We start from the raw sequence: 72089 nt of genomic DNA on the forward strand, positions 1-72089 counted from the left end.
AGGGAGTGGCCCCTAGAGGACAGGTAGAAGATGAAGGTTAGGCGGTTGGGAGCCCAGGTCAGAGGCAGGGGGTAGACCATACCTACCTATTGGCCCACGAAGACCAGGGCAGCACCCTTCCTGTGGAAGTCCTCCAGGAGGTCACCCAGCCCCAGCACCATGGTATAGTCGATGCTGCAGATGTGTGCACTCCAGGATAGCTCAGCGCCATGGGGATCCTGGGGGGAAGCCCACTCTGTCACACCCAGTGAGGATGTCAGGGTGGCAGGACTCACTTGTCCCTGACAGGCAGAGAGAGCCACGCTTGGGACACTGTGGTCCATGCTGAAGAACAGTCAGGGTGGTATGGGGCTCATTACCCACTGGGGACCTTCTGTGTGTCAGCCTCATTAATGTGCAAGCAGGTGAGCGTCTCCCTGATGGCTGGAGCTTGGCCTCCGGTCCTGAAAGCCAGGGTGAAGGAATAGAGAGCCATGGAACAGAGGGAAGTGGGAGCTCACAGTGACCTCAGCCGAGCCACATACCTTACCAGGCCTGTTCAACATTGCCTCCCCAGGGCTTCGATGGCAGGAAAGTGCAGGCCACTGGCCAGATATAGGACAAGAATGGGGCCCTCTGACACCTGGGAAGGTAGAGGGAAGGGACTGAGTCCTGGAGGTAGGTTGGACCCAGCCTCTGCCAGGCCTGGCCTGTCCCAAGCTGGAAGCCCAAGTCAAGCCCAGTGTGCTGAAGGAACAGCAGGGGTGCTGGCAGGAGGCTAGGCACTGTGGAGACTGCTGTGGTGTACAACAAGAGGATGTCACCTTTAGCGGTAACCACAGGTGCCCCATGAACTCAGACATCAGGACAGCCTGGCCACGGAGTCCCACCATTGAGTGCCCACCCTTGACCCGCACCTGGCTCTTGTGCCTGACTACAGAGTGTGGGAGGATGAGTTAGGACACCAGAGTTCCAGCCAGGATGCTGTACTGGACCTCCCAGAAGCACAGCAGGAACATGATGCAGAACGGTATCAGGTCCAGCCCTGGGAGAGAAGTCTGCTGAGAGTCGCCTCTGCTCCCAGGCTCTGTGCTACCACCTGAGCCCAATACACCCTACATTCAGCAGGACAGCCTTCTGATCCTCACATGTGGAACAATGGTGGTCATGGACACAAAGCAGCCAGAGGCCTCCATTCTGGAGCCTCAGGGGCAGCAGCCACAGGCCACTGCTGGTACACATGTGTTAGATAGAGGAAGACCTCTTTGTGCCTGAGGTTCAGGCAGGACCCTCCTGGGCCTTCCCTCAAGTGACCTTGGAGGGAGGGAAGCAGCAGGGCTGTCAAGGGGACATTTAAGGGACCCAGGAGATGGGTATGTGGGGACCACAAACCCCCAGACTTGCAGGTCTCCTTCTCTGAGGAAGTGTCCTGAGGGCAAACTGCAGTCCCAGAGTCCCCCTAACATATGTGACTCAGAAATGTTTCACGAGCCTCAGTTTCCCTCAGGAGAGCCTTATATTGCACACAGAATGTCAACACGTTCCAAGGCTACTCTAAAGATAAAATGTACAGGGAAGCCCTGGGACACAATAAAATAGCCACCACTTTCATTGACTCCCTGGGGCCACGGGAAGAAAGCCTCATAATCTGCATAAGTTCTTACACTTTTTCAGGAAGCAAAACAGAATGGATTTGTGGGGATGAGTGGTTAAGGGTGCCCTCAGGCTTTGCAAACACGGTGCTACAGTGTTCTCAGCTTTTGGACCAGCACATATTTTTTCTTTTCAGCACTGGGAATTGCAACCCAGGGTCTCACACAGCCTAGGCAAGGGCTCTCCCACTGAGCCGCACCCCAGCCCTTTCTACTTCGAGAGAGGATCCTGCTAAATTTGCCCAGCTGCTCTCCTACTTGCCAGAGCCTTTCAAATAGCTGGGATGACAGATGTGGCCATCATCATCTGGCCCATATATATATTCTTAATATGCCAGAGTGTCCCAAAGATCTTGGTATCAAACAGGGGGGCCACAGCCATGGTGATGACAGCAGCCAGCAGAGCCTTGGGGATGTGGTAGACAAGCAAGGTCATGTAGTCCAGTGACAAAAGCACCAGCACACCTGGGGTGGGGAGTGGGCATCACTCAGGGGCCAGGGTCCTGGCTGGAAGGCCACACAGCCTCCCCCAAGAGGGTGGGGAACAAGCTCTGACACCCTGCACCCGCACGGCCACAGAGACAGAGAGAGCCATGCACAGCAGCAGACTCTGTGGCCTGCTAAGCAGGACACCCCTTCAACTGTGGGCTGCCTCCTTCCTCCCCATGCCTTCAGGGACACAGGGAAATATGGGGGGTGTGCACTCCAGTCACCAGCCCCCCTGCTGGGGTGCACACCCCAACTGGACATTCATGGTTGTCTTGCAAGTGAACAGATAGACATGTTGATCCCTGGAAGCCCTGAAGGGGAAGGGGAGGCCTCCATCTGCAGGCAGAGACTGATCTTCCCAGGGTGCCTAGGCTGGGGGAGGAAGTGAGGGAGAGCTGTGCTCAAACCACCCGGCTTCCATTACCAAGAACACACCAGAAAGCCTGAGTGCTCTTGAGGCCCCCTGTTTTGTCTTCTACCACACTAGGTACTGGCTGGCTAGGTACCACTTCCCTCCACTTGCCACTACTCAAGGACAACCTGAGGGGTCTAGGCTTGGCCTCAAGGCCAACTCATCAGGGAAGAGCCTCAGTCCTCCTGCCTCCACTTTGGGGAATTAACTTAGGCATCACAGTGCTTGGAGAATCTGCATGTGCTGGGAACTTTCCAGCACTAAGCACAGAGCAGGAAGCTCAGATGCCATCCTAAGGGGCAGGCATGAACCCCACCTCCACCACACTGCAGACTTAGTCACAACTGACCAGGGGTAGTCAAGAGACCAGGTAGACTGCAACAGGGAGAATGAGAAAGGAGTCCAATGTGGGCAAAGCACCCAGGTGGGGAAAGGGGTTCTTCTGCTGGTCCCTCCCGAAGGAACAGAGAAGGAAGGATGTGGTCACTTACTGTCCAAAGCTGCTGATGACTGAATAGAAGGAGACGAGGGAGTCCAAAACATTGGTGAGGCCTGGGGAAAAAGAAGGTTTGAGGAAGGCGGAGATAGAAGACAAGAGCAAAGCCAGGGATATACAAGGAGTGACCTGGGCATGAATCCGACCTCCTGCCTTGGGAAGGAAAATGCAAGCCATAGTCTTCTTCTAGTTTGCCCAGGGTGATTCCAGCTTTTTGCAGGGGAAGGAACTAGAAATGGAATCCAGGGCTTCGTGCATGCCAGGTGAGCACCTTACCACTGAGCCAGCCCCTGCCCCAGTTATAGCTTACAAAGTAATTCTCGTCCCAGCTTGCCATGGGGCTCAATCATCTCCAGCAGGGGTGTGCCCAAAGGATGCAGTGCCTGTAGGATACAGCTGCCACCATCCACAGGGCTCCACTAAGGTCCTCTCAACCCCTCCCCTGCTCTGCTGCTATGGCCCACCAAAGTGAGGGACAATGGTGGGCCATAGCAATCTCCCCCAGGTGGCACTGACTGACCATGGGGGACACAGTCCAGACCCACAGCCTCACTGGGGCCAAGAACCAAGCAATCATCCGACCACGCTAACCCCAAGCTACTCCACCAGCATTACCCTTCCCAGGGCTTTCACAACCACCAGTCTCCCCTGGGTGCAGGTTCAAGGCCTACTCTCAGCTCAGGTCTGGCCACTTAGCAAAGGCCCTCCAGGTTACAAGGCCCAGTGCACATCCTTGAGAGTGAGAGGCCTGGATGTATGAGGCCTTGGCAGAAGCCATGCCCTGACCACCTTCACTCCTGGTTTCTGGTCTAGAATAGAACTCTGCTGTCACCGACGGGACAGTCCCTCCCAGCTCTGGCTTCCTGTGGAACCTGTGGCAGCCTCTCTCTGTGTATCACCTGGGAACTATTGGCTTATTTCAGATCAGGAAGCACACATCCCCCCTCAACAATCTGAGCTTTGTGATCTCCCTTTGTCAGCGCTGTCTGGGCTGCTGCCAGAAACTCTTGTCCCATTGGGAAAGTTCTGAGCTACCAGTTCATTGCTGCTGCTGCTGCTGCTGCTGCTGCTGCTGCTGCTGCTGCTTCTTCTGGGGACTGAATGTGCTGTTTATGAGTGATGGGTGTGAGCAGAGTAGAAACTACTTGGGAGGTCTGCTGGCTGGTGCCTGGGTGGAGGGCCTGTGGGTTTCCTCTGTGTCAGTCCAATACCTTCATTGGACTGAAAATCCAAACTTCCAGAGTGAAACCTGAGATTTAAAGTGGTGCTCATGGGTCTGTTCATGAAGTCATTAGATGTCCATTTCATAGTTCTTCAGAGCTGGTAAGTATCTTTTTCAAAACTCCACCAAAACCTTCTCAGTAGTGACCAAATTTCAGGAGGAATACCCAAACAAATATCCATGGTGGGTCTTCCTCATTCAGGAAAAAAAAAAAAAAAAACAGCAAGAAGCAGCAAGTACCATGTACTGAAAAAGACCCAGAGCGCCAGTTTGAATGATCACAGTGCTTTTGCTGGAACCCAAGTTGCTTTAGTAAGTACAGCAGGGAGATATTAGCACAGTGTTTCAAAATTGAATTCACATTTGACTCCTGAGCTGTTGGGAATAAAGACATGCCTACTCCTCTGCCAGAGCCTTCCTACAGCCTCTAGAGCACAACACAGTGATAAAATTCTTTTTTTTTCTGTTCCCCTTTTACGCTTTCTATGAGACAGCACTCACTGTTAGTTTTTATTTTATGTACATTTTACAATAAAACCCCAATTATGATATGCTTTCAAAGAGCTCAAGAAAAAATATTTAATATTAATTTGATAGTATTTAAGATGGATGCATTCAGTGAGTTTCAGAAGTTAATTCCTTTCTTTTATAAAAATAGTAATTGTCATTTTCTCTGAACTCCCTTTTCTGCCCCACCCCTAGACTTTTTAATGATGCTTTTTTTTCCTATTCCATACAAGCACTAACTGTCTACACTTCAGATGGTATTTTATAAAGTAAAATCAGAATCAAGAAATTTAAAGCAAAACCTTTCCCATAGGGTAGAAAGCTTACCAACTTTCAGAGTCACAAGTAATGAGTGTGTAATTAATTGGACCTGAGGACCACTCATTCTCCATGGGGTCAGAATGAGCTTCCACAAACAAAAGCAGTTTCTAAGAAAGCAAGCCCAACATGTAAGCTCTTTTCTAGCCTCTCCTACATTAACTCAATAAAGGCCCATTTCCCAAACCAAATCATATGGCCAAGCCTGAAGTCACTGCAACAAGGAACCACAAAGGGTGTGGGCATTTACTGGGAGATGCAATTCACTGGGGGGTCATCAGTGTAGCTGTCTACTACAATTCCCTCATATGGGCTGGATGTGCCTAAGATGGTCAGGGCCATAGTGGAAGATGGAATAAACAATGCACGAATCAGGTTAGGGGGATCCTCTTTCGAGTTCTTCATCATGTAAGGATCTTAGAAATCAACACTCTGTCCTCATAACATATTTTTAAAAAGGTAAACAAATTGAAAAATCAACAAGTCTTAGATTCAAAGAAACTGGATCCCAGGACCAATCCCTATTCCCCAAAATTAAAGAATCAGAAAGTCACATTCAGAGATTCCTAACTTCTTGGAGTGGAAACCCATGAGCAGAAGCTTCTTTGGGAAGCAGTACTGAACTAGAAGTGAACAATAGCTGGAAACTCAGTGTGGAAAGGCTGACACAGTCACCCAGGGCTCCTCAAACTTACATGAGTTTTACCTCCAGGATCTCGACCAAGATCTCACAGGACAACCAAATCATTCGGTTCTCCTTGAGAAGTTTCAACCTTAGGAGAAACTATTTTACAAAAGAATAGCCTACTGAAATTTCGCCAGACCCTAAATGACCTAAGATAAGGGAACTACCATATTCAAGCCTGCTCTAGCCCTCCACCTGAAAGAAAAGACACATTCAACACCAGCTCCCACTGCTCTTCCATATGAGAGAGAAAAACATCCAACTACAGGTGCCTCCAGACATCTTGTCCCATCAGAGTGGGGAAAATGAGGGAAACCGATGTAGCTCCTTTCAAGAGCCCACACTCACTAAAAGATTGAGATTAATCCTAGGGCTAGTAACACCTTCCCTCACCAAGCAGGGGAAATACAAAGCAAAACTAAACAAATAAAAAACATACACATATTATACTCAAACAGCAGAAAATCAAAGGGTGGGGAAGTCTTTTTATAAAGTCCTAGATAAGAATGGTGATTATCATGATTTGGATCTAGGAATATCCTCTCCAAACCACATGTGTTAGGTAATGCAGAATATTCAGAGGTGAAAAGATTCAATTATGAAATCTGTAAAACCTTATAGGTAGACTGTTCCTGTAGATGAATTAATAATTTGAATGAACCACTGAGTGCTAACTGTAGACAGGTGGGTGTGGCGGGAGAAAGTAGGTCACTGGAGGTGTGTCTTTTGAGGGCATAATGTAACATTAAGAAACATTATTCAGGCTCCAGTGTGTGTTCTCATTCTTTCTCTCTCTCTCTCTCTCTCTCTCTCTCTCTCTCTCTCTCTCTCTCTCCCTCCCTCCCTCCCTCCCTCCCTCCCCCCTCCTTCCCTTTCTCCCTCCAAGAAACATTATGTCAGGCTCCAGTGTGTGTTCTCCTTCATTCATTCTTATTCTCATTCATATTCATATTCTCTCTCTCTCTCTCTCTCTCTCTCTCTCTCTCTCTCTCTCTCTCTCTCCTCTCTCTCCCTCCCTCCCTCCCTCCCTCCTTTTTATTTGGACCAGAGATTGAACCCGGGGTGCATAACCACTGAGCTACATCCTAATCCTCCTTTTATGTTTATTTTGACACAAGGTCTCACTAAATTGCTTAGGGCCCTGCTATGTTGCTGAGGCTGGCTTTGAACTTGCAATCCTTCTGCCCTCCTGCCTCAGCCTCTGGAGCCTCTGGGATTACAGGTATGTACCACCACACCTGGTTCTATATACTTCTTGCCTGCCATGAGCTGAACAGCTTTCCTCTGCCATGCTCTTGCACTTCACCCTGGGCCCAGTGAAGGAGATGGCAGAACCCAAAATAAACTTTTCTTCCTCTAAGTTTTTCTTGTCAGGTTCAGAGAAAAATTGATTAATATAGGGACTATATTTAATATTGTATATTTCAAAATTGCTAAAAATAGAGTTTAAATTTTCTTAGAAAAAGGTAATAAGTATGTGAAGCAATGGGTAGGAAATATTAATTGACCTGACATACTATATCATAACATTACATTTGATCCATTGTGCCCTATAAGTATGTGTGATTACTTGTCAATTAAAATCAGTTTAATCAATGAGCCTCTAGACAATATATTCAAGAAAAAAAAGATATAAATGAGGAAGATCAGAAATTAAAAGGGTGGCATCAATACAGATTCCACAGACATTAAAAAAGTAGTAAAAGAATACCACAAACAACTCAATGTTCTTAAATTCAAGATACTACATGAAATGTACTGATTTCTTGCAGGACAAATATGCTAGATTTAACACAAAAAGAAATGATCAATCTGAATAGAACTGTAGCTTATCAAAGACACAGAACCAATAAGGCCATCCATCCCACCAGTTCAAGATAGGTTCCTGGTGAATCCTAATGAATATTTAAGAAATAAATTATATCAATTCTCTAAAATCTCTCCCAGAGGATAAAAACAAAGGAGCTACTTTCTAACTCATTGTATCAGATTAGCACTAATGTAATAAAAAAAAATCAGACAAAGATTACAAGAAATCTATGGACTAAAATCTGTCATGAAAGAAGATAAGAAAATATGCATGAAGTACTAGCAAATATTATCTGGAAACAGACTCACATCAGTATAGCCAACCTGTGTACAGTAAAGGGGCAGAGGCAACACAACAACATAGAACAGAGATCCTTCCATCTGCATGACCTGGACATTTCCATCAGCACGGCTACCGCACATGTAAAAGGAGAGACTTAGAAAGAAAAGAGGGAGAAGGGGGAAGAAAAACTCCTTGTGAGATAAGGACTGGAAACTTACCAAATATGTGATAAAACACAGAGCCTCTGGGATCAATGTTTCCTCTTTGTAAAATAAAAAATAATAAAAAAAAAAATCCATCACTACACACATCACACAGATGCATATTTGGTATGCATATCACATATAAATACTTGATTTTCATCTGTTTGTGTGCATCTGTCTGTGTCTCTACAGAAATTCTCAAAAATATCCTCTGCCATTAAACATTGATTTTGGAATCAAATATACTAGAAACATCCAAAAATTCTTTGGATTTTTTCATTTTCTATACCTCTTCTTCTGAATTTTTAATAATGGTATATTTAATTTAGTTATTTGTTGTTGTTGTTCCAAGAATCTCTAGCTGAAGGTAATAAAATTAACTAGAAGAAAATTATGAAGATATTTTTACTCAAAATTCACAAAACTAAAAATGTATAGAAGAGATCTCAGTTCTGTGTCTGAGTTGATGCAAGGCAAGGAACTATTGTGTGGGAAGCTGCCTGCAGAGATCGGGAACCTGAGAGTAACGTTCCCTGTGAAATAGCAATTACAGAAATGATCCAATTTTCCAAAAGTGTGATATCTATTGAGCTAAACAGATCTACAAAGAAGCAGGTCATGTCTGTGTACTAGGCAGAAACAAGGTCACTTGTGGCAGGGTGAGCAGGTGGAGTTGGAAGGAAGGATCTAGAAGGCTGAGTGTGAAGGACATGCTGGGCTGGAGGATAGGCAGGGGTGTAGTGCTGCCTCCACTTCCTGTGCCTCCCCTGCTGTCAGGATCCCTTTGTGATTGGAGGGCACAGCCCTGTGACACAGGCCTGAGTAAGACTCCCCATTGCTGAAGCATACTCTCAGGACTCATTTGTCCAAACAGAACAGTGCGATTTAGATGATGGAATATCCTCTCTTTCCTCTGAATAGCATTAGTGCTACATGGCTGAACTCCAGCTTCACCACCTGGGCAATGGATATGATCCTTTGCCCAGTGTGTGGACTGGGGCTCTTTCTCCTCTTATTGCCCTGCAGGGTAATCCATTTTTCCCACCACCAAGGAAAAAGGGAAAACTCAGGAAGGTAAGAAAAACCTCAGAAAAGCCACATTCTCTTTTGTCTACTCTTCTTTTGATTTTTTTCAAAATAAGTAGTAACAGTTAAAAAAAAATTCTCAGGACAGAACAGAGCATCACTCTGGGACAGGCAGACCAGGGCAGGGAGAGAGTATGCACTAAGGCTTCTCCTATCTGAAGCTCTCAGACCATCCATGTGGTGAGCTGCAGGTCCCAGAGTGAAGCACACACTATGACTCAGTGGTTGAGGTTTGCACTCCTGAGAGAGCTGGGAACCTCTGGAGAAGTTTAGGCCCTGAGCACTGCTCCATCTGTCATCTTCTCCCGGAGGGTGTCTGTGGAGCAAGCCTTTCCTCCGTGTTGGGTTCATATGAAGGCTGTGCCGAGCCCTGAGATAATCCAAGAAGGAATGATTCCTAGGGTGTTTGGCATTCCGGGCTGGGCACATATCATGTCTCTGCCCCGCCTGGAAATTCAAACCCCCACAAGGTAATGGGATGGACCATCCTTAAAAGGTGGGGAAGCCTTCAGGAACACCTCCCAGGAAATCTCCCTCCTTGATGCTGGCACTCAGCAGGTGCCGGAGGCAGATGCTACAAGTCTAAGAGTGAGACACAGGTGGGACCTACCCCTCAGGGTCCTCAAGCACATGTCTTGAAGATGAAAAACTCTGAGGATTCACCACCTCCACAGCCTGCCCTTCCCTCCTCATCCTCCTGTGACTCCAGGGCTGACTCCATTGCCCATGATGGGAAAAACCACCCAGAAAGGTCCAGGACTGAAGGAGATAGCACAAACTTCGGTTTTCACCCTGAAGAGTCCTCATTTGAGTCCCTGAGCAGAACTCCATCTAGTGACAACTGTGGGCTCTCAGATGCTCCTTCAACCACAGAAGAGGGCAGCTTGCCCTCTTAGCCCCACACTTACATTCTCATGGGCAGAATCTGGCACAATGGTACTGTCCTGAGATCTGTAAGAGACAGCCTGGAACCAAGTCCAAGCCTAGAAATGGGCAGACATGAGTCCCTGGGGAGTGGAGGTGTGAGCTTACAAGTCTCATGCCACAGCATGTCATCACTTCAGGTAGAACACCAATTTTTAAAGGCTGAAGAAGTCAGAGAAATAGAGGATGATGAGGAGGAGTCTTCTAACTGGGGAATCACCAATGAAATCAGAAAGACATCAAACTTCCCAAATGTTCATATCAATCTGGGGAATTTAGAATCTCAGAGGATCAGTAACACCCTCCTATAAGTTCTATTTCCCAGGGCCAAGGATACTACTCATGCCTGAAAGCACAGACTGAGCCAGAGAACCAGCCTCAAGAACTGGCTACAGGTGTCATCCTGCAAGACTGTGCCACTGACATGTTTCATCAGGACTATGCCCCTGAGGTGCTCCTGGCTACAGACATCCTAGCTTCCTAGGAGAGATGGTCCAGCTCCCGAAGCATGTCCAGTAGCAGTTCATCAACTTCTTGGGGGCTGTATAGACTCTTGACCAGTGAAGACAGCAGCAAAGACCTACAGGAACACAAGATCCCTGAGCTCCAGGATTCAGGGAAGAGCAGGAGAAATAAGTTAAGGCCAACTGCCAAGAGGGAGGACAGAGTGAGGCCCAGGTCAGAAGCATAGGAAGAAAGGCTTTCAGGGCCGCTCTGCCCCAGTCATGGAGGTAGGAGACACTGTGGGGGACAAGTCCTCCCAGGCTCCTTCAAAGAGGAACTTTGGGGACAGAATAAAGAACTTTCTGCAGAATATTTTCCCCAGTAAAGGCAAAAGGCAGGCAAACTCCCTACCCAAAATCATGACCCCATCAACTACTACCCAAAGCCAAAGGTCAGTCACAAGCCAACATTGATACAGATAAGGGGGCATCGGAAGCCCAGGCACTCATGACCACTGTTGGATGGATCATAGAGCAGAAAATGAGGTTTCATCATAATCTTTCTTCCCACAAGAAAAACATGGTGAAAGAGGAACCACAGACCCCTGTGGGTAGGCAATCCCATTATTCCAGGGGTTCCTCCTCCCTGGAGCAAAGGAGAGGGATGAAAGCTATAGCTCCTGGTCACCAGGCCAGCCCCAGGGGCCACAGCCATCTTTCAATCAGATGGATCAGAAACCAGGATAACAATCCGGCCTTGCTGCTCAAGGAGTCTGCACCTCTGCCCAGCCCCTGCCAGCAGAGGACCCAGGGTGGTAGGTATCTTGGGCCACAGTGTGCACTATCCAAGGCACTGTGCTCTTCAGAGATGTTTGTTGTCTCATCAGCATCAACATGCTTCCCACTCCTATCCTGCTGGGAAAAAGTTTTTCCCACAATTCAGACCATATTGAGAAAAACTGTCCTCATGTGAGCCCAACCTGTTTGATAATAGTTTCTTCTTAATGAGGTGACAATGGCTTAATAATACTGCTTTTTTTTATCATAGAGGCTTTTGTCTGTGTCTTGCTGGGTCTAGGGAAGGAGGTCATGTCTATTCTTCATTACTCTGGATTATAGAAGGAAGTGGACATGCAGGGAGGTGACAGTGGCATTGAATACCCACCCTTATGCCAGATCAATCCTCTCATTACAACTTAAGAATTCATGACTTGATCATTAGAAATAAGAGAATGCCTTAGGGACTCATCAAGAGTGGGGCAACCCCACGAGAAACCCACCCCAAGGTCTGAATCAGCCTTTCCCTCAATCCTGATCTTTGTGAAGCTATAAGGATTGGGGTACAAGGATACCATGGAACTTATTAGCTTCTCATGTCCAGGAAAGTTATACTTTCGTGGCCCTGAGTTCAGAGGTGGCCAGAGAGTCCCTGCTGCTGGATGTCTTGGTGGGAAACACAGGAAAACTGCCCTGTGAACCCCTGCCTTATGGAGGTTAACATAGAGATGGGCCTTTCCAGCTCCCTTTTCTTCAGACTGCATGCAGTGGCCATGTCACCTACTTCTGCTCCTGCCTTCCTCACTCTCTAAAGCAGTGGCCATAATGAAAATAGATCTGTATGTGTCTGGGTGGGAACAGCAAGTTGGCTGCTAAGGGCTGTGTCACATGCAACTTGCTATCCCTGAACCCCCCAACCCCCAGTTGGCACAAATATGTATGCACTAACAATCTGATATTGGGGAAGAGTGGGCAGAGAATGGGATGTGGAGGATTAAAATGGAGCCAAAGAAAGAGAATAACATGGGGATATCACAAATGGTGTAGTGTATGGGAAGCCTCTGCACTCCTATTACCAGCCACCAACCTGAGGGACTGGAAATTGTGGACTCACTCTGGCCTCAACCCCGTGCACCCTCTCTGGCTCCCAGACCACAGACCCGGAGAAGCCCCTTTAGCAATGACACAGACTAGAGAGAAAGCAAACCGTTTGGTAGGGAAGATTCATTTCCTGGCATCATCCTGAGTAGGGCTGCATGTCTTTGCCTCTTTAATTATAGAAGGGATGAGTTAATCAATTGGAGTAGCCAGGACTAAGGAACTCTAGCTGTGACTCCCAGTTTGATGACCTTTAGACATGGCCCTAGCACTTCTTCTGCAGTGGAAAAGCAGGGACCTAAAAAGCCCAAAAGGAGTGGCCTGGAATCACAAAGCAAGATTCTCTAGGCTTCCAGAAATTGCTTTTCCAGAGACAAGAGAAGAAAAAGTGATTCAGTTAGAACTTGTCATATCATGGCAGTGACTGGTCCAAAATGTAGGAGTAAGCTGGGTGGGGGCAACCAGCAGACTTCCCTGACCTCACTCTGCTTCCAACACAGGCTTCTTCTTCCTGCAGCCTCTCCACATGGGAAACCAGGCAGGTCCCAAAGGAAAAAGAAAAGAAGCCATGTCTGCAGAATGTTTGATGCTATGGCCCACCTGGGGAAGGCAGCAGCACCACTCATGGGCCCTCTGCCCTGTTAAGTGATGGAGAGTCCTGTACCATGAAGTGCCACCAAGGCAGATGACACAGGCATGGTCCTGCTCTAATGTCTGAAAGTACTCCATATGTAAAGCCAGGCAGTCCTTCCCAGTGAGAACAGGCCCTACAGGCCAACCCTGAGCCAGGTCCTGTCCCTTATTTGAAAACAGCAGACCTCAGAATAGACCTAGGATCAAGAACAGACCCAGGCACCAAATGGGATAGAACAGAGTCAGATCCTTGAATCTGGCCCTGCTGGGCCTTCTCAAAGCACAGAGGGGCAGGTCCTCTGGGAAGAGGACCTGGATGTGGACCCCAGGTATTGTGAGGGATAATGCCACAGATAGCGAAATTGATGGACAGCCAGAGTCATGAGAAAGGAAGTCCTGTTTCCCTCTGCTTCTGTCCGCTTTGTCATCTATGAAGGGCAGTAATTCCAACAGCCAGGAGACATCCCAGAGACCCACAGTGAGACTCCCACACAGAGATGTAAGAGAATCCTCTGTCAGATACAAGTAAGACCCCCCTGGCATGCAGCCATTCACAGACCCAACCTAAAGATGGCCACAGAATCCACTACAGAGCCTCCAACACAGCAGTCACAGTAACACAAGGACTTCCCTCAGATATAGCACCAACTTCAGGGTCCTCACAGATCTCCCAGAACCCTTGACAGACTTCCCAGAGGGACCTCTGAAAGATTTGTACCAACAAAGACCTCAGAGAGACCTCAGAGACACCTAGTCTCCGACAACAACCTTTCACTGCCACATGGTCCTCATGCAGTGATCTCTCACATAGAACTCCCACAGAGTTCCAGACCAAGGGGAAAGATCTCCACAGAGATGTCCTACAGATTTCCTCAGCGGTCTCATAGAGACCACCCACAGATAGTACAGAGACATCTCACACAAACACATTGACCACATGGAGTGTCCTCCTCACACAGAGACCTCATACAGACTTTACACAGATTTTAAAAGACCCACACAGAGATATCACACAGGCACCTCAGAATCCCCACAGGGACTGACACAGAGACCTTTCACAGAAATTTTCTGCAGAAAACTCCACATCATTTTTCCTTCATGTGAAACTCCTTAGCCAACTGGAAGCACAAGGACACTGGCCAGACTCCTGAGACACTGAGACACTGTCAGTGTGGCCTCCCAGATGACATTCTCTGCTTAGGAAAATCCTCAGGAACTTCTGTTCCTTTGTAATGCCATTGCCTCTGAACAGAAGAACTGCAGATTCTAAGTGTAGACCTGAAAAATTCCTTCCTCTACAGGTGTTCACTATCCTCAACTTTGACCCACAGTTTAGAGAATCACAAATTTTAAACACGAATAAAATGCAGCCAACATTCAGTGAGAGAAATCATCTTATTTGTCCAGTATTAGTTATTACCTTGTCAAATGTGTAACGGGCCCCCCTTTTATTTCTTTGGAGACAGGAACTGAATTCTGGATTGTTGACTAGTCTGGAAACACGGTAAACACCTATAGCAGATGGACTCTAGGAATGATATGAACCAGCAAACAAGCATCTGGACTCACATCTACCTCCCAGGGGCTGAGCACCCACACAATATCCTAGGCATCCACACAAACAGAAGAATTTATGGAGTTACAAATGTAAAGTGAGAAAGAGAAGAAAAAAGAGAAGCTTCCACTAACAGAAAGTGTGCAGTCTCTCCTCAACCCCGCCTCTCCTCCCCACCCACAAATATAACCCAAGTTGAGAAACTGATTCACACTAGTCACTGTAGTTAAAATGGGATAAATTGTGAATTAAAAGATAACATTCTGCTACTAGGAATTATATAATGCAGAGCAGAAAATACAAAATTAGCCCAAACCCCTCAGCCATCCAGCTGCAACTACAATGAGGGACCATAACCCCTGGCTTCAGAAGGGGAACTGTCAGACCCTCTCTGCACTGAGACTTCGCCCTCTGCCCTCATCCCTCAGAACAGTGCTCCACAGGTGCAGGCCTGGAGCACATCGCGGTCTTCTGGGGAGACTGAGGGATTCGCTCAGTCTCCCACATCTGTAAACAGATTGGAATGTCAGGAATACAAGTGGGAGACAGAGACCCCATGGACTCCCTGTAATACCCTCCTCTTCAACAGCCCCACATCCTTCCCTGCCCTCCTCCTTCCTTCCTTCCTTTCTTGATTACAAAGTCTCCAAAATCCCAGCAGAGAAAGTCAAGTGATCCACACCTGCCTCAAAATAATCCTGTGCAACTCACCTGGTTAGAACAACCTCAGGTTCTCACCCAGTGCCTCAAAGTCCTGCAGGGTGTGGCCCCTGGGGCTCTGTGGCCTCACTCTCACCATGACCCTCCCCCATGGCACGCCACCCATGCTGAGGTTTTCCCTGAACCATTCTGGATGCTGTTCCTTCACAGAAACCCTGCTTGATTTCCCTGTGCTTGGAATGATCACTCCTCAATGCTGAAGGGCTCCTTCCCTTCTCAATGGGCTTCTTTCTCAATGCCCATCCTAAAGATCTTCCATGGTTCCCAGGAGGGCCAGGTCTGCTCTTCCTAGTCCATACCCCCTGCCTGACCCAGTATTTTTGTATTTATTCATTGTCACCCCCTTCCCTAAAGTACAAAGAAATGGGAAGCTGGCTGCCAGAATCAGGCACTTGGAATATGTCCACAAATGACTGATGAAGGCATGAATGGAGTCCATAGGAAGTGGGAACTTAGGGCCAGAGATGACCTGGATTTGTCTTAGAAAGCAGATAGAGACACTCTAAGTGGTCACTTCCCAGAAAACTGACAGCAGCGCAGAAAACTCCTGTCAGCCTGGCCTGGTGCTGGACTTGGGTGATGCCCTCAGCAGTAGATTTGGAGGGGCCACTGTGCAGAGGTGGCTGAACTTGTGGGATCCTGCTTTATTCTACTGAGTTACAACAGAGAGTGGGTGGAGAGGTCTGGGGAGCTTAAGGGATTGGGCACCTGGTTTGTCAATGAAGGCCATCTGATGTTAGGGTAATGGCAGAGCCCGGCTTTGCTGATGGACCCACCACCCACCAGCACTTCTCAGTGTCATCTCCACTATGAAGGAAAGTAATTTTCATGGGATTATGAACAATGGTTATGAGACTTGGAAAATGAGTCAAGAAATAACATGAATGGAAAATAAAAAGCTGAACTAATTAATAGAACTTTTAACTAGGAAGCTTAAAAATTTTCCAAATACACAGTTTTCTATCTAGCAACTGCTAATAAGGAAACTAAATGAATCTGTTATGATCATTAATCAAAATAATATTAAATTTCTATAACTTGCTGAGTTGCTGTGGTGACCATGCATGTGAGCAAAGTGAATATTCTGATGTCTTTATCTTGTTAACCTAACTAATATTCATGAATAAAATGATAATGGAAAAATGTAAATAATCTAAATATATTTTATCACACTTTATTAATTTTTACTTAATAATACCAATGGGATTCAACCCTTGATTCCAATTTACTATTTTTCCAAAATATTTCCTGAAATAATATTAGTAACCCACTACTAACCTTATATGTGCAATGAAGATGATTTTCTTAGAACTTCCTTCCCATAATGCACTGTATGCTCAAGTTCTCTAAAAACAATTCTCATAAACATAATTATGCAGATGTAAGGCATGTTTCTTAATTAAAAAGATCATCTGCCAGGCACACTTCCTCCTCTTTTATTAGTGCCATAGATTCAAGTTTATTGAAAAATGTTTTTTTCCTTTACAAGAAAGGATAGTTCAACCCCAGAGCCCAGTGAAACAGCAGTTTCTCCCTTCCATCTGCTGTCATCAAATGCACCCAAGGACATCTGCACAATGCTGGCACTCCCTTGGGTGTGTATGACACACTCCATATTTCCCAAGGGCAGGAGTGAGTCCCTGCAGTTTTCCTTTGCATGAGGGGCTTTTCAAGCTAAGGTGTTAACAACAAGATGATGAAAGGGTGCTCCTGAAATGTCTACTTCTTTCTGTAAATTAATATTGTTCATGAGGACATCTGCAGATTTCCCATGCTTTGCTAAGTTGAAAATCAGGCATCTCTCAGCTTTAGAGTGTATGTGTTCCCCACAAATAGAAGGTTTGTCCTTACCACAGGGAACTGTGGATTATCCCATGGAAGGTAGAGGACAACTAATAACCACCTGCCCCAGGAGCTACTCCCTGGGTGAGCAAAGGGGATTAACTGTTTTCTGCATTTAGAATCAGTAGGGAAACATTAGTCCCTGCCAAGGGCCTCATGAGCACATCTGTAGGATCAGGAGTTCTGGCCACATTCCCAGAGGGTCCATAAACCCATAATGAGTCTGGAGAAGCAGCCATGCTAGCAGGTTTGAGCACCTCCCCCCAACACCCCCCACCCACACACCACTATGTGATTCAGGGCAACCCTCTTATATCCACACCTGAATGCTAAGGACATGGCAGTTTATTTAAATCATGCAAAATGGTGGTCACTGTGTCTGGTTAGTGATACCTGTGAGCCATCATTATCACCTCAGCCCCAGGCTCACTATCGTGAATCAGTTTAGATGTGGAAGTCAGGCCCCCTCTCTAGATAAATTCCAGTGTACCTTGAGCATCCCACCTGAGAGAGAAGGTAGCTCCAAACAAGTCAGAATTTAGTCTCAGTCACTGCCTCAGGAAAACCCAAATCAGGATGCTCCCCAGCCCCAGTGCCACCGTCCCAGTACACAGAAGGAGTGTTTCCAGTGTGTGGAACTTCAGATGCCCTAGCAGGCCTTGTGCCCTGCCACCTCACATCTCCCATGGACTCTGGGCCCCAGGAAAGGGTTATTATACAGTATTTTTAGGAATAATAGCAAGAGGGAAAGTCCATATGTATTCAATACAGATAAATTATTCTTTGTCAATATTTTTAATTTGAGGTTAGTTGAATCCATAGACAAGGACTGCAGATACAAAAAGTTAATAGTATATATTATATAAATCACAGCACATTATGCAAAAGGGACTGCTGATATTTAACTCAAATAAGAGCCTCTGTTCTTAATGGCTTTGCTATGACCCTCAGGGCAGGTTCCTTGCTAAGGGCAGGATAATAAATGCATTTCCAAGGTCCTCTTCACAATGCCTCATTTCTTGCATCTGTAGTTAGTTTACCATTGGCTTTACTAGTCAACTGGCAGACAAAGTTCTCCTGCAAGGAACATGACTTTGTCAGGATCCTGCTTGTTCCCATCATAGTCTTTAGGTTCTTGGCAGGAAAGTTCTTAAGCCACAAGTCCATTCTGGGTTGTTCAAATATAACTAGACAATGTCATCAGCAAGTCCTGTAGAGGGGCACCTACAGCTGGGGTCATCACCCTCTGCTTAGAGGGAATAATTACAGACATCCCTCTTCAGACCTTCTGCATAGAGGTTACTTCTCTTCACTGCAGAACCCAGGATCCACAGAGACCTGGACTGTCAAGGATCAGGGAGACACCCTACCACCTGCTCACTAACAATGAAGAAGACAAGGATGGCCCTTCTGCTTGATATGCAGATATCCAACAGTTTCTTCCCCACCCAAGGTGTACTGCATGGCTCCTGGAGCTGCCCTGGGGCCCAGGAGTTGCTGCTTTACAGGAACAATCTTCAACTTTATACATTTATGGAGCCTCTGAATTCAAAAAAGAAACACTTGATATTCCCAAATCAAGGTGTGATGTAATTTTTTGTTTTTCCTTGGCCAAGTAAAGAAGTAAAAATATTTAAAATAAAACAGAAAGTTAAAAACTGCAAATTAATTTTATGACTTTGATTTCTTAAAGGTAAATTTTAATGCAAAATTGAATCATGAGGTCTCTGACATCCTAAGTGGATTAATCTCAGAATTGAGGACAGCACTTTTAATTGGACACATTTTACTTAAGTCAAACCTATCACATCATTCTTTCTGTTCTCATTCCCCAGAGACCTGGACTCACATTGACCTTGGATTCTGTTTTGGCCAACCGGTGGGAAAATGCAAAATGACCCCATTTTATTCAATAGTGTTGACAAAACACACTGAGCCTTCATCACATCCTTTTGGGATGACTGATGCTGGTGGGATCGGCTTAATATAGCAAAATGGGAATCAATGTGTATTTAAGCTTCTAGCCATGTCTCGAAGCTGATCACATATTTAAAGTGTTGATTTCTCTCACAACATCACTATAAACATCAGATTGGCCTTTATGGATGAATTAAGTCAGTATTTTACCTTCAAGGAGTGACATCACACTAGTTTTGTTTTCTAGATTATGTCACATGGATTCATAATTCATAATTATTCTGCACAATCACTTTGGATTTTGGATTTATAGTCTATATATGACTACTAACCATGCATACGACATCGTTCATTTTTATTAAGCAATCAACCACTTGACAAGTCTCAGAGACTCTGGTTTTTCTTGGGCTGTTTACTGACTCATGTATAAGGTCACTTATTGTCACTTGCTAGGGAAACAAAGGCAGAGCTTCTCCAGCCATGCCACCCACCCTCATCCACAGGCCCCGTGAGCCCTGCTGCTATAAACACTGTGGTGGCCTGAGGTCCCTGATGCTCACTAGAAACAACCAAACTCTCCACTCCTACCTATCATGGTTGAGTTATGTGCCCCCAAACTCATATTGGTCTCAACCACCAACACTTCAGAATGTGACTTTATTTGGCAATTGGGCCTTTAAAGAAGTAATTAAGGTAAAATGAGATCTTCATGATTGACTATAATCCATTCTGACTGGTGATTTTTTTTTAAAAAAGAAAGTACTCTGGATAAAGAAGTAGAGTGTCAAAAATGACAGCTATACCCAGCAGTGTTAGTCTTCAAGAAAACAAGAGAGATAAAGACCTTGGATAAGAATAAATTAAGGGAATGCATGACCACCCAGCACCACTGAAGATACTTGTTATGGTTTGGATCCAGAATGTTTCCAAAAGGCTCATACTCTGATTGCTTGATCCTAATGCAGTAGTATTCAGAGGTGGGGCTTTTAGGAAATGATTGAATCATGAGGACTCTGACGTCCTGAGTGGATTAATCCACTGATGGCTTCATAATATGAATGGATTACTGGGGTGAGGCAGTGGAAACTGTGAGAAGTAGGGTCTAGTTGAAGGGAGTGGGTCCTTGGGGGCAGGCCCTTGGGGAACGTATCTTGTCACTAGCCCCTTCCTATCCCTCTCTCTGCTTCCCAACTGCCAGGTGGTGAGCAACTTTCCTCTGTCAAACCCATCTGCCATGATGTTCAGCCTCACCTCAGGCACAAAGGAATGGAGCTGGCCAACCACAGAATGAAACCTCTGAAACCATGAGGTAAAATAAATCTTTCTTCCTTTAAGAGTTTTTTTCAGATATTGTGTCACAGTGATAAAAAGCTAAACTAATACAAAAGGGAGTACTATACCCAGAAGAGGAAGGAAGATAAAATTATCAGAAAATGTGAAAAAGTGAATCCCACAAGAGAAGTACACATGCAAATGAGAAATAGTAAAGAATCATACATCATCAATATGGTAAACTTCTAAAATGAATAAGACCGGAAGAAAAAAAAATGGTACATCCAAAACTACCAGAAGAAAAAAGGAGCAAAATTACAGGAATAAGTATATACCTTTTGATAATCACCCCAAATGTAAATGTTTTAAATTTCCCATATAAAAGATGCAGATTGGCTAAATGGATTAAAAAATAAGACCTAACAATATGCTGCCTACAAGAAATTTACCTCATGTGCACAGTGCTAATGAAAGAATGAAAAATGATTACAAGTAAAGGGAATCAAAAAGCAAAAAGGAGTAGCTACTTTTATAACTGATAAAACTGACTTTAAAATAAAAACAGAAGAGAAAAGGAGGTCACTATATATTGACCAAGGGAATAATTAATCCAAAGATATAATTATTATAGATGTATAAGCAATAAGTCTTGGAGCAACCAATTTTAAAAAAACAAACATGATTAGAGATAAATGGAAAGATAGGTCACAGTAAATACATCTTCCAGACCCCCCCCCCCCAAAAAAAAAAATCAGAAAAGAAACATAAGGGGCTGGGGTTGTGGCTCAGTGGTAAAGCACTTGCCTAGCATGTTTGAGGCCCTGGGTTAAATCCTCAGCACCACATAAAAATAAACAAAGTAAAAGTATTGTGTACAACTATTTAAAAAAATAAAAAAGAAACATCAGATTTACAATATACTTTAGATCTAACGGACTTAACAAACATCTTCAAAATACTCCATCCAACAGTTACAAAATACACATTATTTTCTTCAGCACAAAAAAATGTTTTCCAAAGTAGACTATATATTATACCAAGGAGCAACTCTTACCGAAGTTTTTTCAATAAAATAATTTCTTGTATTTTATCTGATCACAATGAAAAGAAACTAGAAATAACTGCAGAAATTACACAATCACATGTAGATTGAACAACACTATTAAATGAACAGCAGATTATAGAAGAAATCAGATGGAAAATTTTTTAAACTCCTTGAATCAAATGAAATGGAACCACAACATACCAGAACAGGAAAAGCAGTGCTAATAGGCAAATTTATAGCAATGAGTGCCTAAGTCATAAAAATAGAACTAAAATCAATAACATTTTCTTATAAAAACAAAAACCAAATCCAAACTCCATGGAAGGAAAGAAATAGTAAAGATCACAGAAGAAATGAATGAATTAAAGGCTAAACGAATAATACAAAGCCTCAATAAAACAAAGAGTTGGTTCTTTGAAATAATAATATTGACAATCCCTTAAACTGTTAAAGAGAAAGAGAAGGCTCAAAGAAGTAAAATTAGACTTAAAAAGGAGTCTTAACAACAGTGAAATTCAAAGGATCATTAAGGAAAATTTTGAAAAACTCTATGCCCAATAAATTAGAAAATCCAGAAGAAATGGAAAAATATACATTTCTATACACATATAAATTACCAAATTCAACAAAGAGGATATAAAATACCTAACTAGATTGATGACAAGTAATGAGAATGAAGCGGTAATAAAATTTTTCTGATTAAAAGGAAAAAAGAGATCTGGGGTTATGGCTCAATGGTAGAGCGCTCGTCTAGCATATGTGAGGCGCTGGAATCAATTCTCGGCACTATGTAAGAATAAATAAATAAAATGAAGGTCTTGAGTTCAATGACAACTAAAAAATAAATATTAAAAAAAGGAAAAAAGAAATGACGATCCTAGGACCAGATGGAATCATTGCTGAATTTTACCTAATTTTTAAAAGTACTAACACGAATGCTGCTCAAACTAATTCATAAAACAGGGAAAGGAAGCTTCCAAACTCATTCTACGAAGCCAGTATTACCCTGCTAAGAAAACCTATAAAGGACACAACAGAAAAAGAGATCTTAAACAAACTTTAAAACAAAATCAGGAAAGTAGGTTACTATATATTGATCAAGGCATAATTCATCATAAAGATATAATTATTATAAATGCATAAGCAATAAATCTTGGAGCACCCAATTTTTAAAACCAAATGTGATTAGAGATAAACTTAAAGATATGTCAATATCTATGAGAAACACAGATATGAAAATCTTTAATAAACACTTTTAGATTTAATTAAATAACAGATTAAAAAGATAACATGACATGATTGAGTTTCTTTCATTCCAAGGATGAAAGAATGATCCAGCAAACACAAAATCAATAAATTTAATAAAGCAAATAAATAAAATCAAGGATAAAAATCACATGATTATCTCAATTGATGCCAAAAATCCTTGATGATATTCAGCATTCTCCTTATGATGAAAACCCTGAAGAAACTACATATAGTAGGATCATGTCTCAACACAGTGAAGGCTACACACCATACTAAACCGAGAAAAGCTGAAAACACTCCCTATAAGATCAGGAACAAGATGAAGATGCTCACTCTCACTAACCTTATATAACATAGTACCAGAAATTTTATCCAAAGAAATTAGGCAAGAGAAAGTAAATATTAAAGCAAGAAGTCAAATTATCCTCATTTACTAATGATCTGTTTGTGTAACAAGATAATTGGGAAAAAAAAGCCAAAAACGACTTTTAGAACTGATAAATTCATTTAAGTAGGATTCAATATCAGTATGCAAAAATCAGTAGCTTTTGTACATACCAATAATGAGTTCTCTGAGAAAATAATCAGGAAAGTAATCTTATTAATCTTATTATAGCAATGAAGAAGGAGGAGGGAAAGGAGAAAGGGAAAAGAGGGAAGGAGGAGAAGAAGAAAAAGAAGAAGAAGAGACACCTAAAAATAAATCTAACTAAGAATGTGAAAGTCTTCTACCATGCAAATTACAAAATATTGAAGAGAGATATTGAACAGCATATTAGAAGTTGGAAACACCTACTATGTTCATGAATCCAGAGAATTCATATTGTTAAAATGGCCATACTACCCAAAGAAATCTATAATCCACTGCAATATCCCTAAAAATACCAATGACATTTTCCAATGAAATAGAAAAAAATAATTCTAAAATTCATATGTAAGTAAAAAATATCCAGAATGAAGCAATTTTGAGCAAAAAGAGCAATGCTAGAAGCACCACAATACCTTATTTCAAATTGTATCGGAGAGCCATAGTAACAAAAACAGTATACTAGTGGCATATAAAGAGGCATGTACACCACTGGAACAGAACAGTGAACCCAGAAATAAATATAAACTGCAACCAATTATCAAAAAAATATGCCAAAATATTGGAGAAAGAACAGCCTTCTTCAACAAATGGTGCTGGGAAAACTGGATGTTCCCATGTAGAAGACTGAAATTAGATCCCTTCCTCTCACCTTGTACAAAACTCAGCTCAGGATTAAAGACCTTATTAATGTATGTCAGGATCCTTTGAAACTACTAAAGAGAACATAGAGAAAACACTTCAAGGTCATGGCAAAAGCAATGATTTCCAAGTGAGGACTCCAACGGCTCAGGAAATCAGAATGAGAATGAATTTGACTATATCAAATTAAAAAAAAAAAAAAAAACTTCTGCATAGCTAAGAATACAATCAGCAGAGTGAAGAGGAAACAAAAGAGAATTGGAGAAAGTCTTTGCCAGCTATCTGTCTGATAGAGGATGAATACAAGAAAAACACAACAACCAAAAAGCAAGTCATATAATAAAAATGGACCAATGACCCGAATACGTTTCTCAAAAGAAGAAATGCAAATTTCCAATAAATATAAATGCTCAACATCTTTAGCCATCATAGATGCAAATCAAACCTAAAGGAGATTATGTCTTACCAAGTTGAGTAAGGTGGTTATTCCAGTTGGAATGGTTATTTTATATTAATATCACCGGTGAGGATGTGGAGTAAACAGAATGTTAGTAAGAATGTTGGTAAGAATGTAAATAAGTATGACATCTATGGATGTCAAACAGTAGGGATGGATCTCAGAAAATTAAAATAGAACTACCATATGACCCAGCTATGCCACTGCTTGGTATTTATTCAAAGGAAATGAAATCAGCAAATAAAAAAGACACCTGAATGACCATGTCTATTGTGACACTATTCACAATAGGTAAGATGTGGACTCAGTTGAGGTGCATCAATAAAGCAAATATGGAAAAATAATGATGGAATATTATTCAAAGAAAAAATGGATCCTGCCATTTGCAATAAAACACTTCTTGCTAAATGAAATAATTTAGCCACAGTAAGGAAAATATTGCATGTTTTCTCTCATATGTGGAAACTAAAAAAAAACAAGAAAAGATATCCAGAAACAAGGACCATAGGTATCAGGGAGAAGGGAGGGTGAGCAAGGGTAGAAAGAAGATCAATTCATGATACATGCATGTATGGAAATGACACAGTGAAGCCCATTAATTTATGTAATTAATATGTGATTATATATGCATATATGTATATGTTTATGTACATATATGTACACACACACACACACACAGGGAAAGAGGAGATTAGGACAAAGAAACACAAGAAGGGGGACCATGTGAGGACATAGGAAAAAGATGGCATGCACAATCCAGGGAGAGAATTCTCAGAAGAAAATATCCTAATGACATCTGGATCTCAGCCTTACAACCTCCAGAACTGTGAGAAAATAAACTTCTATTGTTCAAGTGACTCTGTCACTGCACTTTGTTATGGCAGCCCAAGCTGAGTACTACACATCCCTTTTTTGCAGAGAGGAAGAGAAGGTGGACTCTGCCTTCTTCAATGGCAACCTCAGCCCCATGTCCCTGGAAGACAGGGCCCTCATGTGAGTCTGTTATTGTGTCCAACAGTACCTGGAACCATTCTCATTATTTTAATGTTTTTGATGACATAAAAGCTCTAACAAATTGAAAGCTGAATGCCATAATGGGTACAGATGGGTCAATTACAGATTGAAGAAAGTGAAGATGGGGTGGAAAACCTCTAAGGGATGCCAAAAAGTAGTAGTCAAGATAATGAATGAACAATTTTCCAAAATCCAAATTAACACAAAACTCTATGATGAACTCTGAAATGTCAAAAATTTAAATAAGAGCAGGATCCACTTGATGATATTTAAAAATTTAACCACAAAAAATACCACAGATTACAGCCAATAAGAATGTACTCTCTGTCCATAGGGCTGGAGTTGACCCAGAGGGCTTCAGCTGACAGGAGAACAGGGAGGTGTAGTTAGTATCAGAGGAGATGCAGGGACAGACTGGCAGCAGGGGGCCCATTCAGGAATCTTCACAAACTAGTATGGAAGTATTTCAATATTGTAATAATCCACACAGCCACACTGGTTTGAGCCATGGAACACAAGCCTACGAGTACAGGTGGAATCAGTCACTCCAGAGCACTCTGACATTGACTAGAAACATTTCTAACATAGTAAACCACCACTTGAATGACTGAGTCAAAGTCAAATGAATTCTTTGTAAATTTCTGTTCCATGAAGGTCATACATTCTGATTACTGCTACTATCAATATTAATTATAGAGATGTTGTCAACTGGCTTTTGGTAATAACTTTTCCTAAAATTCAATGAAAATCAGCACAAGGAATTCTGTATCAGTACAGTATTTTTGCTATATGTTCTTTGTTCTTCTCTCTCTCTCTCTCTCTCTCTCTCTCTCTCGTGGGAGAACTAATTTGCTATTAATACATTTGAAACTTTACAATAGGTTAACAGTCAAATGCAATCTTTAAAAACACAGTGAGGTTAAAAAGTCCCCAGCACCACATACAAACAAGCAACAAACAAATAAATAAAGCTAAATTCTAAAAAACAAAAAAACAAAAAAAGTCACTTGATAATTTCTGAAACACCTAGGAATTTTAAAATGTGCATTTGAAAGTGGAATTCCCAATGTAGTTTTTGAATGTCTTCCTCAAAACCAGGGGAAAAAAAGTGCTTCAATTTTGGCTCTCACAAAGGGCCTTGCTCCTTGATGGCTCTATTCCCCTGAAATACATGTTGAAGGGTTAATGGAGCCTTGGAAGGCACACACCCACTTGCCCATCTGCCAGAGGTCAGGGTCACACCAGACTTTCCAATCTTACTAAAAGAACACCAGTCTCATTAAAGAGTCAAAATATGTCACTCCAGTGACAATCACTCTTCAACAAGCATGTCTGCTGGCATTATACATTCAAGAGGAGCAGAGCAACATGAAAACTGAATGACCCAAGGTATAGGCATACTGATGAGGGAAGCGGTTTGCTAGGTACACAGGGTTTTAAAAGTGTGTGCCACGCTTATCATTTTTCCTACTGGAAACCAAAAACAAGGACACTCCAAAATATGTCCAGGAGCACTATTCACAGCAGAAATCTGAAGAGACCATAAAAAGATTTTCCCATGTTTGAACCATTTGTTATTAAATTCCCATTCCTAAAATGGGCACCTGAGATGCAAAATAATTTCTTCTAGTGCTCTACAAGTACTTGGTTTGGGTTGTAGGGAATATTTGGCAAAATAGTGTGTGTGTGTGTGTGTGTGTGTGTGTGTGTGTGTGTGTAGCGGGGGTGGGGGGTGGAGGGGGTGTTACCATGTTCTATGCCCTATCACTTATTGCTCACAACTTTCTGAGTCAGGTTCCCACTCTAGTCTAGTAAGTGCAGCAGACAGAAAGGAAAATTGCACATAAGCTGTTCCACTGGCATTCTGAGCTGCAGACGTGGCAGAGGAAGACTTAAGAACCATATCAGCATTTATGTTATATCCACTGGAAAGTAGGCTCAAAGTAACCATGGGAAAATGTTCAGTATAATATACACAGGACATACTCAGTGCTTGCATAACTGTTCAAGTTCTATGGCTAAGGGCAAAGGCAAATGCCTTCCTATATTTGTCAAAGCATTTCAACTGCTATCGTAATTTCTTTATCAAAATTCCTGCCTGTTGGGGCTGGGGTTATGGCTCAGTAGTAGATCACTTGCCTAAGGCAGGTGAGGCCCTGGGTTTGATCCTCAGCACTACATACAAACAAACAACAAATAAATAAAGTTAAATTTTAAAAAAAAATCCAGTCTGTCCTCAGGGCCAGGTATAGTTTTTACTCCTAAGAAATAAATTAGGAGAGGTGAGCATCCACTCTGTTCATAGTGACAGCCCAGAGGGACACACTTCCCCATGACACGGTCCAGGCATGGGCCCCAAACATGTGCTGCTAGAGAACTGTGTGGGTAAAATCGAATCCTCAGCTTCCCTCCCAGGCACTGCTGAGCATGGTATTTCTCTTGCAAGGAACTCTTCTCCTAACTATTACCTCAATGCTTAGGTGGGGGCTGCAGGTTCCACTGATATTCTGGTGGCAAATTGGGCTTTGTCAGTTCTCCTTGGAGGAAGCCTCCAGCTGGAGACTTAGATTGTTCTTTCCCTTTCAAAAACTAGATTGTTGGGGAAAACCATGCTGTCCTGGTGAGGGTGCTGTCTTAGGTACCTGTACTCCAGCTGCAGGGAAGGAGGCAGGCAGGGCTCCACAGGGCCCTATTCATGGCATTCATGCTGCTCTCGTCCTAGTGCCTGGACAGTAAGTAGCTTCTTGTTCAGTAACTAAGTGAATCTCGCCCCCTTCTTCCAGGTGCCCTCATGTTGCTATAGGAACATGAGGTCACTGTGTGACTGGCTCATGCCAGGATATTTCTGCTGGTGCCACTGGAGGAAAAACAGCCTGGCATCCCACCTTAAAATTCCTCCTTTAGGATTCTTGGTAGTGCATAGCTCTGAGATGCTCAGGGAGCTCTCAGACAGCTCGTCCCATCAATCAAGTGGTGGTGGGCCACCTCATGTTGCTGCCAGGGGATTCTTCTCCAAGTCCTAGGGGTTCAGTACCTTCTCCTGGGGCTCGAGGGCATCTGGGAACTGGATTGGCTTGTCTTCCACCAGTGAACAGAGGCCACAGCTGCATCTGGGGGGGGCCAGATGTGCCTCCTGGTGGGTTCTGTCCACAGAGGATGCACAGTCCTACATCGGGGCAGTGTTGTGGACCTGAGAGAGTGAGGTCTTGGAGATCCTTGAAATGATGATAGTGTTGTTCTTCCATGATGACTTGAGTTTCAGCTTTGAAGAGTCAATGAGTTGCAGAATGGCAACTTCAGTGACCTGACCAAAGCCACTCAACACCAGCAGTTCCATATCTGAAGAAGAGAACATCTTCCTGACAAGTGCACCATGGCATGAGATGGTCTGGATGAAGATGTCCTTCTTAATGACTTTCACCTTGTTGGGTGTCTTCAGGGGAGACTCAGAGCTCAGCTGGGACACCCTCCCCACATCATAGTAAAGCTTCATCTTCACTGTAGTGACAATAGTGACCACAATCCCACACGGCATCACTATGCAATCCTTTCCTATCTTGGCAGCAGCAACAAGGGAAGGGATTTGCCAGGATTTCAGTTCACTGGGTTCTATGTAAGAAAACTCTGCAGTGACAGAGCGCAGTGTTGATCTGCTGAGCATGGGCCCACTGATCAGTAAGAAGATCTACAGCCTGGATGGCTGATTCTAGAACAGGTTGAGAGCACAGTGATCAGGGCCAACAGACCCTCTGAGGACTGCCAGTCCTCTGTAATCTGCAAGTGTAAATCCTTGGACTTTATGTTCTGCTCAAAGGTGAACTCTTCCTCCCAAATGAGGTGAGTAGTATTCTTGGCTAGGGTGCTGGTAAACCTCTCAACAGGATCATTCATCTGGGCAATGCACACAGGGTTAACGCTGCCCAAATACCAGGATCATTTAGCAGCGAGGTGCAGATGTTCTTCATCTGTGGTTTTAGTTCATGAGGTTTAGGAGGACAGGATTCTTGAGCAGTAGATGAAGTGTGCTGTAGATCTGAGCTTACTTTATGTCTGTGGGCTTGGTGCTTAGAACCACGACAGAAAGGCGGAACCCACAAAGTGGTTCAAAATATCCTTGAGGGTTTCAGATACTGCATTTGTCTCACCCACCTGGCCCTCCCCTGGTGCTTTGGACTGGTTTTTAATTGTCACTTCTGGCACATGGATGCAGGACCACCTAATCTGGATGTCTTCTTTTTCTTCTTTCATGTGTAGCTCCAGCTGTAGATGAACCAAGGAGAGCTGTATGTCATACAGCTGATGTACTGAGCCCACCACTCAGGGCACTGTGCCCTGAACTGAAGTGTCTTTCCCACCACATGATAGGCCACCACCTTCTCTTGGGCTGACTGGACCACGATGGAGACTTCTCCAACTGCCAACTCCTAGAGCTGCAACCATGGGTCCTGCTAGAAGAAGACCTGCAGGGGGCCCTCCCTTTCCTTTTGGCCTCATGGTTCAGGGCAATCATCTAGGTTACCTGCCCCTGGTACCTTCAGCTGATCAGTATCAGGATCCAAGAAAGCAGTGTGTAGGACTCCCAGCACTAATCTTCTTCAGGCTCTGCCCACTGCTGGGGTTGGGGAATGGATATCCAGAATATATATAGAATGCAAAAAATTTAACACAAGAAAATCAAATAGCCCAATCAATAAATGGGCAAATTAACTAAACAGGCACTTCTCAAAAGAAGCACAAATGGACAATAATTATATGAAAAAAAGAAGTTCAACATATTTAACCATAGGGGGAATGCAATTCAACACTACATTGAGATTCCATCTCACCCAGTCAGATGGCAATCATCAAGAATGCAAAAGAAGAAATGAATGCTGGTGAAGATATGGGGGGAAATGGAACACTCACACACTACTAGTGAGAACTGAAATTAGTACAGCCCTATGGAAATCCGGATAAAGGTTCTCAGGATACTAAATATAATACTACTTATGATACAGCTATGGCATTTTTGAAAGGATTAAAGTCAGCATACTACCCTAGAGTTTATTGTTTCTTGTAAAGTGCAGCACAATAGACAAGTTTTGGAATCAGACCAGGTGTGTCTGTCAATGGACGAATGAATAAAGAAAATGTGATACACACACATACACAGACACACACTCAGACACACACACACACACACACACACATACACACACACACAGTGGAGTATTATCCAGCCATAAAGAACAATAAAATCATGTCACTCATAAAAAAATAAATGGAATGGAGATCATAATATTAAGTAAAATAATCCAGACACAGAAAGATAAGTATTCCACAATTTCCCTCATATGTGAAATCTAGGGCTGAAAAAAGATATGTAAGTAGCAGGGAGACTTATTAGAGAAGATGACGGAAAATGGGGAAAATAGAGGGTCATAGGCATGGGTATCACTCTTGACACATTCAGAATTGGAAGTGCAGTCCCGGCTCCCACACTTTGAGAGCCCCTCCTGCTGAATTATGTACCTGGTATTATATCTAGACAACAAAGCTTTTTTAGCTCATTATGAACATTGGTGCCGGAAAAATAGGAAAAACAAAGCCATTAAAAATTCAGGTGCTGGAGAGTATTAGTCAAATTCCCACCACTATAATAAATACCTGACATAACTAACCAATAAAGAGAAAAGGTGTATTCTGGCTCACAGATTTGGAATCCATGATTGATCAGACCAATTTTTTTTTGTCTCTGGTATTGGACAACATATTGCAGAAGGAGGGCATGGCCAAGCAAAACTACTAGTCTCAAAGCCAGGAAGAAAAGAGAGAGAGGCAGAGAATGGGGTCTTAAAATCCCCTGAAAACCTGAAGACTTCCCACTAGCTCCAATATCTAACAGGTGTTACATCAGCTCCCAAGAGCAACACCCTGGGAACCAAGCTTTTACCTCATGGACCTTTGTAATACATTGCAGATCCCAACTCTAATACATCCAAAGTACAACACTACCTCATAGTGTATAATGACAGCACACTACTTTGGGATAATGCTGTTGCTGTGTTTACCCTGTGCTTAGCAATGTTTGGGGGTCTTAAAGGATGTAAAATTAGTAGATCTAGTCTGGATATGTAAACTTTGTGCCAAACTAGTTTGCTTTTTTGTTTTGGGTCTCTTTTATGCCGTCCCATTTTCATATAAGCTTCAGTTCCTATATCTTTATCTGTCAACATCTACCCTAAGATTTAATGAGCAAATCCATTTGTTTTTATGAGCATCAGGAAAAATAGGAAAAACAAAGCCATTAAAAATTCAGGGAAATAATGTCTTTTAAAAGTATTTCAACAATTAAAATCATTGCAGTCTCTACCTTTTTCCCTAAACAAGGTATGGCACATAAAAATTACATAGTGGTTGCTTATATCAATATTATGATGTATCCAGAAATTCACATTTCTGCACTCACAGATCATCCAATAATCCAAAATATCAAATACTTTCTTTTCTGAATTATTCAGCTTTCTGTTACTGTGATAAAATACCTGCGAAAAACAGAGGAGGGAAGATTTGGGCTAATGACTTCAGAGGTCTTCATCCATAATCACAGGACTCCATGGGTTCTGGGCCTCTGGTGAGGGAGAACATTAAGGCCAGAAGGTATAGCAGAATAAAGCTGTTTACCTCATGGTCAGGAAACAGAGAGAGAGAAAGATAGAAGCACCAGGGACAAAATAAATCTTCAGAGGCACACCCCAAATGACCCACTTCCAAGGGGGCTCAACTTCCTCAAGTCTCCACTACCTCCCAATAGTGCCACCAACTGGGGACCAAGCACCTACCACTAGAGTCTTTGGGGGACATTCCAGATGCAAACTATAATATTTTCCTAAAAGGAAATGCTATAAGTAAGAGGTAGCTCTCACACAAGTCCTTTAAAATTGCATGCCAAGTTCACATCTTAAAATCTGGTCCTGATCAAGCAAACTGCATGTCCCTAGGTTCCACAGTGAACCCCACAGTTTGTAAAATATCAAGCAATGTATCAAAATTAAGTGGCGTAATTGTAGAAATAGGCTTAAAATCTTAAACTCTTGGCACTGTTTCTTCTGACTAAACTTATATTTTAAAAAAGTTAATTGTCACAAGGTACAGTGGCACTCATCTTTAAACCCAGCAGCTTGGGAGGCTGAGACAAGAGAATTGCAAGTTCAAAGCCTGCCTTATCAACTTAGGGAAGTCCTAAGCATCTCAGTGAGAACCTGCCTCAAAATAAAACAAACAAAACAAAAAATGAAAAGGGCTGGGGATGTGACTCAGTGGTTAAGGGGGCTGGGTTCAATTTCTGGTACAAAAAAACCCCCATAATTTGTAAATGCATACCCAAATAGACAAAATAATAAGTTTGAGTACTTTACAGTATAATGAGGGGATTATAGTTCAAAACAAATTATCATATATTTTATAAAATATACCAAACCCCACATTCTAGGGAGACCCTACACACCAGCAAGTAGAGGTTAGGGGCTTCTTTTCATCAACCCTGATGTCTAGAAACTGTTGGAGATGCTAATCACCAAAAGAGCAGAACAAAAAAATGTGAAAGGAAAACACTAAGAATGGATCCTCTTTCAAACCAAGGACAATTGCTGAAGTCACTGGGGGGCAAGAGAGACACCACTGCACACCCATTCTGGAACACAAAAGGGAAACCAGGACAGCTTCCTGGTTCTCAGCATTTCTCTTACCACAAGGCCTTGGTGGATTCTTTAGAGCATAAATGTAGCCAGCTGTTCTGGGGCCTGCCCTCTCTGCATAGTGAGTCCCTGGTGGATACTGCCTGGGTTTCTGAGAGGTCTTTCTCTGCACAATTTAAAGCTGTTACAATTAACAAAAGTCTCTGATTCTTCCCCAGTTCAATCTTACACTGAAGAATCTCCACAGCTTTCCCAGAACCAGCCCTTGCCCAACTATGTAGCGCAGTCTCAATTTTTAACCCAAACACTGCCCCCACCTGTGTGTCAGGTCCAGAACCACACCTACCTCACATCTTCTCTCCCAAACCTACTACCTTCTTCTCAACCCCAGAAGAGGACACAGAAAACAATTTGCTCTACATCCCAGGAGGAGGTATGGCCTCTCAGTCCAGCTGAAAATCAGCATGTGGAATGGCACTTGCAGAATTAACAGAAACAGAGGAAGGTTTTACTCCCTTTGCACCAAAAATCTCAGGGAGCCAATAGCCAATCAGCTCTCAGTCGTCGCCAGGGCAATCACCCCTCCCTAACCCTCAAGTCTGCCTCCATCCTTCTTAGGGATTCTAACAGCACCAAGCTCCAGGAGCGACCAGAGCAACACAGTCTAGGGAGGTTCATCACAGATGCACAGCAGCATGGCCCTCCCTGCAGATTTCAAGCATCCCAGGACTTGACACAGCCTCAGGGCAAATTCCCAAGGAAGAGTTCTGGGTGCCAGGCCAAAAATAAGCATGGCCCCTTCCTGGCTGCCTGGCCCTCAGAACTTGTTTGTGAAAGCAGCAAAGGTGTGCAGAAGGTGAGGTCCAGGTGCTCTGAAAGATTCCTCAAGGGCCCAGAGCAAGACCCAGAGAGGGATCCGGAAGATCTATCCTGAAATTCAAGAGGCACCTCAGTAAAAGTTCTGGAAAATGAAAAGGAAGATTCAGGAAGTGACTTGATGAGGCCAGGGAAGTGTGACTTAAGAAGTGACATATCTATGGGTTCAAACAAGAAACTTCTGGAAAAAAGCCTGCAAGACCATCTGAGCAGAAAGTTGATGTAGATCAATGAGGGCATAATCCCCACATATGTGTGTGGATCCTGTCTTGATGTCAAGTATGCTTTCCCAAAGTCCAACACCCACAAAAAAGAAGAAAAAAACCCCAGCAATCTAGCATACTCCAAGGATCATCAGTCTCAGATGAACATCTCCCAGAATCTTTCCTTCCTTGATCTGGGAACTCTCTTGATGCTAGAAACAAATATTATGAGGTATTGAATGAGACACAGGTTGAGTCCACACCTCCAGGCCCTTGATCCCATGACTCATGACTTGGTGAGAGACCACCCTTGCCTCTTCCACAATCAGACTTTCTCTTGGTCCCCTGTGACTCCAGGTCCGACTCTATTGCCAAGGTTACCAGTTTCCCAGAAGGACTTCCTTGGAAAGGTCCAGGAGAGAAGGTGATTTAGAAATTGTCAGTTCCCACCCTGCAGAGTCCCCTCCCTGGTCCCTCACCTGCAGAGATGCACAAGTCCAGAACAGGAATCCCACTGAGGCCATGAGCCCTCAGTGGTCCCTCCAGCTACACAGGAGGACCCTCTGCCTTCTCAGCCTTACACTTAAAGTTTCTCAGGCAGAACCCAGCACAGCAAGATTATCACAGGATATGCAAGTGACAGCCTCAAGCCCAGTCCAGGCTTGATAGAGGCCAGGTATGAGCCATGGGAGGAGAGTGGAGTTGTGGCCTCAGGAGATCCCTGCTCTGGTATGGCAATGCTGGAAATCAAAGAACAGTCCCAGTCCCAAGAAGACAGAGGTGGAGACGGAGGAGCCTCCTGAGAGGGAAGTCCCTCCCCTCCCTGCCAGAGAAACATTAGATCCTTTAGAAGGCTATATTGAGAAAAGGAAGACTCACTTTCTGCAGTCACTAAACTCTAATAAAAAAGGCAGAGGGCAGGAAGATTTCTTGCCACTGCCCAGATCCAGGGATCAGTCACAAGCAGACTGTGAATGGAGAATGAGATGGCCGAAGCCCAGAACATCATGACAGTTATTCAATGGATCCTGGTGGACAAGATGGGGCATCAGCATGGAGGTGGTTCACCAGAGTTAAACTGACATGAAGCGGAACCCCAGACCCTTGTGGTAGGCAATCTTGTCACCAGACAGTTTCCTCCTACACAAATGAAAAGAGAATGATGAGTCATATGGCCTGTAGTAACCATGCCAGCCTCAAGGGCCACAGCCTTCCTAATAATAACAGATGTATCAGAGATAAGGAGAGCAATCAGGCCTTGCTGCTCAGGGAGCCTGTACCACCAGCTAGTCCCTGCCAGCTTAGGCCAAGAGGGCAGGCATCTCAGGTCACCTCCATCATTACCAACATGCTGTCTTCAAAAAGGTTTTATCTGATCAAACATACCATGTTTTTTAGTTTACATGGTAAGAAAGAAAAGTTTTCTTTCTGGAAAAAAAAATCAATCCATACAGAGAATGACTATTTTGTCTCATGTACATTCTTTGTGTGCTAATGGCTTCTTCCTATTGATATGTCTACTGCTTTCTAATTCACTTTTTTTCCTCATTAGAGGTAGTGGCTTCTGTCTATGCCATGTTGAGTCATAGGGAAGGGGTCAACAGCACTGTGTCCCCTTCTGGACAGAACTATTTGTGCGGTAACTGTCCAGTGGTTTGGCATGATGAGTTCAGAGTGAAATGTTTGAGAAAAATATTACATGTTTTAGCCAAGAAAGAAGGTAGAGTGGCATGGGGTCATCTTAAGTGGTGCCACAGACAAGAAGCCCATGCCCTCCCAGTACCAACCACCAGCTTAGAGGAAGGGGACAGCAGAGACTGAGTTGTTCACCCCATTCCACCCTAGGCCTCTCTCTGCCCTGGTTCCCAGACTACAGGCCTGGAGAAGACCCTTTAACTCTGACACAAATGCAAAAGGAAGCAAATCCTTCAAGCAGAGATGATAGATTTCTGAAGGGTATATTAATAAGCCTGTACAACATTGTCTCTTGAATTCCAGAAAAGATGAGTTGACAATTGGTGGAAAAGCCAAGACCAGGGCACTCAGATTATGACTTGAAGCCTAGTGACCTTTACACATACATATAGCTCTAGTTATGTTACCTGGAAGAAGTCGGGACTTAAAAGGGCCAAGGAGCCAGCCTGGGGTCACAAGAACAAGTCTCCTGGCTCTAGTCCTTGTTTGTCCCATAGATTTCCAGGGGGAAAGGCAATCAGACAGGATATGTTCCCACAAGGTAAAGTGACCTGTTCAAAATTTGAGAGTTTCCTGGGTAGGGGGACAGGTCAGGACTGGTCCCTTCTGGGCCTTGCTCTGCTTCCAGTCCAGATTTCCTCTTCTCACAGCCTGTCCATTTGGGAAAGCAGAAAATTGCCAAAGCAGAGAGATGAGAATCCATTTCTCCATAGTGCTCCATGATGTGCCCTAAATATAGTGAGCAATGGGCACTGCTCCATGGGTCTCATTTATTCCCTGGTGGGCAGTCCTGCTCCAGGAGGCACCACTGAGCCAGAAAACATGGCATGAGTTCTATTTCCATGCCTATCAAGATACTCCCTGTACCTGGAACGAGCAGCCCTCAGGGTGTGGGTACAATCACCACAGGCCTCTTCTGAGCCTTTCACTCTCCTTTCCAGAGTGAAAGCAAAAATGGTCCTGGGCCAGGCACTGCTGGGTCCTCATGGACCCAAGTGGCAAATTCTGGGTGGGAGAGAGTTGAAAAGGTACACTGGAAGAAATGATTTACAGTAGAAGGGGTAGAGAAAGAAAAGGGGAGGGGAGGGGAGGGGAGGGGGGATAGTAGAGAATAGGACAGACAGCAGAATACATCAGACACTAGAAAGGCAATATGTCAAGCAATGGAAGGGAAACTGATATGATACAGCAATTTGTATATGGGGTAAAAGGGGGAGTTCATAATCCACGTGAATCAAACTGTGTAATATGATGTATTAAGAACTATGTAATGTTATGAACGACCAATAAAAAATAAATAAATAAATAAATAAATAAATATCAAAAAAAAAAAAAAAACAAAAAAAACGAAAAGGTACAAAAAGGCTCCTGAGGGGACAAGTGCCCCAGATAGCAAAGTCAAAGGACCAGTCAGAAGCAGGAGGGGGCAAGTTTCTGTCCCTTCTCTTGCCATCAGCCCTGTCCAGGGCGGCATTCTATACTGTTATCTCTTGGAAAAATTCCCCTTCATAGACCACAATGCTGTTGACAATGTCAAGCACTTTTACTTGTAAATAACTCCCACAGGAAGAAGTTCCTCCAAGTTTTCCCAGACACAGCTATACTTTCTGTCCTTCTCACCATGTAAACAGTATGACTCATCCAACTCCACACAGTTCCAATGGCTTCCCCCTGTGTTCTCTAAGGTTGGTCACATTCATAACCATTCTTGTAACACAATCAATTGTAATTATTTCCAGGGCCAATATGGATTGCTTTATATTCCAAACAGGTGATTACTCAGAGGTCTGCTAGGGCACCCCTCCCTGGACTGGGGTATCCTGATCAGAACCGCCATCTCCTCATAAACACGTGGCCCATGCTTCTAACACCCGTGGAACCACAGTTACACAAACCACACAGGTGAATCTAACGTCCAGAAATCTATAAAATAATTTTGTGCCAGCCACAGTGAATAGGGATTAGAAAATGCTAAGCTCTCTCTAGGGAACATGGCTGGCACAGCCCTGCAGTCTGATCATTTTTGTGCATTAGCTTTTCTCACCCTCATTCACTCTCATTATGTCTACAGCTCTTCCTTCCCCCCTTTGTCCAGTACTGGAAGTTGCTGCCATCTGCTCCCTCATGTTGTCACAATCTCTACCATTTGATGCCAACAACCATTTGACCAGACAGACATCCTCGGCTCAGGAATCCTACTGAAACTTTGCAAGCAAGCCCATCCCACCATCCTTCTATATTCCTGCCATAATCTGTTGCTAGGAACACTTTACATACCTATCTCGAACATCAAGAAAAACTTCATAAGGTACACAAATTTCTTTTGTATGCTGTGGTCCCAGGAGTGAAACTTTCCACATTCTAGGTCTATGACTTAGGCAAGTCACTCAGTGTCTCCAAACATCACTTACTAAAATGAGAATGAATGTTAATAATATTGTAATGAAGAGGAAACAAGTTAAAATATTAAAATACACAATTCCTACTAGATGATTTTGATATTAACAGTTTTAATTTTATTTTACTAGTATTACCAACTTAATTGGATAACTTTTATATTATAATTGTTTTTATTTTTACTGCATGATTGCCAACACTTGTTAAATAAAGTACACACAATTGTGATATATTGTTTCCAGACTTAAGCAATTCACTTTCTAGCACAAAAGATAAAGTTTAATAAACACTAGAGATTTACATTTCTGAGAAAAAAGGAATATTCTTTCAAGTAATATTTCAAATTGCTTTTTGAACATGATATTTACCATGTTTCTATTAATTTACTTTGGTGTTAAAGGACTGTTTTCTGTAATCCCAGTTACTACTGTTTTGACTGTGAACAAGCTGCACTCACAGAGTTCTTCAAAACTGACTTTGTTCTCTCCACACTGCATAGGCACACCTGCTCCAGCCCTTGGGTGAAATCTAGGGACCCCATGGCTTAACTGCTTATGTTCAGATAAGGAAAAATCCACCAGTTCTCTCCAGGGGCAGAATGAGGTCTGGTTGCAGTAATTACTCTGCCAGTCCCAGGTTCATAGTCAAAACAGGACACTGCATTGAAACACAGAGTTTCTTTCTCAGGAACAGCCAGACTTACTGGAATCCTGCAGAGCCAGTCCAGCAAACCATATATAGACTTCTCCCTTCAAATTTGGTACATCTACCTCTTTTGACAGACAGGCCTGGTGATCTTGTCTCTGACCACATCAAGTCCAGCATCTACCCTGGAGTAAAAGAGCAAGAAAATATCACTTGATGGGTGCTTCTCTTCCCTGTGCCCACAAGGATTCTGTCTGAACTAGACATGCGTTCAGAGGGGACTCCTTCATGGGCATTCCCTGGGGTTTCCTGGGCCTCGCTCTTGTAATTCCTCTTGCTGGTCCTCACAGTTTTCCACCTGGACCACCTCACCAAGTAGTACCCTTGCTGTCACCCTCTCTTTCCCCACCCCACGGCTCTCAAGCTGTGGTTTAACTTTGGACCCTGTGGTGGAAAGCAGTTATTCCAAAGGCAGCCTCTTCTTGTTTCTGGGTACTACAGCTCTCTACTCCCAGATGGCTCAAAGATGGGCAGAAAATAGTGTCTGAGTTCTCCCAAATGCCAGAAGGAACACAGGCTGGTTCTCACAGCTGGTACCTAGATGGGAATTGTTTGAAGAAAAACTGAGAAAACTTAATTTAGCAAAGCTTGCCTAAAGAAAGACAAGGAAAATAAAAAAAGGTTCTAGCACAAGGTTGTACTTGGGACCCAAGACGATTAACCCTACCACCTCTGCAGATTACACTCACCACCAGAGAAAAGGAAGTGCCATAACAGAAATCATCTGATTGGCTGCAGTCAGCATTTCTGCCAACTTTGTTTTCCTCTGGACATAAATTTGTTTAAAGTTTCTAACATCTTGGAGTATTGTATGTCCAGATAACTCCTGCCTATGTGCACTGCTAGGTTACACAATATATTTTCTTTAGACTAAATAAAGCCAAGAGAAAAAATTGTAGAGACCTATGATAAGAGTATGTTCCAAACATTATCTATGACTAAATATTGTCAATCTAAAGATCATGACAACTAGACCATAGTGAAGCACCCTGTTCTGCATGATTAAGAACCTTGAGCTCACCAGGCTGGACCACTCCCACCTACTTCTCACATTTACTGTTTACAGAGTCTCCTTTAAAAAAAAGACTCAAAAGCATGTCCATTCCTGAGATGGCCCACATTCTCTGTTCCTGGAAGTGTGTTGAGGGCCACAGCCGAGTTGGGATGACGCATGGCATTTTTGCCAGAAGTAGTAGTTGAGACTGGACGCCAGCAAGCCATTAAGATGATGACTTTTGAGTTCTTGCGGAGTTCCTGTTGAGTTCCTGTTGAGCTCTCCCAGGGATTCCTGAAGAGTTCAGGTTGGTTGGTGAAGTTCCGGTGGTGGGAGTTCTGGTTGGTGTGTGGTGTGTTCCTGGAGGAGCCAGGTGGGTGGCGTTCGGGAAAGTTCCCGGGGAGTGTGCTGGTGGAGTTTGGAAATAAAGTTTATTCCTGCTTGAGTGGCTCGTGATTTGTGCCCAGCCAGACTTCAGCAGAAGTGTGTATTCCTTGCTTTCCCAAATAAATAATTTCTGTTTGTGACTCTTTATGACACATCCTGAAATTTTTTTTCTCTGGTATAAACAAAGAACCTATCAGGGTTGAGTTGAGGTCCCCTTCTTCTGAGGGACCTCTTCAGACCCCTGTCAGGTAACAATTTAACAGCATCTGGTCACATCTGGCATTTGATGGTGATCAAGGACCATCATGTGTTGCAAAGTAGTGTTATCTAGACAGGTGTTCAACTTTGCATTCAGTCTATCAGCACAAGTTCTAGTGATATGAAGACCCATTTGGGCAAAACCAGGCTTGCCAACAAGTACTGAGAATGCAACAAGCCAGCTGTTAGCAATTCCCACAAACAAACCAGGTGCAGGAAAGATAGGAGAGAACTGATGGAGTCATAAGCCTAAAATGAGAAACTAGGAAGGAGCACAGAAAAAATTCCTGCTACAAGAATAAGTTTCTAGTCTCCCCTTTGTGGTTTCTCTACCCTCCCACCTTTTTGTGTGTGTTTTGTAATACTGGAGTGTGAGCTTATACTTGGAGGCATTTTATCTGTGAGAACCCTATGATGTTGTTCCAAGGAGGAGGGCAGACCCTCAGTAAGAATATCTTGTAATTCAATGACAAGCTGTTGGTGCTACCAACCTGTGGCCGTGGTAATTTCATTCTAAGACCATTTATGTATTGCTAATTTGAATTAAAAATCTATGTAAGGGCACATCTATAGACATGAGGTTTCAGACTTAATTTTTTTCTATCTCATGTGCTAACTGGAAGATTTGTCCTTGGGGCTGGGGATGTGGCTCTAGTGGTAGCGCGCTCGCCTGGCATGTGTGCGGCCCGGGTTCGATCCTCAGCACCACATACAAAACAAAGATGTTGTATCTGCAGATAACTAAAAAATAAATATTAAAATTCTCTCTCTCTCTCTCTCCTCTCTCACTCTCTCTAAAAAAAGATTTGTCCTTGTTCACCTTTTCACTGGGTTTGTAGCCTTTTGAAACCTACAACTGTAGGGAGAATTTTGAGTTCTATATGTCCCTTTTATGGACCCAAGGACTTTTCTAGTTTCCCTCATGTAGCCACTTAAGGATTTATGAGGTTAAAAAACAACTCAAGATTAGCCATGGACACTCAGTTTAACTTTAAGAAGACTGACATTTCATTTCCACTGAATGCAGAACATTAATCTGGTATTTGATTTTGTTTTAGTAGAAAAATAAAATAGACATAATTGTTCATAGGTAAATTGAAATAACCATCTTGATATTTTAGGCCTCAGATAAATGACAACATACACAACAAAGCTCATTCTTTAACTTCTTGGGGAATTCTTTATTCTTCTTATTGTACTATCTTGTCTAATATCTGCCTAAGGCACATAGTTTAAGCAATAAAATATTGCATTTTGCACAGAGAAAGCATGTGGAAATCGCCATTCATTCCAGTCAGCATCACAGTTGCAGTGATATTGAGAATCAATGCAGTTCCCCCTCTAATCCACAAGTACACTTTTGAGTATCAGGCAGGGAAGCTTCCCAGTAAGTGTTTATTTCATTGGTTCTTCCAACCTACCTCATCACTGGGGTTCCATCTGAAAGACAAATATAATTGGAAGGGACTGGCGAACGAAGAGACCACCAAGAGACCGACTCATGCAACAGCAAAAGGGGTTTATTGCAGATCCAGCGCGATGGGGCTCCATGCTTACCCAAGAAGGGAGAGCGGCCCAAAGCCCTGAGCACGGGTTGAGCAGTGCTTAAGTACACTTTTTTAGGGAGGGCAGGGACTTTACATACATCACAGTCCCCTCTAACAAATCACCATACACCGTGGGAAAATCAAACAACAATTCTCAAACATGATTAGTACATTCATTGACGGGAACAGGTCAGGCTGGAGTGATAGGTCAGTCCTAAGGAGGGGGATACATTCAAACTGATTGGTTTGGGCCCTGAGGTGCCTACGTGCTGAGCTGCACAGGGTCCAGGTTGTTAAACATCTAAGTGGTCAGGGGGGATTATCTAATAGGCAGTCCCAGGAATTGTCCTAGCAGCTACAGGAATTTCAGGCTTTGAGTGTAGCTTAGAAACTTAACAATACCTGGTCCTTTACATTTTAACTTCAGTTTTTTTTATCCTTTCATAATAAAGGTGAGACCTATTTGGCCCCCCACTGCCTGCCTCCCCATATCATTACTTTACTCCCTTCTATATAAAATATAGACTATTTTAGAAATGATCACATTTTAAACTCTGCAACAGCATAGTTTTTAATGGACTTCTGAATGTTTGAAAAATATTAATATTGAGACTTAAGTTACCTTGTTTTTTTTTCTTTTATTAGAATATAAACAAAGAGTCTTTACTCATTCAGGCATGATACTTACAGATTTTACTTGAAGATTCCAATTATAGAATTTATTGGGAAATAGAATTCAAAATACAATTGTCACCAAAATAATCATCAGACTAATTTATACACTGAACCTAAAATCTGTTTGAGATCATAAAATGCCATGAAAAAGTTATTATTCAAACTATGATTTCTTTTCCTTTTTTATTAAAGTAACACTGATACTTCCTATTGTGTGTTAAAAATTCTTAGGGACACATGTTTGTGCCTTTTCTTCTACTAAATGGCTTGGCTCTTTATTTGGAAACTATGGAGATTAACCTCCTTCCTGCTGCAGGTGAATTTGGGCTCCTAACTATTCAACCAAACATATCTCAGTCCTCCAGCACTACTTCCTCAGGGCCACCATAACTCAGCCATAGAGAAGGAGGCCACCTCAACTCTAAGGTCCTCACCTTGATGCTAAAGACACTGTCAATCCCCAGTCTAGGTGAGAGTGAGGGTGACTATAAAGTGGATAGCTTACAGGTAGGAATGGGGACTTCCCCCTTCACAGAGAAGCAAGGCGAGAGGTAAAATGGAGGTGACATCAAATCAGTTAAAAAAATGCTTGTCCTTTTCAGCATGTCCTTTCAAACCCATCAGCTGTCACCATTAGGCCACAACTGAGAATCTGTAATGGGACTCCTCTTCTCCCTAATGCACAGCAGCACTACTCATGGTGGCTCCCTGTTAAAGAAGCCCTCTGCTTCTGCTGACAACACCACCAGCTTACAAACACACCAACTTCATTCATCACCACCCAGCCCTGGACCAGTGGCTGAGGCATGTGCAAAAAATCAGTACCAACCACATTTTACCTTTTTTAAAATGTGCTGTAAACTTATCTCTAGGAAGCAGAAATTTCAACACATATTTCATAGATTATTCCAAAATTCCATTTTAAAAACATAACTATTCAACATTTATTCTTTCATAAATTGAACAGCAAAGAAATTCTTACATATAAATGAACAGTTTTGTGTTTATATTGGGGTTTATAATTTCAATTATAAATTAAGAATTAATGAATGCTGGATTTCTGTTCGAGACTAAAATGCTCAGGGGTTACTCCAGGGGAACTAGGCTAACTGGGCTACGCGAAACAACCACACAAGAGACAGAAATACCTTTTTCTTTGAGGTTGCTGTGATGGCTCCTCTGACCTTAAGGGTCTGCAGAAAGAGAGAGAGACTGAGAGAGAGTTCGAGCCCTCAAGTGCTGACCTCTTTTATTGAGAAGCTATTCAAATGAGGCAAGGGGTCAGGTTTCAGGGGGCTGCTTCTAGCTTCATGATGTCTGCTGTCAGCAGGATGACTGACATTAGGTAGGCCACACCCAAGGGCACAGTAAGATAAGGGGACACACAAAAGGTGTTTCTGTGGAACATTCTATCCCAAACAGGGCAAGGGGTGATATTACAAAGGGACAGGCGAGCATAGCTCCACCCATGGGGCTACAGCAAGACACACCCATGAAGGAGACACCATCCCTGGAACCCAAGAAGGGTGGGGCATCTAGGGACATCTGCCGCCTGAAGCTTCCATCACCCAGCTGGGGAGTGACCCGGTCACATGCAAGGTTGGTCTCCCACAAATGAATGTTTTTAAAGGTACAGAATACCTTTGGCTCCATTCAAGATTTATTTCACCAACAGGATTTGTATAGGGAATGATTTAAAAAGACATCAAAAGAAATCATAGGCTGAAATGAAGAGGAATAGGAAAGGTATCAATGAACAAGGAATACTGCTCTACTTCCTCAAGTATGTTGGCCCTGGGTAGATTCTCTTCAGCCACAGGTACAGTCCTCAGTAACCCTAGCATTCACAATGCGGTGACTAAATACTTCTCCACTGTGTCAACATTGTCACACTTCCTCCTCAGCCACCCATAGTTGTGTCCCTGAAACTCTAATACAGAGACCTGAAAGATGCTGGAAGACAAAAACTGTCTTTATAACACTGACATTTCCTATTGTGTGTTAAAAATTGCTTAGAGATACATGCTTATTCTTTTTCCTCTATGGCGTGGATTGGCTCTTTATTTGGTACTGTAAAGATTCACCTTCTTGGTGCCCAATCTTTTCTCCCCAGGCCAGCTGCAAAACCAAAAAAAAAAAAAAAAAAGAAAGAAAGAAAAAATTGCTAACCTATGGCTCTGGTCTTGATGCTCCTGAGTCTCCTCTTGTAATTTTTCAAGGTACTGGTTTTCCAGTACTTCCTGAGAATTTTTTTTCATAAAAATTTCTGTAAATAAAATGGAACTATATCTTGAATGTCAAAATCTGCCCATCTACCCTGATGCTATTTGCTCCCTGTATCACAGTCATCCTGAGGTGCTCTCTCTGCAGCATCCTCAGGAAGGCTCCAATTGAAGGCTTTGGTTGGCAATACTCCTTCTGCACAAGGGTAGCATCCACGTTCTGCACACCTATTTGCATCTATTGATGATAAAAAGCCAATTAGTGCAAGGATTTGAAGGAATTTTAGGCTACACTTGCTGCCTATCTTATTTCCAGTTTAGAGCTTCTGGAGATATATGGGTCTGCAACCGAATTTGTTTGAATTAAGTGTCTACTAAAAATTCTCCAGAGATCGCATGTAAGAAATTCATATATTTTGAGTATGTATGATGTACTTCCTTTATTTTCTTTAAAAAGTGTTTAATATATTTAAATTTTTTTTCTCCTAAGCTCAACAAAATACTTGGTTGTGTCACTCTTGTTGTTTTAAATATTTATATAGAAAGAATGACAATCAAACACTTGCAAATCAGTAGGAACACAATGACCCTTAGTGCAGGAATCCTTTACCAATCTGGGCAATGTTTCGCTTCTGGAATAGACTACATGTTGGGGAAACATGTTTGACTCCCTGAGTCACTGGGTGATTTTTTTTTTCTTTCTGATTGTTATTGATTAACTAATAGTTAATTTGCCTCATTTTCTCTGCTTAAATGACCTAACTTTGATTGTGCTATAGCATTGATTTACTCTCCAGGAGCCAACTTTCTCATTGTTCTGGGAATATACAATCTTAGGTCCGTGATCTATGTGGTAGCAATTGACTAACAATAAGTACTAAGTCTCCCAGCACTAATTATAATTTCAATACACTGCAGAGTTATGAATAAGGAGAATTTACTTAACATGCTTTATAGATGCTGCATTAATAAATCTTAGAGAGATGGGTGTCTTACCTCTGAAGATTCAGAAAGATCCTAGGATACCCCAGCTGCTGAGTGACAGACTTGACATATGACCTCCAAGAACTCAGATCAGCCTCCAGAAAACCAAAGAGGTTCATCAAGGCAGCAGGGTTGGACACAGTCACAAATCTAATGGCTTCAAAGGAAGAAAATACAAAACTCATAAGAGAATTGTACAGGGTAGACTAAAAATAAACAAACAGCCATCCACAGAATTACCTAGAGTCCTGAAAGAACTGTACAACACCAACTCTGTTCTCTAATTAGCAATTATCCAAGACACTAATTGCACTCAGTCTGAGAGAGAATCTCATGGAATAATCACCTTCAAAAAACTAAGCCATGCTGTTAGCAATCTTTTCTGAGATAAAACACAAGTGAGGCAACACTGTCCCTCATAGTGTATGAACACTACATTCTAAGGGCCTCATCAGGAGGTCTTTATTGCTCAATTGCCCAAATGAGGCTGGGAAGAGACTTCAGACCCTTCACAGCTTTCAGCAAAGAGAAGCAACTTGCCCTGGCTCTTTGTCCCCAGGGAAAAGCATTTCTGCACTTTCCAGGCTGTGGCCTTGGTGCTGAGGATACAGGAGTCTCATGAATACGCAGCTGCTTGGTGCAAGCTCCTGGGAACTAAAGTCTGCAATGGCTGATGACTTACCAAGGTGAGCTGAAGGCCTTGACCTCCTGTGGTGGAAAGCTAGCTCCTGTTGGCAGTGGTCCATCTAGTCAATTAGTGCCTGGAGTTGGTCCATGCTGACCATGTACTTGAAAATCACAGGCTGGGGGTTTTCTCCATGAGAGCTTTTGATTCTGGCCTGATGGCAGCCATTGTGCTGCACTAAGTACATGCATGTTCTTATGGGCAGAAAGGGCCTGGAAGGGAGGAAACAGAACATGACTAGGCTGAAATGAGTCTGAACATCAGAGGCATCTCTTATCTGAATTAAGGTTTTTAATCATCAGATATCTTTGAGATTAAGATCAACATAACTAGAATTCTTAAGATATCAATATTAAAATTTGAAATTTACATTACCATATATTTGCAATAATTAGCTTTGGTGAAATCTGTTTGACAATTTAGTCAACATTGCCAAAGGGTCCATTTCTGAATTTCTGTGATATAATACCACAAGTTATGAATATTTATCTTTTTGATAAGCATAGTCCTTTCTAAATTGAATATCTTTTTCCTGAGATAATCAAATGTATGTATAACAGACACATTTGAGAAACAAAAAGCCTATATGATCATGAAACATAATATAAAATAATTCTTTTCAGGTCCTGAATTAAACTCAGGAAAGTGTTCTACCACTGAGCTACAGCCCCAGCCCTAAAATAAATATTTTTGACTAAAAATAACCAATAAGCTATCAGCAACTCATTCTGTGGTCAACACTAAATCACATGAGACATTTGAGCATCAAATATATCTATTCCGGGTAATAACCATGGGGACACAAATGTCAGCAGACAAATTCTGACAGATTTCTGTTATATTACCTGTTTTTTTAATGAAGGAAACTAGAAAAAAATTAAAATGCATTCCAAAATGTTTACAGAAGAAAAAACTTATGACTTCTCTCACTTTCCCCCCAATTCATCTTACATGATAAAGGTTAAAAAGTTTACATGATGTAAAGGGCTTATATTTCAGTGTAATAAGGGAGACTTGAAGTTGCCTTAACTATTATTTAGAACATCAAGTCATATGACCACCCCTCTATGTGAACTTGGTAAAATGATGAGTTTCTCTCTATATAGAAACATTACAAATTACTGAAGACACAAAATAGTTATGTAGAGTTTGTGCTGCTAAATGAACAAATGCAATAGTATGGCTTCTCCATGAACAAAATTAAAATATCAAAACAATATTGCCAGAAATCCCCTAAGAAGTCCCCACAGAACTCTGACCCTCCTGCGAGTACCTAATGGCTGGCTCATCTTCCATACCATGTAGCAAGGGACAAATCTGACAGCCACATTGCTGTTTTGTTTACACAGGCCTGAAATGCAGCAGATAAAACCAGAAATCCAAGAACTCCAAGGGCCAGGGAAAAGAACTCTGGCTCAAAGACTGTGAAGAGCAAGGTTATAAAATATCTCAAAACTAGCAAGAATCAGAACAAACTGAACTAGCAGAACTAATGTCCATTTTATATTCAATGGCATTAGGAAAAAGACTTAAGAGGTCATCTCACTCTCTCTGTTGGCTAAAGGAGGCTATGAGCATTCCTACAGCCCCCTTGAAATCCATAGTTTTTTTTTTTCGCTCTTTTAATCACATTTTCACTGGGCAATTCGTATTTCAACATTTTCATGAAAAATTGCATAAGTAAGCTTGGCATTTATTTTCTGATTTCCTACTCCAATCATAGAAGGATTTACCAGTGTAAAAGAAAATAGGTAGAAGACTGTGAGGCTTAGGAACTCATAAATTATGATGCCATACTCTCATTTATTTTCATGGTTTTTGACATAAAGAAAAATGATGTACATGAACAGATCATGTAGGCTAGTGGTCAGTGTGATAGATTCGGGGTCTTGCATGGTTAAAATATAAGAAATCTTTTCCTTCAACTACAGAAGAGGAGAAGATTGAAAATAATCTCTCAAACTATTCTTCTGAAAAAAAATCACAATTTAAATGATTACCCTTTATAGTGAAATTATTTAAAAGACCCCAAGTAAGACACACCATTTCCACAACACATTACTTTCATAAATTTCAAAAAAATATTATCTATAAGAGAATTTTGAGGGGCTGGGGATGTGGCTCAAGCGGTAGCGTGCTCGCCTGGCATGCATGCGGCCCAGGTTCGATCCTCAGCACCACATACCAACAAAGATGTTGTGTCCGCCGAGAACTAAAAAATAAATATTAAAAATTCTCTCTCTCTCTCTCTCTCTCTCTCTCTCTCTCTCTCTCTCTCTCTCTCTCCTCTCTCACTCTCTCTTAAAAAAAAAAAGAGAATTTTGAGATCATAGAATTTGTCCTTAGCTTTCAAGGATGAACAAACAGACCAAAGAATTTAAGAGACCTTGGAACAACAAATAGCTGCTCTGTAGTTTGAACAGCAAATTAAATTTGAACAGCAAATTTAATTCTAATTGTGGACAAATTTTTAAAGGATTTTTGAACTATCCTTAAATCCGACTACATGAAAACATGTTCCTCCAACTTGCTGGAGCCCCTTTCATCTATCTGCACTCACGCACAGTGACCACTGGCAGCTCCTAATCCACCCTCTAAAGTTCAGGCAAATGAACTTGCAGTAATTTAACTTGATGGTTTGGTTTGATTAAGCCACATAGAAACAACAACACTGACCCTGTATCATATAATGTCCATTGGTTTCTGTTTATTTTGCTAAATTATGTCTGCTTTCCAATTTTTGAAACTTTCCACACCAAGTAATACCCCTTCGAGCTATGTAAGGAATGTTTACAGGAAAACAAGTGGCTTGATGACAAAGAAGCATCTTTATTTTACGCATTCAGATAAATATATATCCAAAGCACACCTGCTATGCTCATGTACACCTCCCCAAAAAGAAAAAAATAAAGATTTCATTAAAAAAACAATATGAAGCCTTTACAATTGATGGATCTGTCAATCATGGAAATTTATTCTGTCACTTTGGAAATTGATTCAAGAAAAGGTTCATAAAAAAGAAGTCCAATACATTTCTACAAAGTACAGTACCTCTCTAGAGATGAAGACACCTGCCTACATTTCCTCTGATGGGAAAGGTGGGTATAAGTTCAGAGAACACTAGGAGAGCAATGTGTCCAGATGATGTAAATTGTCATATTCTATCTTCAGATGAAGAACTGGTCAAGAAACCTAAGCTCAGTATCATGAATAGGGACTCACTGACAAAAATCACTAGCAGCCGTCCTGCATCTACAAGAAAAAGTTGGTCACTGTATTGTGCCTCTGAGAAGTACAGCCCCATGAGAGCTTTCTCAGAAGTTCTTCCACCATGTTCCTATTCAGGGAGAAACACAGGTTAGAGTTGGGTGAAATCCTTTATTCAGCCCAACTCTCTTATAGATGAGGCAATGGAGGCCTAGAAAAATGTTCTTGCCCAACTTAACAAAATAATTCAACTCCACCACACATTTCTGGGTAACCTAGTGCTAGTCATTGAGCTTTCTGAATTAGTTAATTTGTTCAAAGATGGCAGAGGTCTGAGGGCTTCCTGGGTACCTTCTGCAACTAAGCCCTAACCTATATTTCATATGACAAAACTCCAGGAGGAATAGAACTAGATCATGGACATTCAAGGGCACATAAAGACATTGGTCAACCCACTACTATCTCTATTCTAAATCTCAGAGTTACTGGGACCTACCATGTTGTCCATTTGTCTGTTGTCATCAATAGCTCTCTTCTGCAAGGTCAATTTAAAGAATGATTTGGTATCTGTGCCTTACTTAGGTGAAGGTGTGTCAGCTCTAAATGATAGATTTCAGGTTCTAAATGGCCACCTTCAGATCTCAGCTCTGACCCCAGATCCATGGGAAAGCCCAGCAGTGGCACCCGTCATGACCCCACAAGTACGGGTCCTTCTAAATCAGTATTTACATTAGGACCCTTCAAGGACTGTCTTTCTTGCAATAGTTCTAGAATCTTGGGATTTTCCATGATTTACCTGAATATTTTCAGCACAGGAAGATGCTATGAGATGCATCTAGATATCCCTATCACTCATCAGCATCAACAGCTCTCTTCTGCAAGGCCAATATAAAAGCTTTCTGTTCTGCACAGGCTCATTCCCATGGACATTCACAGGGTAGTCATTTCACTTAGTAAATCACATTGAACAAAATTATGGGGGTCTGCAACATTAAACAAGGATGAGAGGTGGGAGGGAAAGGGAGAGAGAAGGGAAATTGCATGGAAATGGAAGGAGACCCTGAGGGTTATACAAAATTACATACAAGAGGAAGTGAGGGGAAAGGGAAAAACAGTATAAGGGGGAGGAATGAATTACAGTAGTGGGGGTAGAGAGAGAAGAGGGGAGGGGAGGGGAGGGGAGGGGGGATAGTGGAGGATAGGAAAGGCAGCAGAATACAACAGACATGAGTTTATCAATATGTAAAGCAATGAAGTGTAACTGATGTGATTCTGCAAGCTGTATACGGGGTAAAATGGGAGTTCATAACCCGCTTGAATCAAAATGTGAAATATGATATATCAAGAACTATGTAATGTTTTGAACAACCAACATTAAAAAAATAATAATAATAATAAATAAATAAATACGCCTCTTATTTGAAAAGTGAAAAAAAAAATTATGGGGGTCTGCTCATTCATACACGAGGGCTTCTACTATCTCACATGGAAGGACTTCTGCTCTCTTGAGGCAATCTCATGTGTGCTTGATCTCTTTCCAGGCCTGACATAACCCAAATGCTCAGTTCACATAAGATGTTATTATTATTAGTGTCTACCTCTGAATTTCAACCTACCACATGCCATTTTAGCAAAATCATTTGTTGATGAAGAACACTATGCATACACTTATAAAATGAGATATGAACAGAACACCATGTCATTTTCAATTGAAAGTATGGCTTATTATCTATAATCTTGGAAAAGTGAAAAAAAATGAATTTCTCTGAGCCTCAATTTTTATGTTTAGTAAATAAAGAAACTGGGTCAAGAAGCATCTAAAGACCCAAAGTTATCACTCTAGACATGTGAGACTATTACGGCAACTGTCAGGCAGGCTGCAGACCTAGCCAGGTTCTGAGTATTTGTATTTTTATTGTTCACCAAGTCTCATTTCATGGTAAGGCTGTGGAATTTTGTTTGTTGGAAGAAAGAACAGCAAAATAAACTTCTCTGCAGCATCTGCATTTCCCCCTCTGGCATAGTTTAAGGGACATGCTGTTGCATTTCCCATTGCAGAGGCACTAGCATGCCTGTTTAGGAACTACTATTAGAAGCCACAAAAAACCAGCCAGAGTAAGCTGCTCCAAGTAGGAAAAGGAAGGGCTCTTTCCAGGCAAATGCCAGTATAAAAAAGATGTGGGGTCATGGTAGGACAATCATCAAAGAATAGCTATTCTTTCTTCTTTTTTTTTTTAATTCCTCACTAAGCCTGCTGTGTTAGTCATCTTTCTGTCACCACAGTAAAACACTGAAGATAATTAACTTATAAAGAGAAAAGATCCACTTGAGCTCACAGTTTAGGGGTTTCCAACTTAACAAACAGAAGAACCTCACGCTTTGGGTCCAAGTGGGTGTGCCAGATGGCAATTCTGGGGAATGCCTGGCAGAGCAAACTGCTGTAATCAAGCCAAGAATCAAAAGAGTAAGAAGAAGAGACCAGGGTCCCACAATCTTCTCCAAGAGTATGTCTGCAGTGACAAGAAGGTCTTCACTAGGGACCACTTTCATAATGTTCTTTTGGCTCCTGACACTGCCAGCCTGGGGACTAAGCCTTTCATACATGGGCCTTTGGGAGGTCATTCACGACCCAAATCATAGCACCTGCTAACAATTCATTAACAAATTAAATTTGGACACCAAAACATTACTGATCATAGAATGTGTTCTTGGGATCTTCTCTACTTTTCTATGAATCTTGGGATTTTTCAGTGGACATGGACTCTGCTCACAGGGTTAACACAAGACAAAATAATGAAAATCTTTAGCATGCTCTAGACTTCAGTGATAGTTAAGCACCTAACTAATAAAAGAAATGTATAATTGGGATGCCACTATCTTTTTAAAGTTTTAGTTGTTCCCACCTGATCTACAATAATGAAGGCAAAACAAGGAAGACACTGAGTAACTTGGAAGCCTAGTATCACCACTGACATTGACAACATCTAGGAAGATCTCCTTGTTTGTTTCCCCACATATTTTATTGATCACTCATCTTTTGGTAAAATTAAGCCAGTGCATTTCTCTCTGCAATCACACTGCAATGTTTCAGTCAGTATTGATAATAAAATGCTTGCCCCAAATCCTAAAACAGCTGAACCCACATCTACAGCAATGTCCCAAGAGCTCCCACATTTTGCTAGTACATTCTCAAACAGGAAGATGTATCTAATCTAATGCTGATCACATCACATTATTAACCACTGCCAAAATGTTCAGACTTTGTTTTACCTATGAAGAGGTAGTAGGTATATAAACTATATCAGGCTTTTTTAAAAAACTTCTTGCAAACCCTCATAAGTTAACCCATGCATAATTCCCTCCTTGTAGACACTGCAACACTATCAGGGCAGTATAGTAATAATAGGGATACCGAATTATAGCTAACTCATAATTACCTTAGTATAATCTAGAGTTGATATTTTTCTTAACATTATCTCAGAATGTGCAGGTTCAAATTCTGCAGAGGTTAAAGTACCTGTTTCTATACCACCAAGGTAATACAGAAACAGTTTCCCAAAGGAGGGACATTCCTTTTTGGTTGGTGAAACAATGTTGAGGAGGAGAGTTGCACACAGACACAGTTACAGAGAAATGGATAGGAGCTATATATTCAAAGAGGCTGTGGCTCACATCAATTAAGTTAGGGTAATTGTCATTCACTAGACTTGATAATTTAGTCCTTCTGAGAAGCAGACATCAAATAGGAAGAGTCAAGGATTTGTGTACAACATGTATTATTGCTATCTACCACACAATTATTTTCTAGGTAACACATTGTTGCACATAAATATATGCTTACATACTGTATGTATGATTTAGGAACATTTATTAACTTCCAGAAAAATTCATGTGCTTATATAGATGTAAACAAGACACCCTTAGAAGTACAGAGTAGAATGGCCTTGTCTGGGCTTGGGAAAGGAGGAAATGGAGAGATTTTGGTCAACAGGTACAAAGTTTCAAATATGGAGAATAAAAAAGCTCCTATAATATAATATGTGGTATAGTGACTATAATAACAATACTGTAGTGTTTACCTACTATTTACTAGGAGAGTAGATCTCAACTGTCTGATCAAAGAAAGAATGAAAGAATTATAAATGGCATAAGGTGATGGCTATGCTAATTAGCTTAACAAGGGCAAGCATTTCACCATGTATACATATTTCAAAACATCTGGTTATCTGTTTTAAATATATATCTTTTTATTTGTCAATTACACCTCAATTACATCTCAATAAATCCAGAGAATAAAATAAAATATTTTTGAAAGATTCAAAAGAAAGCAAAGGACATTTTCATAAATTTAGAAAGTGAATAGAGAACTGGGAATGAAGCTCAGCTGTAGAGCATTTGCTAGCACATGTGAGGCCACAAGCTCCATCTCCATCATCATAGGAAAAAAGAGTAATGATTCTCTGAAGTGTTTGACGTTTATTGATGTAAAAAATCATTTATCCTTTTTTCTTTTAAACTAATAAGCAAAGACTTATTGGTATTATTTCACAAGAAAAGAACTTTTCCAGAAAATAAGGACACAACCATTAACCCTCACATTTTACCTGTTTTCTAACTTTTTAAAAATACTTCTTGGCTACCACATTACAATCACAATGCACATCTAAATAAACATGTCAACTCAGTAAATCCTTGACTTTCTTAATTTTGGTTTTGCACAGAGCAAACACCCATAGGAATTTAACTTTCACAGAAGAGCTTAACATACCTGTCATGTTACAGTACACAAGAGCTGATCCGAGAGGGGTACTTCCATCCAAGTCAATGTAGTAGAGGCCTGAAGAGTTTCCACTGTGCTTACATGTAGGCTTCAGATGACCACTCATATAGAACTGCAAAGAAGTCACAGTGTTACAGAGGGGCTTTGAGGGAATGGAACTCTCCGTATTGCCCATGGAGTGAGACTTTTCTCCCATGAGGCTCATCTTGGTCATGTCTTCTCTCAGAGAGTGTCCTTCCATCTCAACTCTGCAACAGGTAGATTCAGAGGCACAGAGTGAAAAATTTGGGGATATCTATTCTGAATCAGAATCCTATACATCCTTATTTTCAAAATCAAACAAATTAGATTTATTCTAGTCTAGTCCAGGGATCTCAAGTGCATTGGCTTAATCTGCCTAAATGCTGTTATTATCTAATGATGATTATTTTTTTAACACTTTACTTAGTAATTATACCTTTTGTTAACTTAAAACAATTTATATGTTAAAACACATTTTTCCAATAGTTGAATCATTCACATCAGCAACTCTTCATGCCATTTATTTTCTGGTTCAATAAGTTTATTATCTGTATCTGAAAAAACTTCATAAAAAAACTGTTGTTTGGTTTAGCTCTCTGCAGTCCTATCCTGAGCTCTGAGGAAGCTTGCCTTCTTTTGAGCTACCCGATCTTTCTTCTGGGCAAGGAACATTTTAGGACTGTTCCACCTCTTCTTTTTAACTTGTAGTTTTAGCAAGGCCTGCATCCAAATAGCAGATGAAGGCACCAGGTTGACCATCAATGCTTTCCACACTGTATTCATCTCCAATCACCTCCACTTAGCCTTCATAAATCTTGTCCATACCAAATCTATTGAGAAGCCTACAGGCCAGCAGCAGGCCAGTACAATATGCTGCAGCATAATTTGTTAGGCCAACTTTCACACCATATTTTGGTAGTTCATGTGCAAATGCTGCACAGATATCATATCCCCTTCTATACGGGCACGTGCGGCCCAGGATCGATTCTCAGCACCACATACAAAGATGTTGTGTCCGCCGAAAACTAAAAAATAAATATTAAAATTCTCTCTCTCTGAAAAGAAACCCCATCCTTCGGAACAGAGCCCGGGTCTGTGGATCCACACAGACCTGCAGGCCCAACAGCCCTACAGGGGAGAAAAGTTCTTCATGCCATTTTTAAGTTCATTTTTAAAAGACACTTTCTTAAATGCTTTGCAAATGATTATCAAAAAATTAAACAAAAATATTTTATGTCTCTCTTTAATTTTAATTTATCCTAATTCACAATTTTTTAATTTGTACAACAAATGCTTTGCTATATAAAAGGCAAGTGATTAAAATCTCCACATGTTGAACCTAATTGATATTTAGCATAATTTTAAATTAATAGTCAATCTACGACATTTCCTGTGTGAATCACACATTGTTTTGATGGGAAAACCCTTCAGAAAGCCTCAAATACAGGCCACAGCTACCATAAAAGAAATGCAAAAGCATCAGATGAGGTGTCCATACAGACAGACTTGGGCAGTGGTTATGCAAGTGACACCAAGACAAGAGATCCTAGTAGAACTGAGGATACAAACTTAGGCCATTCCACAGTGACTGCTCTCCCTCTCTCTATGTATATGTGAGTGTGTATATATACACACATATACACACACACATACATAGTATGCATTTATATACCACTGTGTATCTACATATGTGTTTCTATAGGTATGGGTGTATATTATATATGTGTGTATTCCCCTCATTTCAAATAGTTAAGAATGACCCAGGGATGTGTATAAAAATTATTTTTCTCTCATCTCACAGAATAAAAGGACACAAAGATGTCTGTTTAGTTCAAGGATATTACAAAAGAAATTTTTTTTGTTAAATATGATCAAGGGTCCAGTGTGTAAAATCAGAGGCCTCCAAATCAAGAGTCCAACTAGTACCATCTCCAACTGATAAAAGTACAGACAACATGGATTGTTTTCCCATCATGCTTGGATTTTGGCCACTTACATTCACATTTCTTTTTTTTTTTTTTAAAGAAAGAGTGAGAGAGAGTTAGAGAGAGAGAGAGAGAGAGAGAGAGAGAGAGAGAGAGAGAGAGGTTTTTTTTAATATTTGTTTTTTAGTTCTCGGCGGACACAACATCTTTGTTTGTATGTGGTGCTGAGGATTGATGCAGGGCCGCACACATGTCAGGCGAGCGTGCTACCACTTGAGCCACATCCCCAGCCCTTACATTCACATTTCTATAAACAAATATGCTAATAACCACCTAGAAAAATAGCCCAGAGTGACGCATACACACATTTGGGTTGGGGCTCAAATTGCCTATAAGAACAAAGGAAGAGGAAGAATGATTAGGAAATTTTTAATCTAAATGAGAATGTATACATGCATTAATTTTATACTTGGAACTTCAATTCCTGTTGTGTACTTCACCAAAAAATAATGGCCCCATGATCGCTTGGTTTTGATTTGGCAATATTCAACTTTCCTTTGATATACCCATAGAAGAATTACAATAAAATAAAAACAGTTAATAAAACAAATCATGGGCCACAGGAGGAAAACCCTTTACATTTATCAGTCAAGTTTTTCTTCTCAGGGTTACTTGGATTTATGTTTAGATAACAGCTACTGATACCAAACACATTTAGTGGGTATCTGCTTTGTCTAAAAAACTTTTCTAGTGTGATAGGAGAGGCTGTAAGTAAAAGAAACCATCTCAGTCCTAACTCTGCACCTGTGGCCACATCCTTAACCCAAGGTTTCCGAGATGAGATGTCCAGCCCCTTTTAAATGGGAAGTTCCTTAGCAAATTCTTACCTAGCAGAGTAAAAATAAATGAACATACAAATGGAACTGATCACTGGATATCCAGGGGGTTAGTCACCTTCTTTTGCTTCTCTGTGGAACTCTAACATCTGGAAACCCAGGGGTCTCATTCCAAACAACTAGCTCCCTGGAATTCAGTTCCTACAAAGTTAGATTTGTGACAATCCATTTTCTACATTATGTCTCAACATTTATGTGGGAATTAAATTAATTCACATGGAATAGTTGTTTTTTCCCCAGTTCTAGGTATTAAAACCAGGGCCTTGCACATGCTAAGAAAGTGTTCCACCACTAAGCTATATCCCCAGTCCTTTATAATTTTTATTTTGAGACAGGGTTTCACTAAATCACTCAGGGTCTTGTTGAATTGCCAAAGCTGGCCTTGAACTTGCAGTCCTCTTGTCTCATTCTCCCACAGGTATGCATAATGTGCCAGGCTCATAAAAGGGTTTTTAATGGTACAATGGTGGTACTGTCCCAGCAGGAAGGGACTGAAGGAGGCAGTAGTGAAATGTCATGCTCCTCCTCTAAAAACCAAGGGAGAGGGGGAAGTGCTGTGCAGATGGGACTCCAAACATCAAGAGTGACATACGAATTAAAACAAACAAATAAAAAGTCCTAAATGAATAGAAACAAAAGTAAATAATCAGAAAACCATGAGAATTTCAGGGGCTTAATCATATGCTTCTAAAAGCTAATAATTAGTAGTCAGTAAAGTTTTGTTAGCTTGAAATCTGACAGAGACTAATTCTTGAGAAAGAAGATAGGTGATGGTTGACAGCCCTGGCTCCAGGCACAGAGCTGTGAGTCGATGTAAATCTCCTCAGCCTCCATCCTCCCTCAAGTACAAATATAGGTAATAATAACTTTTACCTCCTATGCTTGTTTCGAGGATTCAAGGAGTTAAAACATGCAGAGAATGATGCATTCCACTATCATGTATTTTAAAAATAAAAGCAATTAAAAAAAAAAACAGTTGCAAGAACAGTAAAAAAAAAATGCAGAGGACTAAAATTGGGCAGGCATATGGTAAATTCTGCAGATGTGTTAATTCTTTCCATCTCCTTCATTGTCAAACAAGAGCAAGTCTGGCCAGGACCTGAAAGTTTACCTGTTTTCTCATTATCTAAAAGTGCAGCCACATTTGCACCTCTTTTCATACTTCTGAGGCATTCCTCATTCAATTATATGTTGATATTCTGGCCACACATTATCTTTGGAAGACAAGAACTGAGAACTATATGTGTACTCAGATTGAGGAAGAGAACAAGATATCCCATTGTGTGTTCTGGATGCAGTTTATTTAGTTTTAACTTCCTGCTATATTTTATTTTACTACACTTATATTACCTTTGCTGGTTATTTTCTTTTGCCTTTTTTTCTATCTATGCTGTTGTATTTGATGTTATAAATTTTTAAAGTTACTTTAACATCATTGGGAAATAAAATTGATTAAAAATAAACCAGCCAAAAATGAGTCTGTAAAAAAACTTTTGCTTCTTGTCTTCTGGTACAGGGGTTCACAGACACAAACACTTATGCACAAAATAATGAACAGGAAGTCAGAACAGAAAGGAGAGGCAGTGGGTTGTGTAACTTACAGGAATGGCAGGTGGCTCCTGCATAGCCCACATGAGTGTAGTCAAAGGAGAAGGTGTCCCAGGACTGGGAACATTCACCCCCATGTTCACAATAGCTGGGCAAACACCTAAAGAAGGACAGACACATTGCTGTTTTTACATTCAGTCATAATAAAATGTGCATCTCACACAAGTATGGTATAGGAAGAGAAGGAGGACAACAATCAACAGAAACATTTCAACAGGACCAAAGACTGTGGAGTCTGATCTCACTGTTTATGTGGGAATAAGATCAATTCACATTGAATAGTTGTTTTTTCCCTTGAGTTGTCTCAAGGTCAACTAATGTTCAACCTCAAGTCAGTAAGTGCAGTACATGCTACTGATTCTCATGCATTTATGACAGGCAAATTTTCTATTTATCATAAAAATGTTTTTCCTTCTCATAAAAACATAATGTTGATTTCATACCTGACCAGGATATAAACTGCTTTCAATGACCATAGGCAGATATACATTTCCCCTCCATCCTTCCACACCCTTGTGATGTGACACTGCAGATCTTTCCATACATAGGCAGAACCTGCATTTCCACCTTGAATCTGAGGTGGGCATGTGACCAACTTTGACCAAAGGACATTTTAACAACACACAGTAATTAGTAATCAGGCACAAAAAGGACAGTTCTCTTTTGTAAACCTCAAATATGTTTCTGGTACATATGAAGAATGAAGTGGGTTTTTTTTGCCTAAAAGCACAACAATATAAATCAAGAATCAATAAATGGTATGGAGTCAAACTAATAAGCTTCTTCTTGGCAAAGTAAACAATTATGTGAAGAAAGAGCCTACAGAGCAGGAGAAAATCTTTACATACACATCAGAGCACTAATCTCCAGGATATATAAAGAACTCAAAAAACTTAACACCAAAAAAATAAATAACCCAATCAATAATGGGCTAAGGAACTGAACACTTTTCAGAAGAAGATAAGACAGTTGATCAACAAATATATGAAAAAAATGTTTAATACCTCAATTACTAGATAAATGCAAATCAAAACTAAGATTTCATCTCACTGCGGTCAGAATGGCAGTTATCAAGAGTACAAGCAACAATAAGTGTTGGTGAGGATGTGGGGAAAAAGGTACACTCATACGTTGCTGGTGAGACTGCAAATGGGTGCAACCACTCTGGAGAGCAATATAAAGATGCTTAGAAAATTTGGAATGAAACCACTGTTTAACCCAGCTATCCCACTCCTGGATTACAGCTTTGTAAGGATAGAAACAGATGTCATTTATCTTTTATTTTTTATTTTTGGGTGAGAAGGCTGGAGATTGAACTCAGGGGTACTCAACCACTGAGTCACATCCCAGCCCTATTTTGTATTATTTTTAGTTAAACACATGGTCTCACTGAGTTGCTTAGCACCTCGCTTTTGCTGAGGCTGGCTTTGAACTCACGTTCTCCTGCCTCAAACTCCTAAACTGCTAGGATTATAGGCAAGCACCACCGTGCCCAGCCAGAAGTCATTTTATAGCCCAGTGGAGATGTAATCTCCAAATAAAATGTGGTCTTACTTCCTGTTGAGTTCAGTTTACATCTAATTAAATATCATATTTTAGTATTTCTTATGCAAATGAGCACATAAATCCAAGTCCTGCAAATGATCTTCAAACCAGCTTTCTCCTTTCTGCTTGATCTCTCACTAGTGACTTGGTTTTGGGGACTCATAAGAGTCTTATGTGGGTCACGTTTCTAATGTGACCCTAAAAGTCATAGATCCTGCTCTATAGAGTAAAAACAGCTGAAAAAAAAACAAGAGGATTTAGGTTAGATGCTTAAAACATATTTGATGAAGTTAACTCTGAAATAGGATTCAGGAAGAAATTCTGTAACTGTAGAGCCAGAGCAAGTGAAATGAAAAGAAAAAAATATCTCTTGTGGTCTTTCCATGTAACCCTTCTAACTTAAACATTGTGACAAAAAACATTTGTAATCTATATTATTTTTCATCTATTTAAAATTTAAGCATCAAATATCAGGAGAAATTTACCTTTACTTTGTTTTCAAGGGAAAAATGGTACATATTGCACTTTAAAAGTTTAAAAAGCCATTCAACCTGGATCGAAGTATAGCTCAGTTCAGAGCACTTGCTTGGCATATGCAAGGTCCTGGGTTCCCAGTCTCTAGCACCACCCCCCTCCCCCCCCCAAAAAAAAAAGAAAAAACAGTGTTCTATAATAGTGTTGACTAACAAAAAAACTCAATAAGGATATATACATATATATGTATATACATATATATTCATGTGTATAAGTGTGTATGATTATATACATGTGTGTGTGTGTATATATATACACACATATATACATGTGTATATATATATATGTGTGTGTGTGTGTGTATATATATATATATATATAAACCTGTATCCACATGAAAATAACTGTAAATACTTCTAGCTACAACTGCATATAGATTGTAATGCTAAACAAACCAAAATTCAGGCAAAACACTGGCCAAATTAGTGACCACAGTTCAGCTCACAAGGAAACTCAGCGTGCTGGTTTTCAAGAATTTTTGGTTTATAAAAGAAAGAAAAAATTTATTTTCACTCCCAGCTTTTCAACCAATAAGCAGTAAAGGAAGGTATTAGGAAAGTGTGGTGGTGAAAAATCTTTTGGCTAATAAATTCCACTCCTGAAAATTATCATCAAAATAAAAGCCTCAATATCTGAAACCACATGTGCCAATGCCAATGTTTGTAGTGGGGAAAAACTAGAGATAGGATACCCACCTTCAGTAGGAAAAAGAAGAAAATACTGGTGCACTTTCATAATGAAATGTTAATAGCCATTAAAATAAAACTATACCTGGTTAAAAAAAAGAATCCCACAGTGTGTTACTGAGTCAGAAAAGCATATTTGTAAAAACTGCCAAATTCAGATAGGTAAGTATTTATAAACATGTACATGAATATGAGCCAGTGATAGATCTAAGTGAGATTTGATTATGCTGGATACAGTAAGGTAGGCAAACTAGTCCAGGAACATGACAGTGTTGGGAGGAAATGCAGTTCTGCAGGGAAAAAGCAGAAGGAAAGCAAAGAAAGCCAAGCAGAAAGAAAAACTGGGAGGTGACCTCAGAGAAATTCTACGGTAAGTTCTGGCCTTTCCTTCCCTCATGGATACACAGATTCAAAGAAACACAGATCAAGTCTTTTTATGAAAAATGAAGACCCTATTTCATAAGAAGCACGAAACTAGCCACATTGAAGCTGGTAGCAAAACTCATGAAACCCTAACCCCTTTCCCAGCACAGTGTCAGAGAACTATGAAACTGCAGTACCAGCTTCTTCCAGGGGAGGGAAGGAAAGGTCTGAACTGTACATCCAAGTCCAATGATCTGAGGGCTGCCCATCAGTCTGGTCTGATTTACTTCTTACCTGAATCTAAGTCTTAACAGGAAGGGACCCTGTGTGGGAGTCCCTGAGAACAAAAAGAGCAGTGTGGAGGATATCTATCAAGCAAGTACGCCCTGTAGCCCCTCCCCAAGGCTCAACACAGAGTGCACTGCTGAAACCCCCAAATCCTAGGTTCTTCATGGGGAGGGGAAGAGATGGACTATGTATCCAACATTCCAAATTTTCCAGTGACTGGCTTCTACCCCACGGGTCTGGTTCCTTCTCTCCTATCTTGAAGCAAGTAAGAAGCTAGCATGCTGTGGACATCTAGGAGATATGAGAACAAAGACGGCAGTTTAGACTAGGAAGCAAGCACCTGCTAAGCCCCTCTACTAGAGCAGAAGAGCAAGAAGGTGGAAGCCACCAAATTTCAGTTCCTGAGGAAGAAAAGTATTGGACTGTATGTACAAGTTTCCAACTTTTTCAGGGGCTGCCAGAGAGACTGGCTTCTGACACAGTTTGTCTTGGTGCACTGATGGGACCTGGAACATTTTAGATACCTGTGAGCCACTGGGGAAAATGGTGGCAGTTTGAACTATCATGTCATTACTTATATAGCCTATCTTTGTGGTTCAATAAAGTGAATAAAGTAATCACCAAATTTCAACTTTTCTCTGGAAGGGGAGAGCTGGATCAAGTGTGCAGTGTTCCAACATTTTCTGAGGAACTGGCTTTTATCTCACCTCTCTTAGAGCACTGATGGGACCCAGCATATTCTAGATGCATGAGGGCCACTCAGAGTATAGCCAAAGGATGGACTATTTTGTAGTCATCTGCCAGAGCCCCTCTCCTGGTCAGCACAAATTAATCAATGAGAATCCCATAACCTGGCTCATCTCTGTGATGAAGAGAAAAGAAAGAAACATATGCCAAACAGTCATAACTGGCTTCAATCTCACCATTTTCAGAGGATGAATGAGACCTGGTATAATCTAGATGTCTGTGTGCCTCTGAGACCTCAAAGGAATCCTGGTGTGCTGCTGCATCAGAAAACCAGTGGTACCGCAGACTGGAACCAAAAGCAGCAGAAGTCTGTGAATTCATGAAAGAAAGAAAGAAGGAAAAAAGAAGGAAGGAAGGAAGGAAGGAGGGAGGGAAGGAGGGAAGGAGGGAAGGAGGGAAGGAGGGAAGGAGGGAGAGAGAGAGAGAGAGAGAGAGAGAGAGAGAGAGAGAGAGAGAGAGAGAAAGCAAAGATAAAAAGAAACAGGCAAATCCCCTAACTGGGAATTTACACAACTAAATAAAGCCAAGACACATACACAGAGAGTTTGAAAGGTACGTGGCAGCGCTTCGCATTGAGGGTCTTATTCTATACAAATCCTGTTCCTAAAGACTGGAAAACGTGCTTTTTTTTTTTTTTCCTAATGTGCAGGTACTAACACTAAGAGACAAGGAAAATGAACAAATAGAAAAACATGCCTCTCCAAAAAAATAAGATGAGACTTTTAGACCCCAATTTTACTAACATGTAATATATGAATTACCTGACAAAGTACTCAAAATAAACTTGGGAGAAAAAAACATGAACAAAATGAAAAATTTAGCAGATACATAAAAAGAGCCAAAAGAAGTCTTGACCATAAAGAAAACAGTAACTAAAATGAAAAATTCTATAGAGAAATCAGTCTATATCAAAATATCATACTAGATCAAGCAGAAGAATCACTGAATTTAAAGATAAATCATTTGAAATTAGCCACTCAATGGCATAAAAAGAAAACAAAAAGTGAAAAAAAATGAAGAAACTTGGTAACTAATAGGACACTATTGAGTAGACCAGTATAAATAATTTTGAATATCCAAGAAAGAAAAGACAGAGCCAAAAGCTTACTCAAAGAAATAATGGGGGAAAACTTCTCAAATTTGAAAAAGAAAAGGAAGAAATATCTATATTTAGGAATCCAAATAAGAAGAACCCAAAGAATTCCACAGAGAGACACTATAATTGAATTGAATTGTGAAATATCAGACATAAAGAGAACTGTGAGAGCAGCCAGGGAAAAGTGAAAGATCACATTACAGGGGAACTTCCCTGAGACAGTCAATGAATTTTTCAGCTGAAACTTTGCAAACAAAAAGGCAGTGGAATATTTTCCAAATGCAGAAAGGTAAACCTGCCAACCAAAAATATAATACCTGACAAAATTGTCCTTTAAAATTGAAGAGGACATAAAGAGACCAGTCTTACAATAAACATTAAAGAGAATTCTTCAAGTTGAAACAAACCAAAGCTATCTAACACTATCTATGCATACATTAGTATAAAACTTGCTGTTAGAGGTAAATGCATAGAAAAATACAGAATAATGTAACACTGTGACAGTACTGTGGAAATTGCTTTTCAATGCTAGTATAAAAGTTAAAGATAAAGTTTTTAAAACAATTTTATAAAATATGTGTATGGTTACCCAATACAAAATGATGTAAATTATGATGTTAATAATATAAAGTTCCATGGAGAGGGGTAATAACGTAGTTTTTTTTTGTTTTGTTTGTTTTTTTTGGGGGGGGTGATTGAACTCAGGGGCACTCAACCACTGAGCCACATCTCCAGCCCTTTTCTGTATTTTATTTATAGAGAAGGTCTCACTGAGTTGCTTAGCACCTTGCTTTTTGCTGAGATTGGCTTTGAACTCATGATCCTCCTACCTCAGCCTCCTGAACTGCTAGGATTACAGGCATGCACCACCATGCCCAGCAATAATGTAGTTTTTATATGCAACTGGGGTTATTATTATCTTGAAACAGACAGTTATAACTATATAATGTTTTAGGTAAGTTTGATTGTAATCACAATGAAGATATGTAAACTAAAGAAATAAATCAAAGCTATCACTATAAAAATCAACAAAATATAAAAGAAAATAGTATAAAAAACAGGAACAAAAGATTTATAAAATTGGCAGCAAACCTTTAACAAAATGCTAGTAATGTATTTCTGTGGCACAATAAAAAATAAATATTTGGTATTTGTACCTGATTCCTGACACATAGCTCCCATAACTCTAAATCTCCAAAGGTCTAAGTGCCTTCTGTATGCTCAAGAGAAGACTGATGACTGAATGCTACCTCTATGTACTTTTTAAATGGGAGCTGTTGCCAGAAAGACCAAAGAATCATTAGAGGCATGGAAATTTCCACTGCATTACAAGTCCCAAAAGGCAAGAAAGGATGAAGATTGAACTTAATCACCAAGGGCTAATGGCTTACTCTATCTACCTGTGTCACAAAGTATTCATAAAAATCACTAAACAAAAGGGTTTGGAGAACATGCAAGCATCCATGTGTTAGGAGTGTGGTATGTCCCAAACCATGATGTTTAGGACTCTTCCCTAATTTGTCCTTTTACCTCATTTGGCTACTTATTAGAAGCTTTTAAAATATGCTGGTTATAGCAAGTAAAGGGTTTTCCAGAGTTTTGTAAGCTATTGTAGCAAATTAGTAAACCTGACCTGGGAGTATTGTGATAACTCTGCAGGCAACTCTTGACAAAAGTGGGTAACCCAGAGACTTGATACTTGCAAATGTCATCTTAAGAAAGGACAATCTTGTAAGACTATTTCTTAAGAGTGTGGAGTATGACACTAATTCAGGGTACTGAGTACCAGAATTGCTATGAATTGTAGGACACACAACTGGTGTCCAAGAGTTGGAGAAATGGTGTTAGAAAAGGCAACATAAATTTGGCATCAGAAAGAAAAATACCACACATGATTGGAGTCAGAAATGTTGTAGCAAAAATATTCACCTTCCTCATTAATGATTACTTTACTATGAATAAATTAAATTCCTCAACCAAAAGACACAGGAGTGGTTGAACAGATGAAAAATCAAGATCCACCTATGTGTTGTCTACAAGAGATTCAGGTTTACATATAAGGACAGATACAGACTGAGTTAAGTAATTCAACAAAATAGTCCATGCAAATTATAACCAAAATACAGCAAGGATGGCTAAACATGTCAGAAAGAAAATGAATTTTGAGTCAAAAACTATTACAAGAGACAAAATTTTAATAACATCAAAGGATAATAAAAGGATCAATTCACCAGAAAAATACCATAATTATAAAAACAAATGAACTAACATCAAAGAATCTAAATATATAAAGCAAATATTGCAGAACTGAAGCAATTCAATGATAGTAGGATAATTCAATGCCCAACTTCCAATAAAGAATAGAACATCCACATAGAAAATCAATAAAGAAACAGCATAGTTGAACAACAAGGTAGACCAAATAGATATAAACAGAACATTCTACTCAAGAGCAGAAGAATACATTCTTCTCAAGCACACATGAAACTTTCTCCAAGGTAGATCACATGCCAGGTCACAAAACAAGTCATAACCAATTTAAGAAGACTGAACTCACAAAAGTTCTTTTCTGATCACCATGGAACCTGGAATTCAATAGGTGAAGGAAGACTGAAAAATTCACAAATATGTAAAAATTAAAGAATATGCTTTTTTTCTATTTTTTGTTTATTTATTTATTGGTGCTATTGTTAGAATTCAAGGCACCATCTATGTAAGGCAAACACTTCACTACTAAGCTACATCCCCAGAATTTTTTTTTTTTTTTAATTTTAATTTTGAGACAGGGCCTTGCTAAGTTTCCCAAGCTGGCCTTGATCTTCTGATCCTCCTGCTTCAGCCCTGAGGAACGAGAATTAAAAGACCATGCTGCCACTCCTGGCTGTAAACAACACTCTCTGGAACAATCTGGTGTGTCAAAGAAGACATTTAGGGGAATTAGAAAATATCATGGGACAAATGAAAAGGAGAACACTCTGTGCCAAAACTTATGGAATAGAGCATAACAATATGTGCCCACTCTGAAGATAAAGGAAGATCTGAAACAAAAATCTAACTTTATACCTCAAAGATCTAGACAAAGGAACAAAGCCCACCCACCTCATCAAAGAAAGAAAATCATAAAGATTAGAAGAGAATTTAATGAAATAGAGAAGAAAAAAATTAATAAAATTGAGTTGGATTTTTGGAAAAATTGAGGAATTCACAAAGTTTTAGCCACACACGAGCAAAAGGAGATTGAAATAAATAAAATCAGATATGAAAGAAAAGATATTACAACTAATGACACACAAATAAAAAGGATCCTAAGAGACTGATAAGACCAATTCAATGCCAACCAATTGAAGAGCATAAAAGAAATGTATAAATTCTCACAAAGATATAACCTATTAATATCAAGTAATGAAGAAAAAGACAATCTTAATAGACTTGTAGCTAGAATAGTAAAAATGCTGAATTGGTGACCAAAAAATCTCCTACTAAAGAATATTTAAAGAATTTGGGGCTGGGATTGTGGCTCAGCAGTAGAGCTTTCCCTTAGCATGTGCAAGGCCTGGGGTTCAATCCTCAGCCCCTCGTAAAAATAAATAAATAAAATAAAGCTATTGTGTCCATGTACAACTAAAAAATAAATATTAAAAGAAGAATATTTAAAGAATTTAAAAATATTTAAAGAATTGAAGCCAACCCTTATCAAACTCTTCTAAAAAAATAGAAGAGAACATTTCCAAACTCATGCTGAGACTATCAAAATTAAAGAAGATTTAAAAAGCAAAACCACAAAACAATATTTGTGATGAACATAGAAGCAAAAATCTATATCAAAATACCAGAGAACTGAATTCAACAACACAATTAAAGGAATAATACATCATAACTAAGTGGGATTTATTCTTGGAATACAAGAGTGGGTCAATATATGAAAATCAATTAATGTGATTAACTAAATAAACAGAACAAAGGACTAAAAATCACTTGATTATCCTAATAGATGCAGAGAAGGAATCTGAGAAAATTCAACACTATTTCAAGATAAAAACTCCAACAACTAAGAATAAAAGGATATTACCTCCACATAATAAAAGCCATCTATGGAAAGCTAATATGTTCAATGGTGAAAAAATAAAAAGTTTTTCCTTGAAGATCAAGAACAAATAAAGGGAGTTTTCCCCAGCCCCTAGGGGGCAGTGCTGTAGATACCAGTCCTGGTCTGTTGGCAGCAGCACCAGGTTACTATGGGTTTCTTGCACTTCTGCTTCCCAACCCCCAGGATGGTGCAGGCATCTGGGGAGATATGGCTAGCTCCTGTTGTGAGGAAGGCACAGGCAAGGAGGAGAGGGTTTTTGTACTTTGCCTGTGGCAGCAACTTAATGATGGAAATGATCTACCTCTAAAACTCCTTGGCCACATTCTTGGCCCGCCTGCAGGATTTTAAGGTTGACTTTGGCAATTTCCAAGGCAAAACCAGTCAGAGGTGGCATGGAGGCAAGAAGGCATTCAAAGTGGAATGTATGTTTTAATAGAAGTGAAAGTTTCAACTCAAGAAAGGAAAGAACCTATCAGAACTATCTGATGATAAATTATGACCACACTTCCCCATCCCAACTATATAAAAAGGTTATTTGCATGGGTACAAAAGAAAACAGTTTGCCACTGGATTATTAAGAGAGCCTAAAAGAAATAGAAACAACCAGGTGTAGTGGCACATGCTGGTAATCCCAGTGGCTCTGGAGACTGATGGCAAGTTCAAAGCCAGCCTCAGCAAAAGCAAGGCACTAAGCAACTCAGTGAGACCCTCTCTGTAAATTAAAAAATACAAAATAGGGCTGGGGATGTGGCTCAAGTTAAGTGTTCCTGAGTTAAATCCCCAGTATCCACCCCCCCCCAAAAAAGGCAATAGAACCAAATGACTATAAAGGAAAGGTCTCAGAAGACCTTATTATCAAAAAGGGGGAACAAGAGCTCTTTAGAACATAACAAAATATATCTAAGAATAAAGAAAATTCTATGTACTAATATAAAATATTTTTAACATTTAAGAACAGGGATCTGTGATATCTCCATGTTTAATCTGTTTTCAGCAATATTCTGAAGGGGAACCTCACTTTAGTGATTTCATATTTTCAGACTATAAAATAACAGCTGGTGAAGAGTTGGACAATTAAAAGGGGACTGTGAAATCCTGTGGTAACAAGTAGATATGGGTACTCCTGTGGACACTTAAAGCTGTTTTCTTGGGTTGATCTTAAGTGTCCTCTTGTTCTGTGACAAGGATAGATTTGCAGTTTTCTCGATGATGGTGCTGGTAAATTGCTCTGCTGCCTGGGCTTTTTTTTTTTTTTTAAATTAGTGTAATAAGAGTAATCAAACTACTGACATAATTGATAATAAAAAATAATAAAATTTTGGAAATTGGAGAAAAGAATAAAGCCAGCTGCCCACTCTTACTCTTTGTAGTCAACATCTTAATAAAAACAATAGTCAGCAATTAGGCAAGATAAAGAAATAAAATGCATCCAAGTTGGAAAAGAAGAAATGAAATTATTTCTTTTGCAGATGACATTTTAGAAACAAAAAACACTAATATTTTAAAAATTGGAATTAATGAAAAAAATTAGTAAAGTTGCAGGATAAAAAAAAAATCAACACAAAATTCTGTTGTGTTTCTAAGGAAATTGCATTAGTCAGCTTTCTGACACTGTGACAAAATACCAGAGATAATCAACTCATAAGAAAGAATAATTTATTTAGTTGCAGAGGTTTCAGTATGTGGTTGCTTGGCTCTGTTGTTTTAGGCCTATAGTGAGAAAGTACATCATGGTTGAAGCACATGATGAAGGAGATCTGTTCACCTGATGGCAGCTGGGAAGCAAAGACAGGGAGGATCCTGGAGTCCCATTGCCCCCTTAATGTACTCCCAATGACCTATCTTACTTTCAAAAACCATACCTCCTGAAGATTCCACTGCCTCCCAATAGTGCCACAGGCTGGGGATCAAGCCTTTAACATATTGGCCTTGGGGAACATTCCAAATCCAACCTATAGCATCCCACCCCTAGCCCTCAAAGGTTCATGTGTTAGAAGCCTGGTTCTCAGCCTGTGGTATTACTGACTAGAGGTAGAACCTTTGGAAAATTGTGTCTAATAGAAGAAAGCTGATTTACTGGGGGTATGTCCTTGAAAGAGATACTGGGACCCTGGCCCCCTCTTTTCTGCCTCTTGGCTACCACGAGGCAAACAGGTTTCCTGTGCCATACCATGCTGCACAATATATTCTGCAGGGTCCAGTGACCAGAGATTGAAACCTGTGAAACTATGACCCAAAATAAGCCTTTCCTCCTTATAAATGGATTATCACAGGTGTATTGTCACAGTAACAGAAACCTGGCAGAGAAATTAAGAAAGCACTCTCATTTACAGTAGCATTAAAAAGAATAAAATACTGAGGATAAATTAACTAAGGAGGTTAAAAAAAAAAACTTGAAGTATACAGAAAACTCCAAAACACAGATAAAAGAAATAAGACAGAAATACATGTCATGTTCATGGATATTATAACAATACTGTTAAAATGGCAATTCAATCCAAAGTAATATACAGACTTAATCCATTCCTAATGGCATTTTTTTATTCGAATAGAACCAACCTTAAATTTCATACAGAACAGAGAATCCTATACAGCCAAAGCAATCTTGACAAGCAGAGCAAGAAGCATCATATGTCTTTTTTCCAAAATATATTATAAAGTTTCAGAAATTGAAAAAGAATGGTATTCGGATAAAAATAGAAATCGACCAAAGAAACAGAATAAATACCATAAATAAATCCACAAATATGCAGACAACAGATGTTCCACGGGAGTGCCCAGAATATACAATAGGGAAAAGATTGTCCCTTCAACAAATGGTGTGGGGAAAACTATATATTCACAACTGAAAGAACATAGTTGGACTCTGTTGGGAAATAAGGATCTCAAAAGACTTCACTCCCACGTTTATTGTACCGTTACTCACATTAGCCAAAATGCATAAACAATATAAACATCCATTGGTGGATTAGTGGATATAAAATGCACACATACACACACACACTGAAATATCATTCAACCTTTAAAAAGGAAATCCTGCTATTTGCAGAGACATAGATGAACCAGGGGAACCATATGCTAAGTGAATTAAGCCATTTGCAGAATGACAAATATTGCATGATTTCACTTACGTCGGGTATTTAAACAGTCAAACTCGTAGAAGCAGGGAATAGAATGGTAGTTACTAGGGTCTGAGAGCAAACAAAAATGGAGGGTTGCCATGTAACTCATGTAAAATTTCAGTTACTAAAGATAAATAAGTTCTAGAGATCTGCTTTACAACATTGGGCCTAGTTAATGTTATTGCACACTCACAATTTTTTAAGAAAGTATACTCATGTTGAGTGTTCTTATCACCACAAAAAGTCTATTAAAAGCTGTTATATGATAATACTTCGTGATTTTGTAACTTGCATCCATTTCACACATAAATATTAAATTCACACATAAAAATTATAGCAAACATAAACAAAAAATTATACCAAACAAAAAAAAAGTTTGTATGATTTGTACCTTTAGAAGAATCTGCATTTCAACAAATCCCCTCCTGGTGTCCCTGTGCATGAGCTTGGTGGCCATACTTTGACAGCCGCAGCTTTAAACCACCAAAATTATATTTCTTGGAAGATTCTCCTCAGGCAAAATGGAGTAGAGAAAATTTTATTGGTAACTGAGACACAAAATAATG

General features: G+C 40.8%; 2 pseudogenes; one reads left to right on the forward strand and one right to left on the reverse strand.

The window, feature by feature from the left end:
- Window positions 1–28003: 28003 nt before the first annotated feature.
- LOC144251432 (C2 domain-containing protein 2-like) lies at window positions 28004–54819 on the reverse strand (annotated as a pseudogene).
- Window positions 54820–68608: 13789 nt separating this feature from the next.
- Window positions 68609–69291, forward strand: LOC144251433 (gamma-glutamylcyclotransferase pseudogene; annotated as a pseudogene).
- The last annotated feature ends 2798 nt before the right edge of the window (window positions 69292–72089 follow it).

This window comes from Urocitellus parryii, assembly GCF_045843805.1.
Source record: "Urocitellus parryii isolate mUroPar1 chromosome 13 unlocalized genomic scaffold, mUroPar1.hap1 SUPER_13_unloc_4, whole genome shotgun sequence".
Classification (NCBI taxonomy): Eukaryota; Metazoa; Chordata; class Mammalia; order Rodentia; family Sciuridae; genus Urocitellus; species Urocitellus parryii.